The 62,500-nt window shown below is 42.7% G+C and overlaps 1 protein-coding gene across 1 annotated transcript; it reads right to left on the reverse strand.

Annotated features, from left to right (window-relative positions):
• Positions 1 to 14,636: 14,636 nt before the first annotated feature.
• Positions 14,637 to 18,275, reverse strand: LOC115816502 (splicing factor, arginine/serine-rich 19). Its single transcript, XM_030779455.1, has 5 exons — positions 18,271 to 18,275; positions 17,200 to 18,117; positions 16,133 to 16,962; positions 15,485 to 15,688; positions 14,637 to 15,016 (listed from the first exon to the last, which is right to left on the reverse strand). Exons 1-5 carry the CDS (start codon positions 18,273 to 18,275, stop codon positions 14,769 to 14,771), a joined length of 2,205 nt encoding a protein of 734 aa, XP_030635315.1. The 3' UTR covers positions 14,637 to 14,768.
• Positions 18,276 to 62,500: the final 44,225 nt, after the last annotated feature.

Here is a 62,500-nt window from a genome sequence, read left to right on the forward strand (position 1 = left end):
CAAGAAATGGTGTTCTGAGCTTATTATATATATAAAAAAAATATATATATCAGAGGGAGAAATATTTAAGTCTCTTACATCAGCTCCGAAAACCGTGTGACCCCCACGTCCAGGACATGTCCCCGTGCCTCGGAATAAGGTGTGGATGTTAAATGTTCTCTCGCTCACACACAGACACACACACACACACACACACACGTGGTTACTCTGTTCAATATCTACAGACACGCTTCAAATCACTCCAAGGGAATGTCATACGCTGTCAGGAAAGGGCTTGTGTTTTTCCCCCATCGAACGCTCAGAGAAGTAGGGAGAGTGTTTGGTTCTCGTCTGATAAACAGTCTATACAGAGAGGTATGTGTACAAGTGTGTGTTTGTGTGTGTGTGTGTGTGGCCTTTAGTTCATCAGGGCGTCTCCCATGTCACTGTGTGTGTGTGTGTGTTTATGTGTAAAGTTCCCACTCTGCAGGGAGAGCTAAAGCCTCGTCCTTCCACTATCGTGTCTGGAACAGGCATGTGTGAGTGTGTGTGCAGGACATGTGGATTTTGTTGTTGTTGTTGTTGTTGTTGTGTTAGCAGACAGTGGCGACGTTGCCCTCCCTGCGACCTTGTTTCTTCAGTAGCTGTATACGGTTGTGGCAGTAGAACTTGATGGCCCTCCAGTCACGCTGGTTGGTGACCAGCAGGGGGCAGTGCTGTAGGCAGCGTTCGCAGTCGGCCTTCGCTGGCACCCGCTGCTCCATGATGTTCCGCTTCAGGTGCGTTTCCACGGCAACGCGCTCCGCCTCCGACCACGGCCGCTTCAGCACGCCACGTTTACCTGGGAGAGCAGAGACAGGTGAGAGACGATAAAGGGGAGCTGACACACAGACACACACACACACACACACACACACAAAGACACACAGATGCACGCACACACAGACACACACACACAGACAAACACGCAGACACGCAAACACACAGACACACACACACAGACACACACAGACACACACACACAAAGACCACACACACACAAAGACACACACACACACACACACACACACACAGGTACGTGCACGCACACAAACACACACACACACACAAACACATAGACACACAGACACACACACACACACAGGTACGCGCGCGCACGCGCACACACACAGACACAGACACAGACACAGACACAGGCATGCGCACGTACATGGACATGAGCATGTACACACACACACAGCTTACGAAAAAAAAACAAAAACAAAAAAACAAGACGCACATGCTTACATTCACTCTCTCTGACACAGGCACACACACCCACACACACAAGCACACACACACACACACAGAGTGTGTGGGTGCGTTTAGAGCTGCTACCTGATTTGGGCTGTGAGTTTCTTTTCTTGTGGGGTCCGGAGGGGGAGGGGGTGACTGACATGGGGTGGGGGCTGCTCTCCTTTTTCGGCCGAGGCCCTTTCCCGTTCCCCGCTCCTTTCTTTCCCACCTCCGCCCTCTCTTTACTCTTCTCCCCTTCCGCCTCCGAGTTGTCCGAGAAGGAGTCCGCAGAGTTCCCGGACATCACTGACAGAAAAATAAAAACAGTTTTACATAAGAGCTGCTGCTTACACAGGAGTAACTGATGGATACGACAGGTATTCCAGCTTCAGTTTCCACACGCCCGGAGTTTTCATTTGATTCCCTCTTCTCTCTCACAGACGCGTATTAAAAGTCTGCAGCTGGAACGAACGTGCCTGAACAGAACTCGAGTAAACAACCTCTCTGAACCAATACTGGCACCCGTATCCACGACGCTTAAATCCATGGTAACAGGCTTACAGCATAACGACATATCAACACAGCTTTTAGCATAGAGACATATCAACACAGCTTATAGCATAGAGAACATATTAACACGGCTGAGCTTGACAAAAACCCTTCCTGTCTTTCACACATTAAAAAAAACCACGTTTGTCTTTTCTCACCGTCCAGCTCCAGGCAGATGTGCTGCAGACTCATCCCGCGGAAGAGAACTCCGTCTCTCTCTCCGTATAGACTACACTCAACTACTCCACCAGCACAGCAAAGAGACTACACTCAACTACTCCACCAGCACAGCAACTAGACCACACTCAACTACTCCACCAGCACAGCGACTAGACTACACTCAACTACTCCACCAGCACAGCAACTAGACTACACTCAACTACTCCACCAGCACAGCAACTAGACTACACTCAACTACTCCACCAGCGAGAGCAACTAGACTACACTCAACTACTCCACCAGCACAGCAACTAGACTACACTCAACTACTCCACCAGCACAGCAACTAGACTACACTCAACTACTCCACCAGCACAGCAACTAGACTACACTCAACTACTCCACCAGCGAGAGCAACTAGACTACACTCAACTACTCCACCAGCGCAGCAACTAGACTACACTCAACTACTCCACCAGCACAGCAAAGAGACTACAGTCAACTACTCCACCAGCACAGCAACTACACTACACTAAACGTGCACCTTTGTTTCCGTCAACTCTGTTTGGCCTCGTACCAAAGTATGTATCAAACTTTTCCTTTTCTCTGCCAAAGTCAGCCTAACCTTTGAGTGAAAAGAAAGTGTTTTTCTTTAACAGTATATAGTGCCAGGGATCAAACCATCCCTTGAGTTAAAACTCCCCGTGGCATCTCAAGCCTGACTGACGTAGCAGAGTTTGGTGTCTTAAACGGATCAGGACAAAAGTGAAGTTGAACTCATCCTTTGTTACATGAACCCAGTGGCGGTTCTAGGTTGTGAGGCGCCCTGGGCGAACGTCTCCTTCAGTCCCATAATTCCCAATGTGAAAGTGAAAGTAAACGTTCATGGATGGAATTCCTTGTCTACAGCGCTTTCCGTACCATTCAAGTATTTGGATTAAAACATTTCCTTGTGGTCTCTGATTTTAAAATTTGTTCGCTTAACGGAGCCGCTTAGCAAGACAACATCTGGGCTTAAAAGAGCGTAGGTGAATACTGAGGCGAGGGAAGACGACAGCGAGTTATTAAGTGCGTATACCACACACCATATATGTCTTTGTGTCTGAATCAGGTCGTGTATAACACGATGAAAAGCGATAATGACTAAAATTGACATTTCGCCGACCTACTACATTTTACTTATATACTCTGGACCTTTTCTCTGCCCATAGGAATGTTTGCGTACGTCGCAGTTTGTTTATTAGCTTTCCAGCTCACGGAGGCCTCAGGTAGGTCCAAAGTTTATCGAATCTTCGAGGCAAATCTCTACAAAATAAATATTTAAAATGTTAATCACCGAATGCAGTTGTATATAAATGTCTCACTTTACTTTGCTAGGAGGTAATTTTGAATTTAAATACGTCGTGGACGTATCTCACGACTAGGGTTGCCACCTTTTAAATAAGGGACGCCCCCCCCCCCTCCCCCCGCCCCTCATAAGTCCTAGCTCAGGATTTGCTTAACAGCGTGATAGTGTGACATACATGTGGAAACTTTGCAGCTGTTGCCTACAGAGGAATTGAAAATGTGTGTGGATTAGGCTGTTAAATGCAAAAGGATCCTTTTTATTCTAAGTTAGAAAACAACATGTAAACGTGTATCAAGTTTGTGGCTTATACAGGATAGACTGATAGGCTTATTTATTTAGATGTTTTAAATTGTACATTGTCATATTTATATAATGTATCATATTTATGAATTATAAAATAAATTACTATCTTAACCTTCAGCCCAAAAATATAAGAGAATCGATGGAATATCAGGATAATATTTGAACAGATTATTCCCCTAGCTATTTGTATTGGTTACTGTGTAATATTGGCTAACGTAAGCTATAGTATAGACAACAGCTGGCAATATACGATTAAACAATACACTATGTCCGCCTTGGGGGAAGTCTGAGCTGTAAGGAATCGAGCGATTCCCCTCTGTCGTCTGCTCTTCTCGGACATGGGTGGCAGTGCTGTTTAAGGTTAGACATCCCTCTATGGGCGACCGAAAAAGCTCGATGGCAGACTGCACAGTTTGCCTTGTATACGTCGCCAGGGAGAGGGCTGACCCACTGACCATTCAACCCAATATCTCGTCAGCCTCTTACCGGGGGACTTGAGACATCAGTGAAATAATAAGGAAAAGAAGAATACAGCGACTGAAGGTGCTATTTTTAATTGTAAGCTACAAGGCAACCACTGAGTTGCACGTAATGGAAACGATGACGCTGACGTGCAGTCTAACACAGTACGCAGAGCTTGTTGGTCTGTAGCTCACCACTGAAATTAAACTTCCCCGCTCCGCTTGTATAAATGGTTTGATTTTACTTGATGTTATGTTATTCTCAGCACTTTGAAGACCTAGTGTATATATGAAACGACGTGTACGAAAATACGGGACAAATCGCGTCCTTTATTGATTCAATACGGGACGCAGCATTTTATTCCCCGTATTATAAGGGACGAGTGGCAACCCTACTCACAACGTTGGTTTGTTTGCACATAATAAGCCCAAATGGATTTCTCTCATCACATATTTACCCACATAACTACAGTTTACGGTCAATGGCACCAGTGCGCCGTACTAACACAGTACGCGCAGCTTCATCAGGTGAGGATAGAAGATGAATTAAATTTTCATGAGAATCTCTATCTATCTATCTATCTATCTATCTATCTATCTATCTATCTATCTATCTATCTATCTATCTATCTATCTATCTATCTATCTATCTATCAGTTTTCTTTGTTAGTGGCCCAGACGATGTCTCAGTGCAGCTTGGGGGCGTAGTTACCCTGCCTTGCTGGGTCACTCCACCAGTTAACGCTGAAGCGTTGGAGGTCCGGTGGTACCGACCCAATGGTTTCAACAACCCTGTCTTTTTATATCGTGATAAGATGGTCCTGAATGACTCCCGAAACCCGGAATACGTCAACCGCACATCCCTTGTCTCCCGTCGTCCTGAGTCAGGGGGGCTGAAGGAGGGCGATGTGTCGATGAAACTGGAGAATGTGCGGCTCAAAGATGAGGGCTCGTATGAGTGTTACGTAAGCAGCGACCAGCAGGATGATAGTAAAACCATCACTCTCAGAGTTACAGGTGGGTTCCCTCCAGTGGCGTAACTAGCGGTAAGCAGGTAACGTCAGTGGTGGAATGTAACCAAGGTTACATTCCACCACTGACGTTTTCTGCTTACCGCTAGTTACAAGTACTTCGTTACTGTACTTAAGTACATTTTTCATGTATCTGTACTTTACTTAAGTAGATATAGTTGTGGGTACTTTTGACTTTTACTCCACTACATTTTACAGCAAGTATCTATACTTTTTACTCCACTACATTTCTACAATGCGTTGCGTTACACGTTACAGTCACATTGCGTTTTTTTGTTTGTTAGTTTTAAAGTAATCAATGGCGAGAGGGGAATTGGTCCACTGAGCCAATCAAACCGGGCAGGTAATGTTAGACCCTCCTTCCACACGAGCGGGGCGCGCCCGCAGCAGCAGCAGCAGCAGCACTAACCGGTGATAAAACACCCAAAATGGCTTCGAGAGAGGCCACCACGGAGATTCAGCTATTAGACATGCGCCGCCCATGGCCACATTTAAAAGAGTTGTTTGAGATAACCGGTTCTAAAAATGATTCGTGGAGATTCCTGTGCCATTTTTGTCTCCCTCGAAAACACGAGATACTAGCTTTCAAAAATTCGCCGTCAAATTTGAAGGAACATATTGAGGTAAATTAGATAGCTTAACGCTACCTGACTTTTGAATGTTAAATTAATTTAGGTTAGTGAAGTCTTATGTAACCTTAGCTAGCCTCTTGTTCAAATGCACCACTAGCAACAAGTAAACACGATTAAATGATTATAATCTAGCGTTAACTGGCAAGTAACACATGCATGTTGCTAACGCAATGTAGTCTTGGTCCTGTTTGCTTGGATGCTAGATCAGCGGTGGTTATGTTGCTTGTGTGGCTAGGGGCTCTTTAGCCCTGTGCTCCTTCAGAGTTAAAATTTAAAATTAGTTGGTATTATAGAATGACAGGATTAACATCGTAGTAATTACTTTAAAGATACCTTTGTCTTAATTACACTAAAATGGAATTTAAAAGTCAGACTGTCAACCCTACTTGGCATGCTTATATTGAGCCAAACCAAATTTCCATCTCCAGTAAGAACAGTCTGGCAAAAGTATAAATTTTGTAATAGATAATATGTTGAAATCCTGTGTTAGGATCAGTGCCTATTCCTTTGTTAGGTGTGTTTAATGCCCCTTTTTTCAGGCAGACAACTTTGACTTGAATGTGTTTACTGCAGTCAATTTAACACAATGGTTTTGCATTGTGTTATATCGTGTTTGGTTTAATGTACAGTTAAATAAAAACTGTCAAAGGTATAATCAGTCCTCTTTCTTATTTTGCTTAATGGCATTTAACTCTGCAGATCACCCCTGAAATTCTGATTCACAGAATCGTAAGTCCAAGTGTGAACTGTGTCACAGAGGGTAAACACAATAAAAACAATAACCTTTCAAATAATTGATAAGCGATTGTTTGCCAGTGTTATCAGTAGCATCATCTGCAGCATTGTTAATTAAAATGGCTCAGCCCATACTATTGATGTATTAAACAAAATATACATACAGTAGGCACACTTAATGGTATTGTAGACCATTGCATTAGGGAATACATTCAGCAAGTACTTTTACTTTTAATACTTTAAGTATATTTAAAAGCAGGTACTTACTTTTACTCAAGTAAAAAGGTTAATGTGGTACTTTAACTTTTACTAGAGTACATTTTTGTCTGTTTATTTTTACTTTTACTTAAGTACGGTGTTTGAGTACTTCCTCCACCACTGGGTAACGTGGTTGCCTTGGGGCCTGTGAAAATTAGCGGCCCGTGGGCGACTTTGATTATCTCTCCTTTCCTATAATGTACGGTAGTCTGTTGCCTATTACTAGTGGCCTAATAATATAATTGTGGCGTCAACTGTGCAGTGCACTTAGATGTTACGTCATTTTAAAGCTGCGTGCTTCAAAATACTTCTCTGACATTACATCACTGTGGGTTCTGGTTAAGTAAGATGGGCTGGGGGCCCGCCCTGACCATCCTGCGTTGGGGCGTTTGGCTCATTACGCCCCTTATTCCCTCTCAAAACTGTTTCCCCAAACACCTCAAACAAGTCTTATTTTCTGTCCTTCTACGCAAGTGGCTGTCATTCTAACTTTGACTGAGTTTTTATGTAACTTTATTTATTACTGACTGTATATGCTAACACCACACACGTTAACGTGCCTCTTTCCCTCTTGCAGCGGAGGGAACTGTTCCCACGCTAAAACTGACGCAGGTCAGTGAGGATTCGGTTAACGTGAGCTGTTCGTCACAGGGTTGGTTCCCCAAACCCAACATGACATTCCTTCTCAATGGCAAAGACCCTGTCCAGTCCAGTGGATCCATTGCCACAGAAGAGCCAGGGGGCTTATTTTCAGTTACCACTTGGATGATCGCCAGCCCCTCTAAATCCAACTTGATCTCCTGCTTGTTTTCCATCTCCAGTGAACAAGGGAGAGAAGGGAAGGTGGAACTCCTGAGCAGTACCTCCTCACAAGGTTAGTCAGTGCAGGAACTACCATTGGATTACAGTCAGGAAGGGGCCAGATAATTTGGCAGACAGTCTGTTATGTCACCTGGTTTTCAATCTAAACTTTTATCTGAAACTACCATTGCACAAGCAGTGTATAAAAAAGTACTGCTTCAGTTTTAAGTAAGATGTTAAGGCAACAGGTTATTTGTCGTGTGGCGGTCTGTGGTGGTTTGGCAGGGTTCCCACACCTTCCTAAAAATCAAATTCAAGGACTTTTCAAGGACTTTCCTGGCACTATTTCCTCAAATTCAAGGACCCAACAAGACATAGTTTCAGACACAGATCAGGGTTAATTACTGTTATGTTAGCTCTCTCGCTGGCTTGCCGCTGTTAAACCTGCATCGTTCGACTTCAGTCTTTCGTGCACGCACGTGACCGTCGCACGTTCTCGAGGCAGGTGGCATGTGAAACAAGGACATACAGACACGGAGAGACACACATGCAGACATGGAGCCTATTTACTAACATGAAGTAAAAAAAAAAGTTGTTGTTTTTTTTAACTAAGTGAACAGAGGACAGAATAAGGTTCTAAATTGGCAAATATTCTTGCACAAAATATATGAATTCAAACACTTTCAATGACCCATGTCATTTTCAAAAAACCTGCAAGGTCTTGTTTTTTTTTTTCCTTCAAGTTTTCCATGTCATTTTCCTACAAACTTTCAAGGATTTGAAGGACCCGTTGGAGAAACGGTTTGGTTGTGTTTGCATCTGTAGTTTTGTTGTGTCACACTGAACTATTGTTTTTGTGTATCCCTTTCCTCATTTCTCCTCATCTTTTCCAGATCCATGGAAAGCTCTTTTTGCTGTGATGTTCGTAGTGTCTGTTTGCATGGTTGGCTTCATTTTCTACCTCCATCACAGACAGAAGAGAGCAGGTGAGATCTGCTTTTTAAGATGATTTCTTAGACTTCCAGATGATAGATGTGATCTGTGTGCCAGAGGTGGTGATGAGACTCCACTGGTTGTATGTAAAAACATAAACATTCATAACACATCTCAGATATCTTATATCTCAGTCCCCATCGTTTTAAAAACTCTGAAGGTTTCCATACGTCAGTCTCTCCAGACAATTCCCAAACTGTTCTGTTAATAGAGCGGGAACCGTTTCATGTGTTAGAGTAACAAAACTACCAATAAATAATTGAACAAAATCCTTCAATTTTTTTTTTTGCATGCAGTTTTAAAATTTGATTTTGTTTTTGGGTTTCAGGATACACAGCGGCCAAAAAAGGTCAGACGCTCGTCACTCTTTCACCATTCCAATTTGTGTACAGGACTGTGATATTTTGACATAGTCACTACCTTCACTAACACCCTTTACTGGAGAGATGAGTACTGGTCCAGTCTTGTAGGCCTGCTGGTCTGTGCTAATTCTGTAGCAGTAGTCTGTATGAATTTATGAATAGGGTTTGTCTCTTTCCTTATTGAATATTTTTGTTTTCAGATGAAGATCAAACAGATTCAGGTAAGACATAAATGATCTTAAGTTTCATTTTCACACATTATGTACTTTTCAGGGGTTTACCTGTGATCATTAAGGGGTTTACCCCTGAGTCTGTACCACTGAATGATTACAGCAGTATTCACACATTGTATTGAACCTCTCAGTCTACTACATAAAGTAATTACAGTTATGTCAGCAATATCTATTACTGATGCTCAGTCTTGTAACAGAAACATGAATTATGCTGTACTATGAGTGATGTTCTGTTACCACACACGTTTAGTACTGTATGCATTTTTATACATACATAAAATTATGCACATAATTAATTAATGAATTGCTGCATTACCATCTGTTTAAGGGAAGAAGTCATCATGATACCACCTCGTCCCACTTTATATGTGAAAATCAATTATATTTTCTGGTTAAATGAGCCAATGTTCATTTTATACAGACGCCAGTGGCTTAAATGAATAAGTACTGTATTCTCATGGCTCACTGAAATGCTTTCTCATTTCTCTTTCCCATTCAAGCAGCAGACAAGAACACGCTGACTTCAGGTGAGGCATCAGTGTTCTTCAGTTTAATTTATGCCTGATACAGAGCACTCGACTGATTTTAAGAAATGCTACAGTCTGTTCCTCAGTTCACAGCTAAAAACAGTATTTATAGGCTCAGAATTCATCAACGTCCAAATCTCCAAATATACAAGGCAATCAAACAATATACAAGATATATACGGTGCCTTGTATACAAGTATATATAGAGTGTGTGTGTGTGTGTGTGTGTAAGTATGTGTATGTATATACATATATAGTGGAAAGTATAAATGGTATGTCACATATATATATATATATATATCATTGGTCCATAATGGCTGTTTATTGGAAATATTGTTGTGATTGAATTTTTTTGATAAATTGCAGTGAAAGTACATAGATTTTGTTGCTCTGTGTGTTTAAACCTGATGCAGTTGCTAGTGGGACATCAGTTTCACGTCGTGCATTTTTCTGCGCTAACGTGTAGATGTTGACTTACAGCATTTAACGGCGTTAGATATTGGCCATCTGATTTCAAGATTCTAAAATCTCTTCATCTCTGCGAGGTAATGAAAAAGTTTCTGATTTGCCCTGTTTCTTTCATCTTAGTGAAAGTTTATATGAACGGTACGGGTGTGAACATGGAAGCATTGAGAGAGCATGCAGGTGAGACAGACTTTGATGAGCTTGTGTTCATACAGACAGCACTTCAGTCTAGTACTGTAGTTTTGTTCAGTTGGATGTTATACAGTATATTCACTCTATACACTGAGAAAGATGCTACTTACATTTTGTGAGCACGTGACATTTTGTTACATTATATATATAATATGTGATGGTGTGTATTTTTTGTTTCCACAGTGGACATCACGCTGGACCAAGGAAGTGCTCATCCCGATCTGATCACAAAAGACCGTTTACTGAGAGATAAGGCAGAGATTAACTACAATGATCAGGCTTTTCCTTACCAGTTGTGTGCACTGGGAAGCCAAGGCTTCAGTCAGGGCTGTGCATACTGGGAGGTGGTTTTATCTCTCCCAAATAGCCCTGTTAAAGAGTCTTGGCTTATTGGTGTTGCCAAAGAATTTAATCATCAGTCTCATGAGAGATCTGACATTGTCGCCTCAAAAGGATTTTGGTTCCTCTGCTCTGACAGAGGGAAGGGTTTCCATACCAACACTGATCCCAACACTCCTGTTGCATTTGATTTGGCTTCAAGACCAGAGACCCTGGGAGTGTTTTTAAATCACGACGAAGGTAGACTAGACTTTTATGATGCAGGACGAAACAGGCATCTTCTCACCATCTTCAGTAAATTCCAAGGAACGGTTTTCCCACTGTTTAACCCAGGTGTAGGTGATAAAGGTATCCTTCGAATTTGGAGTAAACCCCCAGAAACCAAGCATAATATCACCACCTAGTGGGTAAACTGTTGCTACCATTAGATAAATTTAAGGGGTACAGGCTGCATAAAAACTAGGAATAAATCAATAAGGAAAATAATAATAACAAACAAAAAACCTTCTATACGTGTGTTTTTATAATCCATTGAGAAAGCCAACGACGTGATGGTATAAACTGGGTCATAACTGCAGTGTCTGGTGGGAGTGGGACAGGAAACCTAGTCACAGTGGCTTTGACGGTGACATTAAGGGACCAATTCAGCTGAAGTTTCTCATGTCGTGCAAGTGGTTCTGTCTAAGTGCATCTATAAAGAGTAACAACAAACTGTCTTAATTAGGAAAAGAAACGACTAGAAAAGAAGGGTTAAACTATTTGTTACACTATCACATTTAACATTGGCATTTAACACTTGACTTCAGGGCTTTGACTCTCAGTTCAGACAGCCTGATGTTCCCCATATGTTTTCCACTGTCTGTCACAGACTGTACACATTATATATATATGTGTATATATATATATATATGTGTGTGTGTGTGTGTTTGTGTGTATATACACACACACATACATATATCTTTATACACACACACACACACACACACACACACATATATATATATATACACACACACACACACATATATACATTTATATATATATACATATATAATATATGTGTGTGTGTGTGTGTGTGTGTGTGTATGTATATACACACACACACATACATATATCTTTATATACACACACACACACACACACACACATATATATATACATATAATATATATATATGTTTGTGTGTGTGTGTGTGTGTGTATGTATGTATGTATGTATGTATGTATATATGCATATATGTGTGTGTGTATGTACATACATACACTACTATGTACTGAGTGTCTTAAACAATGTTTAAAGTATAATTACATTTAAATACCTTTAAGTGTCAGATGTGACCTCTGAAACCCCTTAAAATAGTATTTTAAAGATCACATCTCTCAAGGTATTTAACTGTTTCTTCCATAATTGTTTTGGCAAGGAGTAGTCACTCCCTGTCAATCAAATTCTACATCCTGTGGGACACGCCCGATTAAATTCACATTCTACGTCCCGTGGGAACGCTGCCTATGAAGTCTGAATTCTGCATCTAAATCTGAAGTCCAGTGTGACCAGTGAAATTCAGAATCAGGATTTGAATGTGTCTCTATTCCATAACTTTGAATTTAGAGCAAGACTGCTATGGAAGGGATGAATAAAGGAAAAGATGGATTGAAAACAGATTAATTAACAGATTCTCAATCTGTTCCTCATAGTGCTCCGTGTCCTGCATGTCCCTATTTTAACTCTTCATTACTACGGCTGACTGAGCCAATCAGGAGCCAGTCAGTGAAGAGTGTATCAGTGATGTTAGTGATGTTAGTGCAGCACTAACATAAACATAGGAAGAGCTGGTCAGTGAAGAGTGTATCAGTGATGTTAGTGCAGCACTAACATAAACATAGGAAGAGCTGGTCCGTGAAGAGTGTATCAGTGATGTTAGTGATGTTAGTGCAGCACTAACATAAACATATCTTAAGGACCAGTACAGGAAATAAATGAATCAATCAAATCAAATCTGAGTCACAGAGTGATACTAATGGTACTACATTGTGATGTGGTATTTTAACCATACACGAGACCACTTTATAATCATTTTTTTTTTAAGTGTCTTAAAAAAGGAGTCAATCACCAGATGTCCTCTTGAGAATTCTAATCCTAACAAACGGACTTTAAACAGCTTTCATTGACTCACTCAATGATGTTGCTATGTTTCGTTTCGTTTTTTCGGTTGTTTTGAGTTTTTGTGCTTGTGTTACATGGATTTATATAGCTGCCACTGACAACTACTTTTTCTGTCGATTAATCTGTCAGCCGTCTTACCAATTAGTTGATTGGAGTTGGCAGTTTAACCCTACGGTTTGTAAACCCTTGTTTACGTTTTGTTTCACATTGCAGTATACAATGACATGCAAAATGAAATGAACTTACATAAAACGGTCAAATTGCTTTTTTTCGGGAGGAAAACTGATCGTTTAGATTAAACGACTAATCGATAAAAACGGTCGACGGATTAATCAAGAGAAAAATAGTCGGTAGTGGCAGCCCTAGCAGCAAAATTGGATATATACTGAAAAAAAAACCCCAAAACATTTGTTGTAATAAACTGAAGCATTTTAGAAATCAAAGAGCTTAATTCAAATAAATGTTTTACAAAAACCGATGCATCGGCTTAAAATATCGACATCGACACACATTCAGCATGGACGTCAATCGATTACATCGGTTAATCGCAGCGGCCCTGCGTATTTTTTTCCACACAGGCGATCCCACCGTAATTCCTGCCGTAAGCTCTTGCAAATCTTCTGCTTATGTAATATTTTCTATGCTTGTGGTTATGATATGAACTGTTTGTCTGTAATGAGTTAATAAATGTCGCTGTAGTTACTGAACTGAAAAATTAAAAATGGGCCAGTGAAGTTTTGTGTTGGAGTAAGGGACAAACTACAGACACAATAAAAATGCAAATAAAATTGTGTGTTATTTGTGTAACGTGACAATACAGTGTCTTGTGTTTCTTTCTCTAGATAACATTTTCTAAAATTCGATAGGGCTTTACAATGCCATTTAAGAAAACAAAAAGACTTCAAAATGTAGCACTTTTATAGAAGGACTATTTACAAAATGTACAGCTTCGCACAACGGAAAGACAGTCTATAACCACCGCTAAACGTCTAAGTTCATCGTAGGTATCAATTTACACTGTGACAAAAGAGACCACCGAACATCTCATAGTGAACAAAAAAAAAAACTTCTTTCCTTTCTTTGAAAAAAACCCAAAACAAAACAAAAAAAAACCAAAAAGCAAAAAATACAACTATCTGAGTTGAAAGAAATTCAAGTACAGGAGATGGATGTGTAATTTGGGTTGTAGAGCAGTAGAACAGAGAGGTAAGAATCACTTAAAACCAGTCAGAGGGACTTTGTGGTCCACAATACAAAAAACAAACAAAAAATAAAAAAAACACTTCTTGTAGAGTCAATAATCATGGGGGGAGGGGGGGGGGTGTCAAAAATGGAACACATCAGTTCATCATCATAAACCAACCACACACAAGTTCTACAAGTAACACAACACTGGACAAGAAATGGTGTTCTGAGCTTATTATATATAAAAAAAATATATATATCAGAGGGAGAAATATTTAAGTCTCTTACATCAGCTCCGAAAACCGTGTGACCCCCACGTCCAGGACATGTCCCCGTGCCTCGGAATAAGGTGTGGATGTTAAATGTTCTCTCGCTCACACACAGACACACACACACACACACACACACGTGGTTACTCTGTTCAATATCTACAGACACGCTTCAAATCACTCCAAGGGAATGTCATACGCTGTCAGGAAAGGGCTTGTGTTTTTCCCCCATCGAACGCTCAGAGAAGTAGGGAGAGTGTTTGGTTCTCGTCTGATAAACAGTCTATACAGAGAGGTATGTGTACAAGTGTGTGTTTGTGTGTGTGTGTGTGTGGCCTTTAGTTCATCAGGGCGTCTCCCATGTCACTGTGTGTGTGTGTTTATGTGTAAAGTTCCCACTCTGCAGGGAGAGCTAAAGCCTCGTCCTTCCACTATCGTGTCTGGAACAGGCATGTGTGAGTGTGTGTGCAGGACATGTGGATTTTGTTGTTGTTGTTGTTGTTGTTGTGTTAGCAGACAGTGGCGACGTTGCCCTCCCTGCGACCTTGTTTCTTCAGTAGCTGTATACGGTTGTGGCAGTAGAACTTGATGGCCCTCCAGTCGCGCTGGTTGGTAACCAGCAGGGGGCAGTGCTGTAGGCAGCGTTCGCAGTCGGCCTTCGCCGGCACCCGCAGCTCCATGATGTTCCGCTTCAGGTGTGTTTCCACGGCAACGCGCTCCGCCTCCGACCACGGCCGCTTCAGCACGCCGCGTTTACCTGGGAGAGCAGAGACAGGTGAGAGATGATAAAGGGGAGCTGACACACACAGACACACACACGCACACGCACGCACGCACACGCACACGCACACGCACACATACAATCACTTCCACAGACAAAAGCACTACTTTCTTAAAAGGTAATTAATAAAGGAATAAGTTCATTCTTCATATATTCCACTGGGAAATCAAATAAGTCATGAGTATATTTACACATCAGCAATTAACATCTCTGTATATTGACTTAAACACAAACATACATAAACACAACCATGTGAGCATATAGTCACTTTTCTTTCTCTCTCTCTCACACACACTCACTCACATACATACACACACACACACACACACACACACATACACACACTCTCAAACACACTCACCCACACTCACACACACACACACACACTCACACAGACACGCGCGTGCATGCGTCAGAGTGTGTGGGTGCGTTCAGTGACGCTACCTGATTTGGGCTGTGAGTTTCTTTTCTTGTGGGGTCCGGAGGGGGAGGGGGTGACTGACATGGGGTGGGGGCTGCTCTCCTTTTTCGGCCGAGGCCCTTTCCCGTTCCCCGCTCCTTTCTTTCCCACCTCCGCCCTCTCTTTACTCTTCTCCCCTTCCGCCTCCGAGTCGTCCGAGAAGGAGTCCGCAGAGTTCCCGGACATCACTGACACACACATTCAGAGGGGGAAAAAAAACCGTTTTACATAAGAGCTGCTGCTTACACAGGAGTAACTGATGGATACGACAGGTATTCCAGCTTCAGTTTCCACACGCCCGGAGTTTTCATTCAATTCCCTCTTCTCTCTCACAGACGCGTATTAAAAGTCTGCAGCTGGAGCAAACGTGCCTGGACAGAACTAGAGTAAACAGCCGATACTGGCACCCGTATCCACGACGCTTAAATCCATGGTAACAGGCTTACAGCATAACGACATATCAACACAGCTTATAGCATAGAGAACATATCAACACAGCTCAGCTTGACAAAAACCCTTCCTGTCTTTCACACGTAAAAAAACAACAAAAAAACAAAACCAAAACCAAAACAAAAACAAACAACAAACACCCCCACCCCCCCACCCCAAGAAACACGTTTGTCTTTTCTCACCGTCCAGCTCCAGGCAGATGTGCTGCAGGCTCATCCCGCGGAAAAGAACTCCGTCTCTCTCTCCGTACAGCACCACCCGCCCCACCCGGCCCATCAGCGCCGGGTCCTGCCCGATGCGGGCGCAGCTCTGCGTCACGTGGTACTCGCTCTGCAGGAAGTCCTCCAGCCGCTTGGCCGCCGCGCCCTGCTGCCTCTCGCCCTCCTCCAGGAGCAGGAGCTGGGTGAGGATGGCCACCTGCCTGCGGGCCCGCGGCGCCGTCAGGGCCGCCGGGTTCTTGGCGCCGCTGGAGCGGGCCAGCCCCCGGAGCAGGTCGGTGCCCCTCAGCGGGGTGGCGGGGGAGTGGTACGGCCGGGAGAAGACGTACGGGCTCTCGGGGTCGACGCCGACGTCCGAGCACGTCCGCAGGAGCAGGTCCAGACAGGCCTCGGCGTGGGGGGGCAGGATGAGGGGCTGGACGCGCCCGCGTTTGCCCAGGACGCCCACGCGGGGCAGGTGGCACAGCACGTGGCGTTCGAAGGGCGACAAACAGGATTCGAGAGGGGAGAGAGCGGGGAGGGCGCCCCCGGCGGGGTTCGGGGAGGCGGCGTTGGGGGCGGAAGGCGTGACGCGGTTTTGGTAGTCCTGAACGGTGAGTTTGGCCACCTCGCACTCGCGGTGCCGGTTATAGAGGATGAGGAGAGCCAGGCTGGAGTGGCACAGCAGACGCCAGGCCTCCGCAGAGTTGGGCGTCCGAGAGAGGGAGAGGAATGAGGAATGTTGCTGCCGGCGGAGGTAGAGAACCAGCGTGGAGAGGGAGGAGAGGAGAGGAGGCATGTGAGGTCTGTGGGAACTAGAGAGAGAGAGAGAGAGAGAGAGAGGGAGAGAAAGAGACACAGAGAGGGAGGGGGAAAGAGAGAGAGAGAGAGAGAGAGAACCCAATCAGCACTGAATAACCAGTTGATTTCTGTTTTAAGTGTGCACTCAAATCCTGCTATAATTTGGAACGGAGGTGAGAATGACAGGCAACCCAAACAAAAGCATTAAACTACATCTTATCTATTTCCTTACACTCCACTGTAATCTGTACCTTGTCATCTCTCCGTTTTTCTCCTCTGGGCTTTCTTCCTCTCGGACTTCGCTCATCTCTAGCTCTTCCTCCTCCTCCTCTTCCTCTTCCTCTCTGCCTGGTGTGGGAGGGGCCTCCTCCTTTGCTCTCTCCATCTCCTCTTGCTTCTTCTGCTGTTCCACCTTTTCTTTCTTCGGCCTGCGCCCCCTCCTGGCCGGAGGGTTGGGGGGGGTGACCGGGGAGCTCTTCACAGGAGGGGTGGGCGTGGCCGTACTCTTTCGGGAAGGGGAGGAGAGGGAGGCAGGGCTCTTTTTGGAGGAGGCAGCCACAGGCGGGGAGAGAGAGAGGGAGAAAGAAACGCCCGAGCCGCTGGCGCCGTTCTGAGAGTCCTTCTCTCGGGAAAACAACGATGGCACAGAGGAGGAGGAGGCGGTCGAAGAGGAGGGCTGGGGGGAGGAGAAAGAGAGTTTGTGCGAGGTCGCGGCGGGAACTGCCGAAGGGTGGGAGGAATGAGTGTGGAGCTGAGCCAGTTCCATCGCGGCTCGGACTTCCGGCTGCTGGTCGTGGTGTTTTTCCAGGTGCCGGGCCAAAGAGCGGAAATGCCGGCCGCAGTAGGGGCAGTGCTGTCGCCTGCTCCCCGAGCTGCCGGGCCCGCGGCCAATGTTTATGTTTATGTTGTTGTTTATGTTTGTGGTGGGCGGGGCCAGGGGGGCCTGGAAGCTGGGGCAGGGAGGAGGCGTGGAAGGGGTGGGGCGTGAGAAAGACAAGGGGCGGGGCTGGGCCCTGGGGGCGGCGGCCTTTTTCTTCGAGGTCGAGGTCGCAGTCTTTCGTTTTTTGCGTCGACGCATCATGCGGCCCCTTAGCTCCTCCATGTCCTCTTCATCTTCGTCATCATCGTCGTCATCCTCCTCTTCCTCGTCCTCCTCCCGGTCGGAGTCGCTGGCCTCGGAGTGAGAGAGAGGAGAAGAAGAAGGAGAGAGAGACCATGAAGGAGTGAGGTAGTCTGAAACGGTGAGAGAGAGGGGGAGGGCGCCTGACTCTTCTTCCTGTGAGGACAGAGAGAGATTCAGATATCAGAGGTACAATCACTACTACATGTTAGAAGATACCTGGATACTGAAAGATGCTTGGACCACACGAGACAACTTCTTTTAACTGAAGTCGGTATTTATATTTGAGCTGGCTTACTTTCTTAATGTTGTTGTCTGGGTTGAAGCTGCATTCAAATCCCCTGGGTGACACTGAACTATGGAAACTCTGAATGACAAACACCACAAAGATCAGACAAAGCCATTGACATTGGCTTTTGGGCATTTCACTTGAAAACCTTAATGAATGCATGTGTGTAATTGTTTCACAATTAGTCATGATCAAGGTGGCAGCAAATCTGTACATTAACTGTGCTATACAGGCAGAGGTACATGTGACACTGATGTTGTTTTGTTACCATGGTGTTGTCACCCCAGTCTGTCAAACTGTAGTCCACTGTGATCTCCTCTCCTTTGGCAATGTCTCGGATTGCTATGACGACAAGCCGCACTTGGCTCCCACAATGCACTTCTCTGATCCTACAGTTGGGGGGTGGGTGGAAGAGAACTGGTCCCCGAACTCCCCCAGCCCCTTCTTCACCAAGTTCTGGCACACTGTGTAACACACACACACACACACACACACAAACAGTTAACATGTATATGCACATGCTAAGTAAGCACGCTTACACCAAAAAAAAAAACAAGAGTGAAAGAAAAACACACAAAATCCTAATCCTATCCATCCACCCACACATCCCTATATTCCCTTTCATGTATGCATGTTAGGGATGTAACGATACACTCAACTCACGGTTCGATCCATTTCGCGATATAATGTTTACGGTTCTTCCACGATATTGTTAAGAAAATCATTTGAACTGACACTGGAATGAAAACAATGGATTTATGTTTGATGCATTAGTAGTGCTGAACTATTGTTGTCTTTTTGTACCATTAAACCAAAAGGGATAACAGCTTGACCCAAGGAGGAATTCTTTGAATGCTAGACAAAAATAGTCTTCAAACATAAAAAATATGGCTTCCATGTTGCGTGCGTTGTTGGTAACGACAGCGATACTGTGAGTTTGGTCTTTCAAGTTCTCACTCCAAAACAGACGATTTTAAAACGTCCAGCCATGTTTGTTCCTGTGTGCGTCTCAAAAAGCGGACGAGTCTGGAGCACAAAACTTTTCAGTGCCGATAATGTACGGATAACATGCGGCGTTACTGTAACGTAGCTCTGAACAGCCCTGGACGTCCACCCATCTGTCCTCATCACCACACTCTCCGCACTCTTAAGAATTTCTCTCACTTTGGTTTGTGCTTCGTTGTACAGGGCTGGTACTACAGACTGACTGAAGCACGAGCATGACGCGATGTTGTATCTGGGCTCTAGTGTCTTCAGTAGTAGGTGAAATCTTTAGTTGTCGACTACTGAGCATGGTCTCCTATTCTTTAGCAAAAAACACTCTGGATGGATCATGGATCTGGATCTGGAGATATTTTGTGCTCATGCACATGTATGAGGCCTTGGTGGATGCAAAACTTTTTTCAAGAGAAGTTTGGCCTTTAAGCACTTTCTTTCTCACATCTCCTGACCAGAGTTTTTCATTGTGGTGATGTTGTAGGAGCTGCATCATATTTGTGGTATTAGCAGTAGGCCCGGTGTAGCTGCTGGTTTTTCTGCAGTGTTTGCATACCATATTTGTTTTGTCAGTTAATTTGTCGCCATTCTCCTGCTGAATGATCGCAAATGTTGCCACACTTCTGATTTAAAGGTGGATGGTGCATCTTTGATTTCAATCTCAGCTCCAGCCACACCCATTACATTTCACGCTGACGCTGCTAGTCTGCTACTGAAACCTCGACTCTCCGTCTACGACTGAAACATGTAAAGTGTGAGGCCTCGACAGGAAACATGACGTGTGACTTTGTGCACTGGTAACACAAATAACGCTACAGGTGACTACCTCCAATGCAGCGTTTGTTCTATTTGGTGTTTGTATGTTTAAAGATTTGAAATAAAAATGTACGTTTAGTGATGATAACAATAAAAAAATATAATTGCAGCTGACGACCAAAACCGACCAACTTATATGCTGTGTTCCATCACATTTTTGCACCGTGATGTATCGTGCCACGATGAATCGTTTCACCCCTGACGCATGTGTCTCTATATACAGAATATAAAACCCAGCTGGATGAATTTTAACTGCTTAACTCCAAAGCCAAATGTGTCCAGACACGTTACCACACCTGGGATCATTTTACAGTCTACTGTACCGCACAACCTGTAGGCCCATCACCAATCAGTCACAACATCTGACTACTGCACACACTAAGACAGTCAGACCAAGGGTACTCATCCTGTCGCTTGGCCTCGCAGAGAAATAAAGGTGATGTGCAAGTCTGCCATGCAATGGAGCTGTATATGATGAACTCTAACATGCAGTGTGAATGAGATGAGCACAGCCAAGCTGCACTGTTTCCCTCTGTCAGTGGGCTGTGTCAGTTCGTACCAGAGCTGGGAGGGGTCGGTGAGGTAGTATGGGCTCCCTGGCGGGGGCAACCGGTCCTCTGCCCCTTCAGGATACTGGCCATCGCCTAGGTGATGGAAGGAGTGGTTAATATACACAGGCGGACGTATACTGCAACATAAAGCCATTTACAATTGGGGGGCGGGGCCACAAAGTAAAAACTTTATTGTGACGAGGCCCTCTGATTTCGCTATTACGTGTATTAAATAAATTCCTTTAACTAACACAATCATACTGTTAAATTTATTATGTGTTGCGATCTTAGAAAACTTAAAAGTAAGAAAATCAATGAATAAAAAAAACAGTAAAATACAATTTGCACCATACAATGGTTAACAAAATAATGTACAATAAAGTAATATTAATATTACACACTTTCAGTCTAATTTATTTCAGAAAGAGTCAGTGGTAACGTTTGAATGCAGTATTATAGAAATGGAGATGCATTGGCCTTCTCTCACCCGGGCTGTAACTATGTTCTGAAAGACTTTCTTCCTCATCTTCAGTGACATATGCACGGTCACACACCTTCACCGGAGTACCTTTTCTCTTCCTCCCACACACCCGCCTGCAACACACACACACACACATCAATAATCAAAAATCATACATATCGTCCGGATCAACTTTCTGACGCATTCTTTTTGGAATTATTATCACTATTCTTGACAGTATAACAACGTACTGAACAGACTACGGCCCAAAAGTCGTCATATAATTATTACAGACGAAATTCTTATATGTTCATTTAAAACCCATAATACATTTGTCACTATTCATTCATAGCGAAGTAGCTCAACAATTACACTGGAAGCAATGTCAAAATAACTCGTATGCAAGCCGATAGTCAGTCAGCCTTAGATAAACAGGCAAGAGAAAGGGTGAAGCTATCAAACACATTTGACAAACGTTTGACAAACGATTAAACGGATGAATGCACACTTAAATGAAGCTGGGTTTCTCCCTGACTGAACATGTTTGAACTAACCATCGGCTAGCCAACTAGCTGGACTGGCTCCTTAAATAAACACAGTGATAGTTAGCATAGCTCAGAGGGCTAGCAATTTATCCATCCTAATTATGTCACTGGATGCTTTGCTTATCGATAACAAGCTACCAATTCACTAGGATCCCACTGACTTAAAAGAGTGGGGAACACAGTTGATAAAATGAAACAAAGCGTTCACTGATTTTCCTCCTGTTTTTATAACGCTAACTAGCGATGCTAACCTCAGTTGGGTTTATGCACGCGCAGCAGCACGAGAAAACAAACCCGCTAAGAGAGTTAGCATGGCAGGCTAAGGCTGGCTGGCTAATGTTTACAGAGAACCCTTACAAAAGTAAACAATAAGGTCTAGTGATGACAAAATAAAATTGTGGTTATCGCTGACCCCCGGGGTGGCGGAGGTTTACTCCCATCTCCATCGCTGTCGAGGGTTGGGGGCTCCCGGTAGTCGAAAGGAGACCGTACGTTTTCCGCCATTAGCGCTGCTACAGCAGTACCTAGCGCTCCGGTACAAGCACCACTGCGCATGCGTAGCTTTGATAGGGTCTAGTTCTGGTAAAAAAAAAACGAGGAGTTAAAAACAGCAAAATGTGCAAAAATTAAAATAAACACGTCGTCCGTGGGCAATACAATGTAGTGACTATGACTGTCGCCCGCTGTACTTGAAGCACACGCAGTACATCATGCAGTATGTTATTATTTCATGATTTTGAGTTATGCAATACCACTGCATTATCCGACGTATAATTAGACCTTTGATTTGATCTTGATGTTTCAATAAATATTTCCCTCAAAGAGGTAATGACAAGTCTGTTGGAACGGCATTAACAACAGCCAGTTAAAGTTACAATACCTTTATTTAATTCTCAAATGCAAATCATAGCAATCCTATCACATCAATCATTATTATAAACATATGAAACGTAACCATAATATGACCATAAAATAAAGATCTCAGATCCCAAACCTAGACACTAAAGATGCTCCCGTCGCCCACGTTCACAATGCACCAGACTTATCTAGTCTGGTGTGTGTTCGTGTATTTACTGGTTAAGTTGTGTGTGTCGCATTCTGTGTGATTCTGTGTCGATGATGGAATATGCAGTTTGGGACTGCCTGCAGACCTGTAACCCACTCACAACAACACAGTGACAAGTGACAGTGCAAGATTCAGTCAGTATATTTGTTTTTTGTTTTTGTTTTTTTCACAGCATTTCATTCATAAATTTCTTCATGTCTCAGTCAGTAGATTCGCTGGTTACCAATGATCACAGTGAAAGATGTTCGTTCGGATAAAGTTCATGAAGGGATAAAAAAAACAAACAAACATCAAAAACAACAACAACAACAAAAAAACATTCTTTTTGTTATTTCAAACTTAAGACAGTGGCAGAAGACACACTTCTTTTTTGGTTTCATTCATCGCTCGTAGTATCACACAGAGCAGAACCATGCTGGCGCACAGCAAAGTCTGTCATACTCGTTGACATACTTTCATTTGTCACAGTTGCCATGGTAGCTTGCTACATATGCAGCTAGAGCACACCAGAACCTTAGTTGTGGTTTGGTATATAAGGTCTTTACGCTTTCGTGTTGCATGGGTACCCCCCCCAACCCCCCCAACCTCCCCAACCTTTTTTTTTCAAACCACACAGTAACTTTCGTTCTATGTTGCAGCATAAATATTCGGTCAAAACTCAGCAGGATATAAACACGGCAAGCTGGCTCCAAGCCAAAACACGCTGTGAGCTTTCAAACTCTACTTAAGTCGGCAAATACGAGCTTTTCAGGTCCCCCTGCATGATAAAACACAGCTTAAACTCTGTAAACTTCAAAACACTGCTGGAGTTTAAATAGGTACAAAGGCTGAGGGCAGTTATATTGATTATATTTCACGGCGTTAGCCCAACAATACTCATAAACTTTCGGTTTTAGTTCGGTTTTTCTCTTTTTTTTTTTGGTCATGCAGTCATGTCCGTCGTGTGTTATGTGTTCTCAAGTGTTAGTGGCTGGCCAGAGAATGTTCACATCGGCAAAAAGTGCACGTTGTTCACTGGCTCCCAAGACAAGCTTAAAACAAAAGTGAGAAATTTCACAAAAGATGCTTAGCCATTGAGTCAGTGAAGCACTACAGTAGGACATCTAGCAGCAGGAGCACGAAACGTTTGCGGACAGAATTACCAACCTGGAATTCACTATGTGTCTTCCTCAGACATCTAAGAACACAGAGGGGCTGTTCACACTGGAATTTTCTGGCTATTTTCAAAATCAGAGCTAAACAGTCTCCAGTCTCCCGCCAGCCTGTGTTTCGTCTAATATCAACATTTTGCGACATCAGAGTGGAATTCTTAACCTATCCCCCCCAAAAAGGAAGAGCCCAGATGAGAGTGGCTTCGGTGCAGGCTATGTAAGGGGGTTCTAAAACGCAGCACGTAACGTCACAAATTTAGACAGTCCCTGATCCTAAACTAAGCCAGAAACAGGCAGTGTGAAGAGCCGCTTAAGCGTTTCTATGACATTTCTACAGTTCTTGCTGTTCCTGTTTTTCGGAGTGATACGTGTGAAGGGTCCGCGAGGCAGATTCGGTCCAGTGGATCAGCTCCAACAGGACCTTATAGGTCCAGAGTTTTGCTCCAAAACTACCTTCAACTTCATCTGTTCCCTGTGAGAGAAAATAAAAACAAAATAAATAAATAAATAAAAACAGACAAAACAAATTACCACAAATACATTTGTCTCAGTTTTGACAGGGTTACACAAAGCTGGGTTCTTTTTGTCTAGCTGGGTGAGACACAAGCAGTTTCAATGTTTCCGGGTGCTAAATGATGGTGTTAAATGGCCTTCTAGTAAATCAATATCCACAACATTAAAACAGAGCAGATAAGTGCATCACATAAATCAGCCACCACGACCAAGTGTCTCCTTGAATCAATGCCAACCTGCCCTTTCTGTATGGATCCACATTATTTAAAGTGAATCGCTCTGGTGAGCTATCTGTCATTGTGTCACTCAAACAGAGGATCATTTGGGTGTCCACGTGGTATAAAGTTCATTTGGATGGGGATTTAAAGGACTTACTGGAACAGGGGACTGTTACCGGCATGGCGGAGGGATTGACCCACACCAACAAAACTATTTAAGCTGTCTGCGAAAAGATCTGAACTGATTATGGACGTCATTTACAGGAACACCCTGCTAACACGTAGCACGAGGATTTACACTTTATAATGGAGGGACTGTATTGTTTGGGGTTTTTTTGTTTGTTTCTTTTTTTTAAACCAAACAGTGACCAAAAAAGCAGAAATAAAAACATAAATGATGCATAAATGCTACACCAGAACAACTGAATTAGCCGAGAGATCAGATCACTCTAAGTATCAAAATATGAGTTATGAAATACAAAGCAAATAAGACAACTCAACTGAAAACTTGCAGAGTTAAAAAATGAACGCATTCATTTACATCACTGACCAATTCTTCATAACACTCATACACGGTAATAAAAAATAACTATATGTTGTCATCCTAATTCTGTCCAAATACCTAACCAAGACAACAATTTCATATTTGATGTGTGTGAAGGTCCACTTTTCTTTCTTTCTTTCTTCTTTTTTTTTTTTTACTTTAATATATTCATATTTATTCTTCAAAGTGCACAGCGGCTCTGGTTCATGAATTGTCAACATGTGAGTTTCGAAGGGGCAGTGCGGTTCTCCTGTCCAGTACCTTGCTGCAGTCAGGGTCCGGGTTCGGCAGGCAGGCGCCCTCCCCGTCCTCCAGGATGGCTCTGGTGCTGTAAAGCAGGTGACCCAGCCTGTCCTTCACCGCCCGCCTCATCGTGGCGTATTCTCCCTCCTCATCGCCCGTCTCCTCCACCTCCTGCTCCATCAGACACTCCAGTAGCTCCAGACACCTGCGCAGGGCTGAACAGTGATGCCCCACCTGTTCGGCCGTGCTCAGCTCTTCCAGACACACAGAGAGGGTGACCAGACGCCCTCCCTCGGGGGTGTGGTCTGTCAGGAAGCTCTCTCGCTCTTTCTGAAGGAGAGAGAATTAATTACAGTTGAAAGCGGAGGCTGGGTGGGGTAGGGGTTCAGAGGGGGAAGAAAAAAAAAAAAAGAGGACATTTCCCTGACAAAACTCATTTATCATTTACACAGTCAAAAACCACATTCATATTCTCGTTTAACCCTCTACTCTCTCAAGAAAGGACGTAAGACAAGCAAAATCTTTTTGACCACATGAATACAAGAAATCACTGCGGTACAGGTCTTTAGTCAAACATGTGCCACGGATATTTGTGAGTCATATCTACACAGCAGGTATTATTCATTTTTGCCACTGAATTTTCAGTCTGTCAATACTCCAGACAGGACCCTCTGCACCCATTTCACTTAACAGGAACCTTAATTTCCCCCCAGATTATGCCTGAGTGGACAAGATTGGACACAGATGGATGGTGGCTCAAAAATAATCGAATCATTCTGGATGGATGCATTAGTGCGCACGGTACACAAAAAAGGGTGAATTTATGATCCACATATTCACACACTAGTGCAAAAAAAAGCCTGACTTACAATAGGTTATTTATTCAATAATAACAAAAAAAACCACCAATTATTACACCAATATCTTCTTTTGATAAATGGCAGACACGGGAAATAAACAGACGCGTGATATAAACATCCGTCAAGTATCGGTGTCGCACTGGATAACGGTGTCGCCGTCTACATTCCAAGCGACATGCCGGAATTCCTATGATAAATTTACAACTTCCCATTTCCATACATGATGCAATAAAAACGTTTGTTTTTCAGTGCAGCTGACTCACGTATAGCTCTAGTAAGCGATTGCAATCACGATGTAGTAAGCGGGCCAAAGCAACCGCTTTACCCGTGGCGGACCGATCCAGGGTAGTCATTCCTGCGTCCTCTTGTTCCTCCATGCACACAGAATATGGCTAACAAGGCGACCCTGCTGCTGGCTTCTTTACAGATCGAGGCACGCCGACAAAACGTCAATAGATTGTTTTTGTGAACTGAAGTTCTTTACGTCATTGACATTTTGGTTACTCTTAGAATTTAAACGATGGCTCCGTTCCAGCTGACATTGCACTAACAGACAACCAGTCCTGGTGCATGATCCTAGAATAGGCGTTCCACGACTAGGAATGCTCACAAGACGTCATCACAGCGCCCCGTGCTCAGCTTCATGAAGGGCGTGTCCAAATATGACGCAATGTAACATATATATGCAATATAATGTAATACAACATGTTATAATATTATACCGCAAAGATATTTATTTTATTTTGATTGTGTCTTTTGTATTGCTGTCTGCCATGACAGATTATCTGTCTTGTTATCAGTGTTTTTGGTTAAACATAAGTATAATAATAAAATATACAAGGTCAATTTAAAATAACTTAATAAATAAACATAACGACAGACAATTCAATAGACCGTGCAACAGAGAAACAGACAGACAGACACATAGATTGATAGATCGATAAATAGAGTTAACTGTGACATTGTGGTTCTCGCACTTTATAATATTCAGTACGTGCCAACTGAGGTTAAGACAGGGGGTTCAAACACAGCTGGGACATTAGTATAATTGATTCTCGTCATTCAGAGAACCTTTTGAGGACAACGTCTCTATAAATGGCGACTCCTCCTGCGGGTGATACTCTGAAAGCAGCAGGGGAGCCTCACGGTGACTAATTTGTACCCGTGTTTTCTGACACACCGATCTGTGTAAACACTTGATATTCAATGCACGTACAAGGAGTACTTGTAAATGTGTGTGTATGTGTGTGTGTGTGTGGGGGGGGGGGGGTAATTAGGACAAGTATTCAGACAGCTTATATAACTTTTGTACAGAAAACAATCGATTTCTAGGTTTGATGCCATTACATATTTTTTCGGAAGGTCAATCTTTTCAAGTAGCTCAAAATCTGTTTTTTTTTTCACTGAGTGACCGTTAACCTACATAGTGCCGACAAACTTGGCGTCGAGTTTCTGTTTGTTTTGTTGTGTGCGATGTACCACCAGATGGCAGTGTTTCTCCTTTTTTCTGTTAGCATGCTAAGGTCCCAGTGCTCTATAGTTCAATATTGAGAAAAGACACTCATGACGAAGATGCGCGTCCAGTTTGATCCGCATTACTGCCCATGCCCATGAAGGTGTTGGTCTATTGTGAGGCATTTGGTCAAACATGGGTGTTCACAGACAAATTCTCACTGATATGCAAGACCACAGGTAAACGGGACTCGTTCAGTGAAGTTACGTTCTACGTTCAACTATGTGTTCTCATTAAAAAAAAAAAAAACTCCCGTTCTTTACATTTATGCTACGAAGTACCGAAGTAGTGACAAGGCTGTTGGATTAACTGGTAAACTTTAATTCTGAATAATAGCCAGAAGGTGCAGAGGGTGGTTATTCAATATGTCACTTTGGTCTGTGGTTACTTGTAACATCCTAACCGAATTCTATTTATTTCACATTTAAACTGATGTTATTTTACACGGAATTTGAGGGTTTTTTTCAGACCGCAATAGTACCTGCAGTACTCAAATAGTCCATTAGTTGGCAGTACTGATTTACCTGAATAGAGTTCAATACCGGTAGATCAATTTCAACAGTGCAGTGCACTCCAGATGTTGTTTGTTCATTACAACAGTTCGGCACTGTTTAATGTCTTAGAGACACTGAATAAATGTATTAAAATAAGTTTACTACACGTTTTAAACCGTCCTTCTGCCCATTCGTTTTCCAACCTAAAGAGGCAAAACCCTCCCGTTCAGACTAACTCCTTATCTCCATGGCTCTGAAACACACATCAGACTTTTGTGACTGTAGAAGTAATGAAATTACTGAAATTTGACTTCGCGAATCAATCAAACGCTTATAAAATCTTTATATTGATGATTTAAAAAACCGTTATTGTATAACCATTGTTTACCCATCGGTTACGCGAAATACGCATGCTATGCATAATATGGATCATACGCATGTAATTACAGCGAGTGTTTATCAGCGTCATTTCCTTGTATGTCATAACAGGTTTTGAAATTTCCAGAAAGGTAGAAGGAACTGTGTGCACGCAGAGGTAGCGCGTGTGCCATGCACGGTGCGCATGGCACTGCAGTGTAACCTGTTTCAGAATGTAATGCGGTACACCTGCCCGAGCAGCTGACGGATAGCTATTCAAGTCAATTTAGGCGGTCAATTTAGGATTTCAACGACTTCTTAATAGCAGCTGAGAACCCTTAATGATAATACGGGCTTTTGTACCGGTGGGCTCTCATTCAAACTGGCTCAAAACAAAACAAAACAAAGAAGGGAGCGCATAATGGAATTAAAAACAAACAAACAAACAAACGTAATCTACATTTAAATTTGCGAGTAGATTAAAAAACTTGCGTTCAAAATTCCCTTTCTTCAAATGTTCCACATATCTGGGCACTGATAGTAATAGTATGTTAGCTAGTCTTGTGAGAGGTGAATTAGATTTTTTTTTTTTTTACAATCTCAATGAAAAGAAAGTGTTCCTTAACCAAAAGACTTGATGTACCTGTTTGGAATAGTCTGTATCTCTAAATATTTTATGGATTTTATGAAAAATATGAATGGAAATTAAATTTGGCAGTTGAACTGAACGTGGAATGGTATTTCAAACTTGTTTGTCCTCTGTCTTAAAATAAATAAGGGGGGAAACAGGAAATGCAAAATACCGGCGCTGCACACCAGCGTTGTGTACTTTAAAAACCCTTAGAGATTAGGAAAGGCCAAAGGTCACGTTGATGGTCAGGGTGACATGTCAAGCCCTCTCTCCACGGTTCAAAACCTCCCACAGCCCTAGGCGTATGTGCTTTTACTCAGCTGAAAAAAGAAATCAGTTTACGCAACGTGTTTTGTCACAAACAATACCAACTCAACAAGATTTAGAGTTCTGCGTCGTTCTTTAGTTAGAGCCAAAAAAGTATGGACCCCCCCGACTGCTTATCATTAGCACTTCTGACGCATAAAAAAAACAAATAAACAAATAAAATAAATAAATGAATGAAGGAATGCACAAACAAACAAAGTATCAAATAAATAAATAAATAAATGCATACATACTTACATACATACTTACATACATACATCAGTCATAAATCAATCATGACATACATACATACATCAATCAGTCAGTAACTACACATATTATGACTGTTCTCTAACGGCTACATTCTTTACAGGGGCGACATTAGAACAATGCATCAGACAACAGAATCTGTGTAAACTCAGCTGAATGTCATTTGGGTTTACCCGACCAAAGGTAAAGACTGTCGAAAGGTAAAGACTTCACCTTTACCCAACTAAAGGTAAAGACTGTCGAAAGGTAAAGACTTCACCTTTACCCGACTAAAGGTAAAGACTAAAGACATTTCTAACTCCTCTTTTCCCCTCCTTTCCCTTCTGAAGGATTAGCAAAGCTACGTTTCACATACTAATATTGCAAATATTGCAATGCATGCTTATGTACTGCAATCAAACAGATAGGTCAACAACCTCACACCAACTCCAGGGTACATGAAATATGAAATTGTGTGAGGATAAAGACCGCGGTGTTGAATGCCATCTGTAGTGAGATTCTGCACGTCAGAGAGTCAGTCATAAGTTTTGTGTTACCATAAATACATCAATACAGATACTTTCACATTCCGTCCGTCTGTCTGCCTCACAATAGAGGTCTCTATTCAGGTAGTTCTGCTCTGAGAACTGTGTGCAGATGAGTGAGTACTCCACTGGCATGCAGGAGTAAGGGTGTGACTGGAAAGCACACAGGGACCACACCCGTCCACCTGGATTCGGATCTCTGCGTCACAAAAGCTGGCGCTTATCAGATGGAGAGCTGTATAGATACATACACCCACCCTGGGAAAAAAATGTCAGGTATTGGAGCTGTATGACAAACAAGATGCTTTGTGTTATCAGTGTAAGCAGGGACATTACTGCATTGTCACCTTTTAGATGATGAACCCCGACTCAGTCAGCGCATGGGTTGCAACACACGCATCAAAAGAACAAGCGTTAGTGAACAAGCTATCATAAGCTATTCATCTGAAGTGCTGTATGTTTTTGTGTGTGTGTGTGTGTGGGAGTCATTCTGTCTGTCTGTCTGGGTCTGAGCATTGTCAGAAACAGGCAAAAGATACAATTCTGATGTACAGTGAACAATAATGCATTGTATTTAGTTGTCTAATCTTTAGTTGTATTGTTTCTGCAGTCCTGTGAATATCTCAAATGCATAGATGCCACATAATGTTTTTTTTTTTAAATGATATGTAATGTACAGTACACACTGTTCCAATCACTCACATAGCTGAATGTCACTAAGGGGTATTTCTATTGCATATTAAATAGACATACTGTGCCAGCAAAGTGTGAAGTGCATACATGTTTGAAATCTAAAAAGGTCTTATTGCAGATTCTCCAGTGTTAATTCATTACTCTGTTTGTTCAACTCTGAGGGGGTTTATATGCTTTACACAGTCTTTACTACATGAATCACCTGTGTTGTGCTTTCTACTCAAAAAGGGAACACTATCTGCTATCTGCGTCTTGACGGTTTGGTTCAATGTAGTTTCCACTGATTTTAATTTCATTTAAGTATCTCTCTCTCTCTCTCTCTCTCTCTCTCTCTCAGCTGACAGCTCAGTTTAACAGAGGTGCAGGAGGAAATGTCCCGTCATTTAATTAACAGATAAAGGTGGTGTTTACTGCTGCCAACTCTGAGCCAACAAACACGTCAGATAAGAAAAGGTCATGGCCGGCATCCAAAAGAAAAGTATTCACAATGGCAAAAGCATGTACAGTTTATTTCCTCCACTCGGTTTATTCTGGGGTTTTCTTTGTGTTTGGCAACAGACAGTTGCATTATATGGTGATTTTATTCAGTATCTGGCAGAGATGGTGATATTTTTGTAAACAGGAAGCTGCAGTGTATTTGTCAGGAGCCGGTAGCGTTATTTGGGAATCTGTCAACAGGCACCTGCACTTGTCTTGTTCCATTTTATTTGTGTTTGTCAACGAGCTGTTGTGTTATTTGGTGAAATTGATTCAGAGTCTCTCAACAGGCAGTTACCTTGCAAAACACACAGAGTAACTGAAACAGTGATTGTGCATCACTGAATGACTAGAGGGTGTAGTGGGTAGGGCTGTCACCTCACAGCAAGAAGGTCTTGGGTTTGATTCCTGGCTGGGCGGCCAGGGTCCATTCTGTGTGGAGTTTGCAAGCTCTCCCCATATCTGCATGGGTTTCATCCCACAGTCCAAAGACATGCATGTTAGGTGAACTGGAGACAATAAATTGCCCCTAGGTATGGAATGTGTGTGTGTGTGTGTGTGTCTGCCCTGTGATGGCCTGGCAACCTGTCCGGGGTGATTCCCCGCCTTTTGCCCATTGAACACTGGGATAGGCACCCCCCATGACCCTAGTTAGGATAAGCAGCTTTGAAAATGAATGAGTGAGTGACTTGAACTGAGTGTGCGCATATAGTTTATGAGAGCAGGTTAGGGTGGGGCAGGGCAGATAAACCTATTTTTTCACCGAACTGAGCATCCGTTCGCTGGTGTTTGGGGAAACGGAAATGCCTGGTTTGCCTGGTTATCAGATGTCCAGGAACAGCACAAAGAACCTATTAATTTTTACTGCAATGTCATCTCATGATTTTCTGGAATAAACAAATGAGACCTATGTGAAACTCACTTTGCAAATTTTCCTAGATGAGACATTAGCCACCCAACAGGTTTTGTGTCATTCCTCTCTAAGCGCTGTATTCCGTCCAACTTACTCAAACAACAGAAAAGATTTTAAAATACAGTCAAAGCAGCATTAACCAGAAGACAGTCAAAGTCTTTCAGATTTATAGTGAGATATCTACAGATTTTTTTTAAAAAAAAAAGGTTGTGAGTTGTCGTTGTCAGGATTTGGAGGACGAGGTTAAATACATGACAGCTGCAGGCGTCGACAGGTACAGGAGCGGTTGCAGGTTGCCGCCTGACCTGCTCTGGGTTCGATAAAGATTTGATTTGATCGCTTCGATTAATGCGATCGTTTCCGGGAGGTGAGTAAAAGGAGAATGTTTGATGTCTCTCACGCCTTCCCTTTCGAAACCTGCTCTCTCTTACGTCAAATATACTCATTCTCATTCAATTTTGTTTCATTCTGCAATCGTGAATCATTTTAATTCATTACATCCTATTTCATATCAAACCACTGGATTCTGGAATTTGTTCTGAGTTATTTTCACAAGTTAATCTGACTTTCCTGGTTTGGCAGATAAATTTAGCCTATCGGTGTTTCCGTGTTGATAGTGACGCGTGTGGTTTCAAAACTGGTTGGTTGATATAAATGTCTGCGTGTTTACAGCACCAGTGTTGATAAGATAAGATAAAGAAAACAAAGCCAGTCACAATTCCTCAGCTTACCGTGGTAAAATATCGAGCTTAAATGTGTTTGACTGAGATGTTCTGACTTTAACTGCTGATTTATAATCAACTGTCCACGTTCTGTATTGGTTATAATTGTGAATATTACTTTATATGAGGATCCCTGAGACATGATTTGTTTTCATATACACCCTTAAAATGCTCATATGCAGTAGTAAGGATAAACTCAGACCATTTTCTGCAACAGCCATTTTTGCTTTCCTGTCTTATGATGCATCATGATGGTATGCAAACAAATTCACGTAAGATGCGCACTGCAGTTTTACTGGGCCCAAACCACAGGTATCCAACAGGAGGAACAGAGGGTCTTTGTATTACAGTGGCAGCTTTTGCGGAGTTAGATTTCTCCACTGCACATCTGTTATGTGGAGAACTGCCACTAGTATACTTTGATGGCCTCGATGGCCACTGCTATGTGACACATGTTAGTAACTGATGATGAGTAATGTAACACATGTTAGTAATGGACAAACAGTAACGTGACATGTTATTAGTGTACGATCAGTAATGGGACATGTGTTATTGGTGTACAGTCAGTAACGTGACATATGTTATCAGTGTATGATCAGTAATGTAACATGTCATTAGTGTGTCATCAGTCGTGTGACATATCTACGTCTATGATCAAATATTTTGCTCAGTAGTGTTTGGGCACTTTCACTCATGATGGTGGCGTTTTTTTCTATAATGTATGTACTTCTTAGATTGAAAAGAAGACATTCCAGTAATATAGGAAATGCCACAAGGGCAAACAAACATTAATTTTTTTTATTTTTTTTTATCAAAGGATCAGATATCCCAAACTGTTTTTTAAAAGGGGTGGGTGGGAGTTATAAAATACATACCTCACATGCCTGATTTGTTTTGAAAACATGTTCCTGTTCTTCCTTGTAGAAAAAAAAAAAAAAAAACAGGCTGCGAACTTAGCACAGGCTGTGCTATATCATGAAAGCTCATCATGGGGACCTTGAAGTGATGCAAAAGAATATATATATATATATATATATATGTGTGTGTGTGTGTCTATACATATGTATGGGGTATGCATCTCTCCCTTGTAAGACCATCCGATACATATCTAGATACGTGGCCTACGATACAATCCAGGGATGATACATTCCAATAGACACAGTTAGACTAAAAAGACTAACTGTATGAACAAACATTTTGACATTAGCAGCAACAGATCCCTCATAGCCCGCATAGGTTTCACCGTGGCGTCTCACCAGGTTAGTGTTAAGATTTGTCATGCTATCGCTGTACTTAATCACTGTTCTACAGACTTTGCAAATGGCCAGAGTTTTTGTCCAATTTTCCTTCCTTCTTATAAAATCCAAATGTCTTCCAAACTTTAGATTTTAGATTTCACGGTACACTGTAAACCGTGTCGGGCGTTGTCGGACATGTTGTTCTTGTTTTTACCTCGCAAGCAACGCTAACGTTACTCTCGTAAAAGGTAAAACGTCAACGCGAGACGCAGTGCAGATGTGTTAGCGATTGAAAGGCGATCATTAGGCTATTATTTTGAAAGTAACAGGAATTGTAACATTAGATCAGTGAGTCTTCCACAGCAGCTTAGTTTATACTAAAGTAGAATGATCAACAAAACTACAGTCAGCCTATTCATAACTTTAGAATTGGGCCATTGACCCGTCCATGGTACATTTAGACCAATCCAGGGGTCTGCCTATCGGCATATCGATGTAGTCGCATCTTTGACTTTAAAATCTGTTTCCGATTTGTATCTGTGAATCATTACACCCTAATATATATATATATACACACACACACACACACACACACACACATATGTGAGACGGATTAAAATCAATATGTTCAATCTGCAGTCCACTTTTTAAAAAAAAGACTTTTCTCTGTTTAACAGACTGCTGCTCACCTTCTGAGAAAAGCCACACAGACGACTATGAGGCGCAACCGCATTGCTGTGTGCATTCTGCTCTGTGGTATGTGGTTGTTTGAGGTTTCTGGAATCTAAGATAGCGAATATGTGACAAAAATCCACTCTTACAACATGATTCCAAATGACTCCTCATCTCATTTCAAATGTTCCACAGTTAGAATAAGATCAGCAAAATAATAAAAATAATACAAAATACAATATGGAAAGAAAAGGAAGATAAAAGGAGATTGATTGGTTTACAATGATTGCTCTTTTCTTGTAGCGTTCATGCAGTCAGAATGCCAACTTAATTCTGCTGTAACCATGGTGCAAAACATCCTCAATCGTTCAAGTTCGTCATCAGATAACGATCATACGTCCTCTGCTGCAAATCCCTCACCAACATACAGTACAGCTGGTCAACTGTATAGCCAGACTGTGTCCACACACAGTGTGAAAGCAGAAACAGCAGGTTCCAGAATTTCGTCATCGGCCTCTGATGTTACACTCAAGACTACAGACACAGATGTAACATCCCCTGGTACACAGAGAACTTTATCTCCCTCAGATAACTCTGTGACATCTCACCAGTCAAATTCAACCAACATATCAACTTTGACAAGTCCAGATGTGCCAAAAACTGACGCTCCTTCCGACACTGCAAACGTTATTGCAACCCAAATTTCAAAGACCACAAATACACCCTCACTCTGGAATTCACACTCTCCAGAGTTAACTGCAGACGCATCCTGGCCCTCCTCTTCCTCTGCCAACCTTCGCTCAAATCCAGTCAGCCCAAAAATATTTATGACATCCGGCCTTGATTCAGCAACCTATAATGCTGATGAGAACCAAAGTCCTACTCCAGTATCCTCCAATCAGGCAACATCAGAAATATCTGTAAGATCTTCCACCTCTGTCACACTGCAAAATGCAGATATGATGGCAGAGGCCACAGTGACTTCTAAGGCTTCTCTTGATGGTTCAACAACTCCCAGTAACACTATGCCACCAACAACAACCAAGTTCTCATTATCACCACTGGAAACTCCAAACACATCAGAACTCACAGTAACACCAGCTGATTATCACGGAAAAGACACTACGACGAAATCATCAACGACCAAAACAACGCCCTTTATGTCATTCTCTGTGCCACTCGAAACACCCACCACCTCAAAAGTAACAACTCAACGCACAACTCCTGGAGCAACAGAAGCAATATCTGTGACCTCGTCCTCAGAACCAACATTATTATCAACTTCTGTCACATCAAATAATTCCAGTAACATTCATGTACTGAAAACTTCAACAACTCAGACATCTGAGTTTACATCTAAGATAGCAGTTCCCTCCGTAGGCAGAGTGACAACTTCAGTAAGGCGGACAACTCAAAAGCCATCTTCACATGTCACTACTCTGGAATCCACGATTCCTCCAAATGCATCTGCTAAAACATCACCAGACCCTGATATACCAAACAATCAGTCAGCAACTCCTGAGCCAGGTATGACATCAACTTTGATAGCTTCAGCTCCTGATTCACAGTCTCCAAGCATAAACTGTGATTCAGAATGTGCTCGTTGGAACAGAAGTTCAAACACCGTAACTGCAGAACAACAAGCTGATGCTGTCACAGGTACATATAATAGTACCTTGCATGAATCTGTATCCCCCCTAGGAATGACATCCTCAACTCTAAATGTGTTGACTTCAGCTAAAGCCACAACCATGAAGGTAAACCCCACATCAGAAATGGATGCAGCTTTTTCCTCCAAAACTGGTCCAACTACTCTACCAAACGCTGAAACATATCTCCCATCTCATGCAACAAGAAGTCAAGGCACTACAAGTTCATCAGCATCAATGATGACAGAAAAAATTCCTTTCTCAAATTTTCCACCTACGGCTATAGAGCCATCAACCACTGACCCTGGCTCTGTCCAAATGGCTCAGTCTGCCACTCAAGTTCCAAATCCAAACACAAGGTCAACCATGACTGTTCTGTCAACTGTCACTTCCACAGTCATCAACTCTGAGTTCCCCATTACAGACAGTATAACAGTCATCCACTCTGAGACCAAAGGCACAACAGGAATACCTCCCCTTGCAACAAGTATAAGAGGCCCCACCCATCAAACTGCACAGGCTGGTGTCATTCCAACAATTTCAGGCATGATTTCTGAGGGCACCAATCCAGCTACTACCACCGCTTCAGCCTCAAACACTGAAAATCCTCTGTCCACTTCACAACAAGATATGGTCACTTCAGATCTTATCAGTAGACCTAGAACTACAAAGAGTGGCTTGACAACCATTACCAAAGATAAAGCTACTGAGCCTGATACCAGTTCACCAGTAACATCAACCACTGTACAAACAACCACTGGAACTGTTCCACATAGCCAAAGATTTGATTTGGCTTCAGCTCCAACTATGCCCTCCCTGTCTGCATTATCTCCAACTGTAAATGATCTCTTAGCATCTCCACCACCAACACAGACTGCTTCCTTGACCTCTGGGGCAAACACAAGATCAAAAAAACCTATGACCACTGCCATCTATACAAGCTCAGTTCCCACTTCATCAGTGATAAGAGAACCATCCACTACAGCTGAAACAAAAGCACACAGTGCAACACTGTCTACAACCTTAACAGTCTCCCCTCCATTGCAAATATCCTCAATGCAGACAGCTAATGACCCCACAGAGGGTCCTGCTACATTTACCTCGAATACAGTCAATTTTTACTCCATGCCTGAGAAGAGAAATGGTATTAGAAGCAACAACACAGAAACTAACACCACCGTTCATGGTGTCATTAACTCAATACATTCAACCACAGCAAAGGTTTCCACTTCAGTAATGTCACTATTTGGAGTTACAAATCATGGCAACACAAATGACAGCACACAGTCATCCTTTTCAACCTCATCTATGTTACCCACCGTAGAGCGCACATCACCACAGCAAACTATACCATCAATTGCTACTACATCAAATCACACAACGCAAAAACAGACTACTCATTCAGTGTTCACTTCTAATACTATCCACTCTACATCAGCAACAATGCAGACAGAACCTGACACAGCTGCATCTACACTAATTTCTAACCCTTCAACCCAAACACCTGCACAAGAAATTACAACATCCTCAACACCTGCACTGACCGCAACAACGGAGCATACTTCTACATCATCTTCTCAGCCATCCTCGACATCCAGGCTTAGAACGATCACCACAGCAACACAACACACAAGTACACCTGAGCAAACAAGAGCTTCACAGTTCGCCCTAATAACTGCAAACCCTGGAAATACTGTCACAACAGAACATTCTACAACAAAAATTACCCGTCCACTGTCAAGGACTACACCTCCTACGAAAAACTCTGCACAGCAGACTACCTCCACATCTGCTCCAATGAGACCTGTGACAACAATTCACGATTTAATACTGCATTTAACAGGAATGTCAACGTCAGTACCAATTATCACATCAACACTCCACTCATCATCACAACAAACCACGGCAACAGCATTAACTCCAAAATCAGTCACCCTGGATCACACTAACACAGCAGTAATTACCACACAGTTGTTACCTACGCAAACACTGGCCACACAGGACTACAGCACAAAGACACATTCTACTCAGCCCACGACACTGACACCATCAGCTCTCACGACATCACATCCAGCACCACTGCCAACTACAGACTCCCAGTCTGTAAATGTTAGTGAAGCTTCATCCACTACACTATCGACTCCCTCTCGACCATCTACAGCTCAGACTACGACTTCAGCCGACACAACTGCACTGCCACCTACTTTCACATCACCTGCCACATTATTGGTAAACAGTCCAACACAGATGCTGACCACAGATACAACTCAAACTACTTATCAAACAACAACTTCACACCAAAGCACTGTGGTAGAACACACCACTCCACTGCCCACTCAGTTCTTTGGATCTGCTTCTTTAAAAAGCGCATCTGTCTCTGCTGTCAGCGCAACCACACGTCCAACAACAGCAAATCTGGAGACCATCAAATCTACCCTGACACCTTTAACTGAAACCTCAGTCTCTCCAAATGAGAGTCAAACCATCATTGCGCAACTAACGGGGACAGATTCACCTACAGTAACAACACCTGTTCAGCAGGAGAACACATCTATCCACCATCCCCCCCAGTCACCAACTCCAATCATGACGGCCTCAATGATGTCTGAATCTCACCAACTGGCTATAACTGCTTCACCAACAGCAGCAACTATACCCTCAGCCAACACATTGCCACAACTATCAGCGACATCTGCTTCACCAACAAATGGAACTATATCCACATTCCACACAAGCCAACAACAACCAGCAACATCTAGTGTACCAGGAACAAAAATAACAACCGCCATCAACACAATCCAACAACTATCAGAAACAACTGTTTTAACAGTGACCAGCGCTACACCCCCGGTCCACACAACCCTACAACAACCAACTACATCTGCCCTATTCACAACAGAAACTGCTGCTGCAGTCAACACATTACGTCCTACACCACCACCAACTTCAGTCGTAACACCTTCAGTGATGTCTGAATCTTACCTACTAGCTACAACTGCTTCACCAACTACAGGAGCTACATCCTCAGTCAACACGTCGCCACAACTATCAGCTACAACTGCTTCACCAACTACAGGAGCGACGTCCTCAGACACCATGTCGCCACAACTATCAGCTACAACTGCTTCACCAACTACAGGAGCTACATCCTCAGTCAACACTTCGCCACAACTATCAGCTACAACTGCTTCACCAACTACAGGAGCTACATCCTCAGACACCATGTCGCCACAACTATCAGCTACAACTGCTTCACCAACTACAGGAGCTACATCCTCAGTCAACACTTCGCCACAACTATCAGCTACAACTGCTTCACCAACTACAGGAGCTACATCCTCAGTCAACACTTCGCCACAACTATCAGCTACAACTGCTTCACCAACTACAGGAGCTACATCCTCAGACACCATGTCGCCACAACTATCAGCTACAACTGCTTCACCAACTACAGGAGCTACATCCTCAGTCAACACTTCGCCACAACTATCAGCTACAACTGCTTCACCAACTACAGGAGCTACATCCTCAGACACCATGTCGCCACAACTATCAGCTACAACTGCTTCACCAACTACAGGAGCTACATCCTCAGTCAACACTTCGCCACAACTATCAGCTACAACTGCTTCACCAACTACAGGAGCTACATCCTCAGTCAACACTTCGCCACAACTATCAGCTACAACTGCTTCACCAACTACAGGAGCTACATCCTCAGACATGTCACCACAACTATCAGCTACAACTGCTTCACCAACTACAGGAGCTACATCTTCAGACAACACGTCACCACAACTATCAGCTACAACTGCTTTACTAACAACTGGAACTACATCCTCAGACAGCGGAGTTCCACAACTTTCAGCTACGTCTTCTTCACCAGTGACTGGAACTGTATCTCCATTCCAAACAAGCCAACAACAACCAGCAACATATAGTGCACCAGGAACAAAAATAACAACCACAGTCAATACAATCCAACAACTGTCAGAAACAACTGTTTTAGCAGTGGCCAGCGCTACACCCCCGGTCCACACAATCCTACAACAACCAACTACATCTGCCCTATTCACAACAGAAACTGCTGCTGCAGTCAACACATTACGTCCTACACCACCACCAACTTCAATTGTAACACCTTCAGTGATGTCTGAATCTTACCTGCTCGCTACAACTGCTTCACCAACTACAGGAGCTACATCCTCAGACAACACTTCGCCACAACTATCAGCTACAACTGCTTCACCAACTACAGGAGCTACATCCTCAGTCAACACTTCGCCACAACTATCAGCTACAACTGCTTCACCAACTACAGGAGCTACATCCTCAGACAACATGTCGCCACAACTATCAGCTACAACTGCTTCACCAACTACAGGAGCTACATCCTCAGACAACATGTCGCCACAACTATCAGCTACAACTGCTTCACCAACTACAGGAGCTACATCCTCAGACAACATGTCACCACAACTATCAGCTACAACTGCTTTACTAACAACTGGAACTACATCCTCAGACAGCGCAGTTCCACAACTATCAGCTACGTCTACTTCACCAGTGACTGGAACTGTATCTCCATTCCATACAAGCCAACAACAACCAGCAACATCTAGTGTACCAGGAACAAAAATAACAACCACAGTCAATACAATCCAACAACTGTCAGAAACAACTGTTTTAACAGTGACCAGCGCTACACCCCCGGTCCACACAATCCTACAACAACAAACTACATCTGCCCTATTCACAACAGAAACTGCTGCTGCAGTCAACACATTACGTCCTACACCACCACCAACTTCAATCGTAACACCTTCAGTGATGTCTGAATCTTACCTACTAGCTACAACTGCTTCACCAACTACAGGAGCTACATCCTCAGACATGTCACCACAACTATCAGCTACAACTGCTTCACCAACTACAGGAGCTACATCTTCAGTCAACACGTTGCTACAACTATCAGCTACAACTGTTTCACCAACTACAGGAGCTACATCCACAGTCAACACTTCGCCACAACTATCAGCTACAACTGCTTCACCAACTACAGGTGCTACATCCTCAGACACGTCACCACAACTATCAGCTACAACTTCTTCACCAACTACAGGAGCTACATCTTCAGTCAACACGTTGCTACAACTATCAGCTACAACTGCTTCACCAACTACAGGAGCTACATCCTCAGACAACACTTCGCCACAACTATCAGCTACAACTGCTTCACCAACTACAGGAGCTACATCCTCAGACAACACTTCGCCACAACTATCAGCTACAACTGCTTCACCAACTACAGGAGCTACATCCTCAGACAACACATCGCCACAACTTTCAGTTACATCTACTTTACCAGTGACTGGAACTGTATCTCCATTCCACACAAGCCAACAACAACCAGCAACATATAGTGCACCAGGAACAAAAATAACAACCACAGTCAATACAATCCAACAACTGTCAGAAACAACTGTTTTAGCAGTGACCAGCGCTACACCCCCGGTCCACACAATCCTACAACAACAAACTACATCTGCCCTATTCACAACAGAAACTGCTGCTGCAGTCAACACATTACGTCCTACACCACCACCAACTTCAATCGTAACACCTTCAGTGATGTCTGAATCTTACCTGCTCGCTACAACTGCTTCACCAACTACAGGAGCTACATCCTCAGACAACACTTCGCCACAACTATCAGCTACAACTGCTTCACCAACTACAGGAGCTACATCCTCAGACAACACTTCGCCACAACTATCAGCTACAACTGCTTCACCAACTACAGGAGCTACATCCTCAGACAACATGTCGCCACAACTATCAGCTACAACTGCTTCACCAACTACAGGAGCTACATCCTCAGACAACATGTCACCACAACTATCAGCTACAACTGCTTCACCAACTACAGGAGCTACATCCTCAGACAACATGTCACCACAACTATCAGCTACAACTGCTTTACTAACAACTGGAACTACATCCTCAGACAGCGGAGTTCCACAACTATCAGCTACGTCTACTTCACCAGTGACTGGAACTGTATCTCCATTCCATACAAGCCAACAACAACCAGCAACATCTAGTGTACCAGGAACAAAAATAACAACCACAGTCAATACAATCCAACAACTGTCAGAAACAACTGTTTTAACAGTGACTAGCGCTACACCCCCGGTCCACACAATCCTACAACAACAAACTACATCTGCCCTATTCACAACAGAAACTGCTGCTGCAGTCAACACATTACGTCCTACACCACCACCAACTTCAATCGTAACACCTTCAGTGATGTCTGAATCTTACCTACTAGCTACAACTGCTTCACCAACTACAGGAGCTACATCCTCAGTCAACACGTCGCCACAACTATCAGCTACAACTGCTTCACCAACAACAGGAGCTACATCCTCAGTCAACACGTCGCCACAACTATCAGCTACAACTGCTTCACCAACTACAGGAGCTACATCCTCAGTCAACACGTCGCCACAACTATCAGCTACAACTGCTTCACCAACTACAGGAGCTACATCCTCAGACACGTCACCACAACTATCAGCTACAACTGCTTCACCAACTACAGGAGCTACATCCTCAGTCAACACTTCGCCACAACTATCAGCTACAACTGCTTCACCAACTACAGGAACTACATCCTCAGACAACATAGTTCCATCTGCTTTACTGACTGGGACTGTATCTCCATTCCACACAAGCCAACAACAACCCGCAACATCTTCCATAGTAGGAACAACAATTATGCCTGAAGTCTACACAACCCAACAACTGTCAAATCCAACTGCTTTACCAACAACAGCAAATGTAACCCCACTCAACACAAGCATACAACTTTCAGCTACAACTGCACTGACAACAGCTGGAACTGGAACTCCAGCCCACAGAACCCCACAACAACCAGTTACATCTGTCTCACCAGCCCCAGCGATTACATCCCCAGGCAACACAACCTCACAGCTATCAGACACAACCTCTTTGCAAAAGACCCCTTTAGTTCACCCTATCTCAGTGGCAGGGACCACTATAATGCCACCTCCTACTACTCTACCAACTTCACTTTCCACAGTGGCAACCGTGGATAGTACTCCTGCGAGCATAACCACAGCATCAGACCAGACAACTAATAAATTCCCAACTTCATCTACATCATTACCCTCTCAGGTTTCTATAGGAACAACCACTGAAAATTTGACCTCAACTATAAACACTACACCCCAACGACAGAGTCCAGTTTCATTTAAAACACAGAACTACTTCTCTCAGTCCTCCACATCAGCACCCAATCACACTACAACTGTGGCTTCTTCCCAGATAAAGTCCACTATCATTGATCATTGGTTACCTGTTACAACAAGACCATTAGAACCAACAGAAAATTCTTCAATGGTCACATCAGCTTCTTTCCCTTCAGAGCTCCAGTATAATGCAACAACTGGCAAGGTTTACACTGCAGAACGGATGGTGAATGTAACCATAACAGAAAACATCACCATGCCAGTAACATTAGAAACTGTCACGAAACCTTCGACTCATCACTTAGATACAGTCAGTGTAACATTATCCAATCAGGACTCCATGGCGGACAGAGCTACATCTACAACACATCAAATAGTAACTGTTTCTGTGATCTCACAGACTACAAATATTACAGCACAGAGAATTACAACTACCCCGTTAACATCAGAGCAGACTACAAATATTATAGCACAGAAAACTAAAACCACATTAGCATACAAGCCTACAAATAGTACAGCACAGAGAACTGTAACTACCCTTTTAGCATCTGAACAACCTACAAATAGTACAGCACAGAGAACTACAACTATCCCATTAGCATCTGCGCAGCCTAGAAATAGTACAGCGCGGAGAACTACAACTACGCCATTAGCATCTGAGCAGACTACATCAGCACAGAGAGTTACAACCACATTAGCATCGGAGCAGACTACAAATAGTACAGCACAGAGAGCTACAATCACATTAGTACCTGTGCAGCCTATAAATATTACAGCACAAAGAACTACAATTACCACACTAGTGTCTGAGCTTATATTGTGTACAGTGCCAGCAACAAGTAATAATACAGCTGCAGCCACAAGTGGCTCTCAACCCCCGAGAACAGCAGCCGAGAACACATCTGAACCTCCAGTCTCCCTACCCGTCAGTGTTTCAAATACCTCAAAGGCACTGGAAAAACCATCACCAGCATCCTCCCCCAGGAGCACAATTGTGTTCTTTAATCCTACACCTAAAGTACCTGAATTCAGAGTGATCACATTTAACCACCCAACTGTGCACCGGGCTACTTTCACCAGAGCTAATGGTGGCCAACAAGATTCAACATCGATGGGTAAAAGCAACAAGATTAAATTTATATTTTAAACCTTGTTAGCCTTTCATATAAACGATGCATGGTGTATGAATGTCAAGTCAGAATGGAGCTTACTTTAAAACCTAAGCAGCAGGTAGGTTAGGGTACTGATACCTGAGATTACCTGATAATTGCTAGTGATAGAAAATGTGTGCAGAGATTACAGTACAATACTGCATATAGTGAACTGTAGGGAGGACTAGTTGTAATTTGAAACCACATCATGATAAAGGGAGAAATTACTGAGAATGACACAGATGTGCAAAGCTATTCATTTCTGGGGTTTTTTTTCTTTTTATTCTAGTGACAGAAAACGGGAGCAAAGGAAAATGATGATCTGGCCAAGACTACATCAAGGTGAAACTTAATTCAACTCTGGCAACAACATAAGAGACAATAACATATGGCAGTGGCACAAATTGTCTCTTTCTGTCTCATTAAATATGTGAACTAAGTTTGTGTCTGACACCAGAGAGAGATTTTTACAGATTACGGCAGCCTGGATTCCTGCGTGTGTCATGGTGTTAAGACAATGGAGTCTTTTTATGGGGAAGTTCATGAGTCACTCTAGAAGGTGGATTAATGAGGACTGACTTGATTTGAGGCCAGAGATGATGAATTACTCAATCAACTTGTGACAGCATGTGCTCAACATGGTTACAGAACTTTGTTATGTATCTGTAGCCCAAGAGAATAGATGAGTCACACGAAGAAAAGGGTTGAAGAAACGGCGCAACTTTTCAGTAAAGCATGATGATGTACTGATAATAACAGTAACGATCAAATGCTTCCACATAATGTTTTGCTACAGGTCTTCTACCAAATATCGAAATATTGAGGTTTTCACTTTTTTTCTTTTCTTTTCAATTTTTCGAAGTTAGAAAAATGGCTTTGGTCTGTTTTAGTCATTTCAGCTTGGATGGATCGAAATGTCATTTCCCCGTGAGCAAAATTCACGCAAGAGTATCTGTGTACTGTTCCCAAGTTTTCATCTTCTCTAACTATGACTTCCCAACACACAGTAATACGCATGCATGCATGCATGCATACATGCGTGCTAGACATGATTCTCAAAACTCAAAATATCTGGAGGCACTTTAAACATCGGACTGAACATTTGTTTCCTGTAAGTGTAAAGTGGTATCCACCCACAAAGTATGAGGATGTTTGAGACCAACTTTTACACTTAATTACACTCAGTTGTGTGTGACTTTCCAAAGACTGAGCCTTAAAAAGTGCTGTCTCACTGTTCCTATGTCATCAGATCTGATGTTTGTTTCGCCATCTGATAATATTATTTTGTCTGGTTGAGCTGAGTACAGATTTTCTTAAAATAGTGTTGAAGACCGGTGCTACTCAATGAAATAACACAGTTTCGTTATAAAAAAAAAATTGAAAATCATTGCCTTGTTTGAAAAAGACAAACCTATATTAGGGTGAATTTGAGATTATGTTGAGTTCAGTTCATAGCGATTTTCATGGCTCAAAGATAAATTGATCCTTCTGTGAGATATTTTATGAGTCCCTCTATGAAATTGTCTTGCCAGAATAACAGAAGACCAGAGCAATGGTGATTTATCCTCTGATCTCAAGACAGTGATATAATAAACCCTGTCTGAACACTGCGCGGTCTGAAAGGCATCTTTAAGCATTAGGCTTAAGTATCATTGTCTTGAGCCAAGAAAATGTCAACTAACCTAAATGTGACTCTTTTAAGTGTTTTGAATCAGTGTACCTGTAGATTCTTTTTCTGTTAAATCAAAGCCCTCTCACAGTGCGTGACGGGAGCACATGTCTGTCTCAGCCTCTTTCTTCTGCGCAATTACACAGCTTCGTGCAGGTGTGACTTATACCTCTCTCATTTCTACCAGCGTTACGAGAAATCAGTGCATGCAGTCACTGTAATTCTATTGTTTGTCTTCCAATTAGTCAACTTTTCTTGAAAACAGTATATAAGCCTTTTGTGTTTTGATTGATTCAAGTGCGTGTTACCAACCTAACTCATGTTTCTGCAATCATGACCTGATATGTAATATTTTGTCAAGTCAAAGCATTGAGTGTAAATGCAGAGACTGTAAAATGTTATCAAGTCAACTTTCAGACTGTATAAATCACAGGGCTCATCTGTGTTTTAGGGCTATTTCTGCATGGCTGAATTGTGTTCCATCCACTTTTAACAGAAGTAACTTTTAACAGAAGTAATATCACCAAAAACGATTTCCAAATTCCAGATGATGGATGCTAGAACATTATCTTTGTTGATATTAAACCAATGTACAACATATTTGCCAGTATGCTCTGTTTGCTCATGCAGTTGTCATATATTTGTGTTTTCTATACAACAAAACCCAAAGTGTTTTTGTGGAAAATACATATCCCCGTTAAATTGCACAGCACTCTGATAGTTCTGACAATATGATGGCACTTACTTTCTGATATGTGACATATTTACTTGTTTGTTTATTACTGTTACAATAGGCTTAGCTGGGACGTTTGGCTTCGATAGCAGTCCTTCAAGGTTTCTCTCACAACCTTTCTGTTCGTTCACACGGTCCAACCCACCTGCCAGTTCAGATTAATTGCAACCTTGTAAATAAGGAAATAGGTGAATCAAAAGTCTTAGCAGGACATACAAACTGTTTTAAATTCTTCAGTGACACATGATGTGTTCTTTGAATCGCAATGCAGCTGTGCAACTGGGTTATAAAATTTCATGCCCCACATAAAAATTAGTGAGCATGTATATCAAGCATATTACTTTATATAGACAGACAGATAGATAGATAGATAAATAGATAGATAGATAGATAGATAGATAGATAGATAGATAGATAGATAGATAGATAGGTGTTTTGTCAATGACATTTTTTAATAGACAGACATAAAGAAAGGGTTTGAATGTGGTTTTAACCAAAATCATGGAAATTCAGTGACTGAACATCATTAAAAACCATCACAATCTCCTCTCAGTCTTAATCTTCAGATGAATGTGACATAGGTGTAGAAAACAGTGACAACCCCCCCCCCCCCCCCCCCCCTTAACAAATAAGGAACCAAAGGACATGTATAACTTTCTGCTTGGATATTGACGATGATCCACTCTGGATCACAGTTTCAGTCTTTCTGCCTTAATTCATGAAACAGGACAAATGAACTAGCCCGTGTCTGGTACGTTCCTCAGATAAGGGTTAGTACTGTGACAGTGGCAGATGAGCAGATGTCTGTAATAAGCTGCTGAATCCAGGAGAATAAACATGAAAGACGCAATTTTGGATCATGAGATCGAGCAATACGACGAAGTAATGTGATCCGTAAGATACTGCCCTGACACGCCAGACATTTGATATGCGGTCTTGTCTAGTTCCTTCAGATTTCATATCGTGATCTTACACGATACTCCAGTCAACCAAAAGGAGACAGAATCTGAATGTAGCTCATGTGTTTTAACCCTTAAAAACGCCCCATTACCATCATTAACAGCCACAGATGACATCCACCAAAGGAGTAAAGGTGCAGCTATACTGAGATGAGATATCAAGGGAGTTTTCACTACGATGCTCAGAAGATACCTTCTCTTGATTTTCAGTCCATTCATTTATCAACGTAGAATTATTGCTGATGTGTAATCCAGCACTTTCTCTTTTTCTGGTTTTACGCACTTAAGCTTGTTAGGTGTGTCATTTCCAAACATTCAAGCCATTTATGAAAAAGAAAAAAAACCTGTTGCTAGTATATTAGGCTTTTATACGTCTCTGATATGTCACAATACTGCATTTTTTCTCACTACTGCATCCCTTTTTTTTTTTTTTTGGAAAACGTCACTAATCGGTTGAGTTGGCCGTGGAATGTATTTGCAAAGCATCAGTCAACAATACCCCCCCCCCCCAAAACAAAAACAATAAAGGAAAAAAAAACAAAAAAAAAAAAACAAAGACTTCCAAAGGTTTCCAAGAATGTTGCACAGCTCTGTCTGACAAGTCCCTGACAGACGTCCTCCTGGGTTTTTTTTCTTCTCTAGTTCCTTATCGTGCATCTACAAAAAAAAAAAAAAAAAAAAGAAAAGAGAAGAGAAGAAAAAAAAACGTGTGGCTCACAATTTGTCATCTCACGTCATTTTCATCCCCGCTTAAAAAGATGCTCCGGCGAACGTGTGCATCTGTTAACCAGCTGGCCTCAGGGGACTGCAGTCCTAACCTCTGAGCAATGGTCGTTTGATGAAGAGAGAATATTTACCGGCTATATTTTCTTCATTTCTTTCTTCTCGCTGTTGATATTTCACAAGCTGACTGCAAACAAGGATTTGGTGAGTAGCTTTTTTTTTTTTAATTGATTTCGTTGACTTTTTATTTGATTGCTTTATTTTTTTTTTTTTTTTCCCCCACTTGAAGTATCCTCATGAGTATCCGTTTTATTTAAACAGGTTTAGTCATTGATTACTGGTCAGGTGTTAACAAATATTGTCTTGTGATTAATATTCTGTGTATTGAAGAGGTGAAAGATGTAGGGACAGGTTATTCCTTTCTGATAATATCGGCTACAGGTTGGTACACATTTTTTTTGGCTTAAGACTTAAGATAAATGTCTGGGAGGTGTATGTACCTGCTAAGGTTTCAGTTAATTCGCTCATCTCTTGGTAACGATTTGTAAGCTGCAAATTCCACTGGGGAGTTTGTGTGATTCATCAAACTTGTCTTGCTGTATTGTTATATCATATGTTATCACTGGAAAGTCACCTGAAAGTTCAGTAATCTGATTGAATGCCACCTGGGTTTTTTTTTTCCGTTTTGTTTTGTTTAGTTTTGTTTTGTTTTTTAATTCTACATCCAAATATCACACATCTGCTGTTGTCAACTCAAACTTAATGCAGTGCCTTGCCTGCAGTATGGACAACTATCAGAAAAGTTTCTATGATATAATATGATTCATTCTGTGATACATGGTTTATGATACAACAGTAGGACAATAACTTGTTATATGGCGATATCTCTATATATCGTGATATTTTATGCCACATCACAATATATATTCCAAAAGTGTCCTAATTTACTGAGAATTCATGTATTCTGTTATATAAGATTCCAAATATATCAGATTGAGTGGAGTCAAATCAAAAGTTTTAGATGAAAATAAATTAAAAGTATCACTGATTACATTACCTTCTAATCCCAGGCTGATGGCACCTATGGATAAATACAGCTATAGATTGCTGTAGACACAGGGATTTTGGGAGTATTCTGTTAAGCAGCTGCCTGAGGAACATCTGAGATGCTGTTAAATAGTAATACAAGCAGTGGTGGATTGAACTTGATTCCAGGCAACTCATGAAATCAAAGCTCAAAACCAAAAAAAAACACTGACTGAAATCTGATTTGTGTGTTTGACCAGAGAGCATGACAGTTTCTGAAAACCCTTTTTTGTCCTCTGATTTGAATTATTTCTTTGTCACAGGACTTTTCCTGAACAGATATAATGTCGGGAACAAAAGGGTTTATCATTTTGTTCATATTTGTGGGTAAGTCACTTTTCCTGCATTCCTGACCTTCTTTAATTGCCCTGTTTTAAAAAGGAAATTTTATTTAACCATGATTTTTTTTGCTTTCAACAGTCTACCAGAGTGCCTCCACCACAGCACAGACAGCCACATCAACTACAGCTGTTACAGATGCCTCCACCACAGCACAGACAGATGCATCAACTACAGCTGTTACAGATGCCTCCACCACAGCACAGACAGCCGCATCAACTACTGCTGTAACAGAGGCCTCCACCACAGCACAGACAGATGCATCAACTACAGCTGTTACAGATGCCTCCACCACAGCACAGACAGCTGAATCAACTACAGCTGTTACAGACGCCTCCACCACAGCACAGACAGCCGCATCAACTACAGCTGTAACAGAGGCCTCCACCACAGCACAGACAGATGCCTCAACTACAGCTGTAACAGAGGCCTCCACCACAGCACAGACAGCCGCATCAACTACGGCTGTAACAGAGGCCTCCACCACAGCACAGACAGCCGCATCAACTACTGCTGTAACAGAGGCCTCCACCACAGCACAGACAGATGCCTCAACTACAGCTGTTACAGAGGCCTCCACCACAGCACAGACAGCCGCATCAACTACGGCTGTAACAGAGGCCTCCACCACAGCACAGACAGCCGCATCAACTACTGCTGTAACAGAGGCCTCCACCACAGCACAGACAGCTGCATCAACTACAGCTGTTACAGACATCTCCACCACAGCACAGACAGCTGCATCAACTACAGCTGTAACAGAGGCCTCAACCACAGCACAGACAGCTGCATCAACTACAGCTGTTACAGACATCTCCACCACAGCACAGACCGCTGAATCAACTACAGCTGTTACAGACGCCTCCACTACAGCACAGACAGCCGCATCAACTACAGCTGTAACAGAGGCCTCCACCACAGCACAGACAGCCGCATCAACTACAGCTGTAACAGAGGCCTCCACCACAGCACAGACAGCCGCATCAACTACAGCTGTAACAGAGGCATCCACCACAGCACAGACAGCCGCATCAACTACAGCTGTGACAGAGGCCTCCACCACAGCACAGACAGCCGCATCAACTACGGCTGTTACAGAGGCCTCCACCACAGCACAGACAGCCGCATCAACTACAGCTGTAACAGAGGCCTCCACCACAGCACAGACCGCTGCATCAACTACAGCTGTAACAGAGGCCTCCACCACAGCACAGACAGATGCATCAACTACAGCTGTAACAGAGGCCTCCACCACAGCACAGACAGCTGCATCAACTACAGCTGTAACAGAGGCCTCCACCACAGCACAGACAGCTGCATCAACTACAGCTGTAACAGAGGCCTCCACCACAGCACAGACAGCTGCATCAACTACAGCTGTAACAGAGGCCTCCACCACAGCACAGACAGCCGCATCAACTACAGCTGTTACAGACATCTCCACCACAGCACAGACCGCTGCATCAACTACAGCTGTAACAGAGGCCTCCACCACAGCACAGACAGATGCATCAACTACAGCTGTAACAGAGGCCTCCACCACAGCACAGACAGCTGCATCAACTACTGCTGTAACAGAGGCCTCCACCACAGCACAGACAGCTGCATCAACTACAGCTGTAACAGAGGCCTCCACCACAGCACAGACAGCTGCATCAACTACAGCTGTAACAGAGGCCTCCACCACAGCACAGACAGCTGCATCAACTACAGCTGTAACAGAGGCCTCCACCACAGCACAGACAGCTGCATCAACTACAGCTGTTACAGACATCTCCACCACAGCACAGACAGCCGCATCAACTACTGCTGTAACAGAGGCCTCCACCACAGCACAGACAGCTGCATCAACTACAGCTGTAACAGAGGCCTCCACCACAGCACAGACAGCCGAATCAACTACAGCTGTTACAGAGGCCTCCACCACAGCACAGACAGCTGCATCAACTACAGCTGTTACAGACATCTCCACCACAGCACAGACAGCCGCATCAACTACAGCTGTAACAGAGGCCTCCACCACAGCACAGACAGCTGCATCAACTACAGCTGTTACAGACATCTCCACCACAGCACAGACAGCCGCATCAACTACAGCTGTTACAGAGGCCTCCACCACAGCACAGACAGCCGCATCAACTACAGCTGTAACAGAGGCCTCCACCACAGCACAGACAGCTGCATCAACTACAGCTGTTACAGACGCCTCCACCACAGCACAGACCGCTGCATCAACTACAGCTGTAACAGAGGCCTCCACCACAGCACAGACAGCTGCATCAACTACAGCTGTAACAGAGGCCTCAACCACAGCACAGACAGCTGCATCAACTACAGCTGTTACAGACATCTCCACCACAGCACAGACAGATGCCTCAACTACAGCTGTAACAGAGGCCTCCACCACAGCACAGACAGATGCCTCAACTACAGCTGTAACAGAGGCCTCCACCACAGCACAGACAGCTGCATCAACTACAGCTGTAACAGAGGCCTCCACCACAGCACAGACAGATGCCTCAACTACAGCTGTAACAGAGGCCTCCACCACAGCACAGACAGCCGCATCAACTACAGCTGTAACAAAGGCCTCCACCACAGCACAGACAGCTGAATCAACTACAGCTGTTACAGACGCCTCCACCACAGCACAGACAGCCGAATCAACTACAGCTGTAACAGAGGCCTCCACCACAGCACAGACAGATGCCTCAACTACAGCTGTAACAGAGGCCTCCACCACAGCACAGACAGATGCCTCAACTACAGCTGTAACAGAGGCCTCCACCACAGCACAGACAGATGCCTCAACTACAGCTGTAACAGAGGCCTCCACCACAGCACAGACAGATGCATCAACTACAGCTGTTACAGACATCTCCACCACAGCACAGACCGCTGCATCAACTACAGCTGTAACAGAGGCCTCCACCACAGCACAGACAGCTGCATCAACTACAGCTGTAACAGAGGCCTCCACCACAGCACAGACAGCCGCATCAACTACAGCTGTAACAGAGGCCTCCACCACAGCACAGACAGCCGCATCAACTACAGCTGTAACAGATGCCTCCACCACAGCACAGACAGCCGTATCAACTACTGCTGTAACAGAGGCCTCCACCACAGCACAGACTGCTGCATCAACTACAGGTGTAACAGATGCCTCCACTACAGCACAGACAGCCGCATCAACTACAGCTGTAACAGAGGCCTCCACCACAGCACAGACAGCCGCATCAACTACAGCTGTAACAGAGGCCTCCACCACAGCACAGACAGCCGCATTAACTACAGCTGTTACAGACATCTCCACCACAGCACAGACAGCCGCATCAACTACAGCTGTAACAGAGGCCTCCACCACAGCACAGACAGCCGCATTAACTACAGCTGTAACAGACGCCTCCACTACAGCACAGACAGCCGCATCAACTACAGCTGTTACAGACGCCTCCACTACAGCACAGACAATGGCATCAGCTTCAACTGGTGCATCAACAACAGGTGTTTCCACTGATTCAACGACAAGCAGAAGCACAATTTCAACAGGATCCACAACAACGACAACACAACAGTCCACCACAAGCTCTGCAACAGCATCAACCACAGGTGGTACATTGCCATCCATGATTTGTCTCACACCTGCAAAATCATTTTCCAGACAAACTTCATTTCTGGAACTGGAACTTGAGCTGTTGTGAGTCGTTTAACTGATGTTTTTTTTTTTGCTCTGACAGCCACTACAGTCAGCAGTACCACAGCTGCACCGCAAATTGTTTCGCTGAGTATTACCTCTGATGAACCTTTTGATCCCCAACTAGAAGTGGAATCTTCAGCTGTATTCATTGAACGAGCCAATCGAGTCAAAAACGAGGTAAGCCCCAAATAGTGAGCCACTCTAATTGCCTCTTTACTATTTCCACACATGTGCAAAATTCAGTATATGTGCAAAACATTCAGTTGATGATGCTAGCAAGATGAGTTCTTCTGGAGAATGACAGGTGATTCTTAGGCAGATAATTCTAATTAAACATGATTAGCTCCATAGATCATAATACATATGTGTATGTGTGTGTGTGTGTGTGTGTGTGTGTGCGTGTGTGTGTGTGTGTGTGTGTGCGCGCGCCTGCCTGTTAATGTAAATGACATGTATCTTTGATGTAGATCTTGAAATGTTCTGTTTCCATTCTTAAATTTGCTGTTTCATTTGCAGCTTGAACCTGTCTTTGCAAGAGCCTTTGCTGGATTCATACGATTGGTTGTGATACGATTCAGGTAAATGTCAAACATATCCTATGTATCTTTGTGTGTGTGTGTGTGTGTGCGTGTGTGTGTTGGGTGTATGAATCACCATATTCACATTTTTTTTTTGTTTGTGTCTAGGGCTGGATCTATCATCACGGACGCAAATCTAGAATTTGGTGCCAGATCTGCCTTACCAACCAACGCAGACATTGTCAGCAATATCACCAGTGCTAACACAACTCTCAACATTACTAATGCAGCTGTGAATGAAGGTAAGTTTCATCTGAGCTGTAAAGTTCACTTTCGTTGAGATACACTGTAAAAAGGTGTTTACAGTGTATCTGAAATACCTTCCTCACATAAAGTTACTCTTCCCTCAGTAATGTTCACTCCACGTTCTCGGTGACAAGCTTGCACCAGGCAAATCGAAGTAAAACAGCTTGAAATTAGAGCCCATGTAAATTCTAAATTGTTTTTGTTTGCAGCTACAACTACTCAAACACCTCAAACTGCAACAACAACTACTGCTCAAGTTTCAACAACTACCACCCCAACTACAACAACACAATCACCAAACACAACCACACCTACAAATACAACAACTACACCTACAACTACAACAACACAGTCACCAAACACAACCACAACCACACCTACAAATACAACAACTACACCTACAACTACAACAACACAATCACCAAACACAACCACAACCACACCTACAAATACAACAACTACACCTACAACTACAACAACACAATCACCAAACACAACCACAACCACCCCAACAAATACAACAACTACACCTACAACTACAGCAACACAGTCACCAAACACAACCACAACCACACCTACAAATACAACAACTACACCTACAACTACAACAACACAGTCACCAAACACAACCACAACCACACCTACAAATACAACAACTACACCTACAACTACAACAACACAATTACCAAACACAACCACAACCACCCCAACAAATACAACAACTACACCTACAACTACAGCAACACAGTCACCAAACACAACCACAACCACACCTACAAATACAACAACTACACCTACAACTACAACAACACAGTCACCAAACACAACCACAACCACACCTACAAATACAACAACTACACCTACAACTACAACAACACAATCACCAAACACAACCACAACCACACCTACAAATACAACAACTACACCTACAACTACAACAACACAATCACCAAACACAACCACAACCACCCCAACAGAGGTCTCCACCACAGGACAGACAATGACATCAGCTTCAACCGGTGCATCAACCACAGGTGGTACATTGTCATCCATGATTTGTCTTACACCTGCAAAATCATTTTCCAGACAAACTTCATTTCTGGAACTGAAATTGTCGTGAGTTGTTTAACTGATGTTTTTTTTATCACTTTTTTTTTTTTAAAAACCTCCACCGGTGCTCCGACAGCCACTACAGTCAGCAGTACCACAGCTGCACCGCAAATTGTTTCGCTGAGTATTACCTCTGATGAAACGTTTAATCCCGAGCTAGCAAATCAATCTTCATCAGCATTTGATGCACAGGTCATTCGAGTCAAAAACGAGGTAAGCCCCAAATAGTGAACCACTCTCATTGCCTCTCTACTATTTCCACACATGTGCAAAACCATGCTTCTAAAATCTCACCATGTCGTGCAGCACTACGCTACCCCAGTAAACGTCAGGATAACATTCTCAGCAAACACTTGTCAACACCTGCAGTGTCCTGGGACACTGCCGTCTTGTTTGATGGCTAGTTAGTGATGAAACTCATCCGTCTATTGCTTTGAGAAATACACTGCGAAGTGGAAAGTTTGAAATATTACAACAAAAAAAAAAGAACAGCAAAAATATACAGACAAAAGTCTACGGAGTGGCTCTTTGAACAACACCAAGGGTGTTTACTTCTAATGTTGGGTAAATTTGGATTTTCACAACTAAATTACATCAAATATAAAATTCAGTATATGTGCAAAACATTCAGTTGATGATGCTAGCAAGATGAGTTCTTCTGGAGAATGACAGGTGATTCTTAGGCAGATAATTCTAATTAAACATGATTAGCTCCATAGATCATAATAAATATGTGTGTGTGTGTGTGTGCGTGTGTGTGCGCGCCTACCTGTTAATTTAAATGACATAATCTGTATCTTTGATGTAGATCTTGAAATGTTCTGTTTCCATTCTTAAATTTGCGGCTTTGTTTGCAGCTTGAACCTGTCTTGAAGAGAGCCTTTGCTGGATTCATACAATTGGTTGTGATACGATTCAGGTAAATGTCAAACATATCTTATGTATCTTTGTGTGTGTGTGTGTGTGTGTGTGCGTGTGTGTGTTGGGTGTATGAATCACCATATTCATATTTTTTGTTGTTTGTGTCTAGGGCTGGATCTATCATCACGGATGCAAATCTAGAATTTGGTGCCAGATCTGCCTTACCAACCAACGCAGACATTGTCAGCAATATCACCAGTGCTAACACAACTCTCAACATTACTAATGTAGCTGTGAATGAAGGTAAGTTTCATCTGAGCTGTAAAGTTCACTTTCGTTGAGATACACTGTAAAAAGGTGTTTACAGTGTATCTGAAATACCTTCCTCACATAAAGTTACTCTTCCCTCAGTAATGTTCACTCCACGTTCTCGGTGACAAGCTTGCACCAGGCAAATCGAAGTAAAACAGCTTGAAATTAGAGCCCATGTAAATTCTAAATTGTTTTTGTTTGCAGCTACAACTACTCAAACACCTCAAACTACAACAACAACTGCTGCTCAAGTTTCAACAACTACCACCCCAACTACAACAACACAATCACCAAACACAACCACACCAACAACTACAACAACTACACCTACAACTACAACAACACAATCACCAAACACAACCACAACTACACCTACAACTACAACAACTACACCTACAACTACAACAACTACACCTACAACTACAACGACCACACCAACAACTACAACTACAACCACACCAACAACTACAACAACTACACCTACAACTACAACGACCACACCAACAACTACAACAACTACAACTACAACCACACCAACAACTACACGGACAACTACGACAACCACACCAACAACGACTACAACAACGACTACAACGACTACTACTACTACTACTACGACAACCACCACCACAGCTCCACGACCCACCAGGCCTCCACCAACTGTTGCCCTACAAGTCACCATTCAGCAAGTGTTTGTGCCAGCCCTCAGTAACCCTGCATCACAAGAGTTTCAGAATCTGGCGGTTCAGGTTGTCGCTGTGGTAAGCACTGGATTTAATTCCAGATTCTCATCCTGAATTAGGTGATATTAAAGGTATTTAAACAAAAAAAACAACAACAAAGAAACACCCCCCCCCCCCCCCCCCCCACCTCAAACCAACTCCAGGCTTGTTGCTTTTTTGACAGTGTATATGTGTTTTTTTCATCCTAACCTAATACACTGTTGTTCTGTGTCACTGCGGTGAACATAAAATCTAATGAAATAAAGTCGATCACACAGAGAAAATTCCTATTATAGAATTATTATATAAGTCAAATAACAAGTGGCATTATAAAGGGATCTATAATAGGAATTGTGAGCTTTTGTCACAGCAATATCGTGTACGAAACCTCTACATGTCTTGAATTATTTCAGTGCGATCAAATTTACCGGACGCGGTACGGGTTTCTTTTCGTGCGGACCATCGTCCTGGCTTTCAGGTACTGTTTTGTGGCGCTAGAATTTATCTACGTGTATCTGTTGCTCATTAACATGATCTTTTCAAGATACACAGTTATTGAAACAAGTGAGAAGGCTTTGTAGTAATTTACCATACAGCCGCATTGTACTATAAGACTACGCTACAGTGTTTGATTTCACTATTGCCTCAATGTCTTGAAAGAGTAACTCTGAGTAACTACATTTAACATGTATTAACACTCTTGGTTCTCCAGGGGGCAAACTACAGACTGTCTAGCGTTCAGGCTACCTTCGATCAGATGTTTAATATTTTTTTCCCCCTCACACATAATCAGTATGTGATCAGGGAATGGTGTAATCGCTGAGCACATTAATGTGTTTATCTGTTTTCAGGCCTGTGGTTCGTGGTACTCGAGCTGAAGAAAATGTGGAAGCAGAGGTTGAACTGGTATTTAATGAGACTTCCACTGAGCCCCTGCCAGAATCCACTGATATTGTGGACACTTTGAAGGAGGCAGTTAGCAATCCAAACAACAACTTCAGCATTCAGGTGGACCCCGATTCCATTTCTGTTGTCCGTAAGTTATAAAATCACACCTTTCTTTCTCTGAGCTCATCCTTCCATCTGTTCTGAAACCAGAACTTTGCCGGCTCCATGTTAAGAGAGTAGTTTGATATTCATCATAGTCCAAATGATTTAAGTGGTCCTAAGGGGTTGGAATTTAGATGCCAAAAAAACCCCCCCAAAAAAACAGAAAAAGGGTTCACTGAAATACATACCATTAGTTTTCAACTCCCCATTGGTTAATATACGCTGATCCACTTAATTTTGTTTGTCACGTCTTTACAACAAGGCTTTTCCACCCTCCGTTTTTCCAGGAAGCCCAATCATCATTCCAGTGACTTTCCGCTCAAACGGAACCTTCGTCACTGCTCTTTCCAACTCCAGTTCATCTACTTTCCAGAGTCGAGCTTCTCTCATCAAAACATCGGTGAGCACCGGCACTTACCCTGATTCAACCCTGCGTTAGAAGAACAAACCAAGCACTGAACAGTTCAGCAACTGCTACGTCAAATAAGTTATTTAAGCTTATGTAATTACCGAAAAAGATTGAAAGCTCAGGGTGCTGTAGCGAGGTTCTTTTGGTTCCACAGCCTCTGACTAGTAAAAAGGCTTCACTGGAGTGAGGACCAGGAATATATAACTGGTTCGGATGTGTTATGAAGTATAATTCCATACTTTTGTGTCTTTTGTAGTTGGAACCTTTCTTCAGTTCAGACTACCCAACATCCTTCAACAGTCTGGCTGCGACAAACTTCAGGTGACCATTGCGTGTGCTCATTTTCCGTTCTCTCTCTCTCTCCGTTTTCTCCGTCTCTCTCTTTTTGTCTCGTCTTGTTCACGTCTGCGTGGACATATGCATGTCACCGCTAGCCAGCGTTCAAACCTTGAACTAACGCTTGCATCAACTGTGAAAACAAAACTAATAACAAACACGTATCTTATTCCCTCTGTCTGTGGGGACGCATCACATCGTGGCACCGATGAACATTCGCAGAGATCGGTCGAATATGATGTTTTAATTTGAGTCCGTTTGAATTTGCCTCATCTTTCTGACTGTCCTCTCATTTATTTGTATATGCACAGCGATGGTGGTGCTAGAAGTACCAGAGAGTCGACGATCTTAAACTCGATTGAACTGTCATTCAGCTCCAATTCCACGGCACCAAACACCACTCAGATCGGCGAAACCATGCTCAGGGCCGCAAATGGCTCCTTGCCCTTCACTATCTTTGATATCATGGTCAATGGCACAGGTAAAGGACTTTCTTTTTGTTTAATTGCGAGAATTCCTTTAAAATTTTGAATCAAACGTCTTCCACTAAGAGTGTAAATCAAAGACATTTCATTTAATCATACATTCTACTCTCTCTCTCTCTCTCTCTCTCTCTCTCTCTTACACAGTAATTAATGGCTGTGATGTAAGCAGCAAGGTCAACCTGTTTACAGCCTCTGTCCTGGTACTGATCTCAGTGCTCGTCAGTCGGCACTGATAGACTTTATCAGCCTCAGAGCAAACCTCAGCCAATCAGAATGTAAGGACTGCGGGTACAGACCTCGGCACATCCCCCACAATGACTTCTGATCCCAGCTACGAAAGAATGTAAAAGGAATCTCTCTCAAACAAATTCCAGCGACAAATTCCATCGTAATTAAATGACTGGAGCGGTATAGTTAAGAAAAAGAAAAAAAAGAAATTCGTCAACGCATAGGGTATAGGATAGCGACAATCGTCTGATAAAATTATAGCGTAAAGATTAAACTTTAAATCACGAGCCTTTAGTACCCAGGGGATTCTGAGGGGAAAATGTTCTGGAGGGCCAGAATCAAACATTGTCACAGAGCTAAAGGTTAAAACATACTTCTAAAGGTGGAACGCAAGATGTTAACGGCTTTCAACACAGCTGGGTTTATCAGTTTCGACGGTTTCCTCTGAACAGAAGTCTTATGACCATGGCATGGTTGATTTTCTACTTTCGGCGTTCCCCCAACTGGAAAAACAACTTCAAGCAAAGGAAGACTTGTATTATTTTGCAGGCACTGATGTACTCTTATGAAGGCAGATGAAATCTTTGTGTTGTTATCAGATCTGTTTGAATGGAAGCTTATCGTTGCTATTTATTCCAGTTCTCTACTGTCCAAAGATGAGGGGTTTAGTTTTGCATAGCAGTAAACAAAGGATGATGTCTCTGAGGTACACAGTGCCAAAAAAATGTTTACTGTATGTCTCTATTTTTCTGGTAATAAGCTGTTGTTCTTTTTTCAATGTTTTGAAGATTATTCCACAGATTGCTAGTATATTTTATTTTTGATCCATGCACCAAAGACTAATATAAGTACTATATATTTATTGTATTTACCTTCTCAGTTTGCAATTAGGGTTTCAAATAAATGCAGATGAAGGCAAACATAAATTGTAGGTGTCTTAAAATAATAATTAAAAAAAAACATGGCAAATACAAAAACAGAATGGAGTTGGTTGGACAATGAGACAGACTCTTTAAGCTGAGTGAAAAAAAAACAACAAGAACAAAAAAACCAGTATGCACACGCATGGGGACATGCATGACACAGTTATTGTTCTTATACAGTAGATATTTACTGAATCGTTTCTAAATCAGCGAGTTATATCTGACTTCCAGTTCTGGTAGCAGATGAGCAGAAACTGACCAAGAGGAACAAGGAAATATTTCTGGCAGTTTAGTACAGATTAAATGTACAACCTGATCTAATACCAATCTGCTATCTTAAACAAAATACCCAGTTCTGGTCAGAAGAGGCCATAATAAATAAATAAACACATACATACATACATACATGCATACATAAATAGTAGCTTATTAGTATAGTCAAGAAATATCACTCCTCAAGAAATTGTTTTAGTGAGTGCTATTTTAAACTGTATTTAAGTTTACTTACATGTGAAATATCAATCATCACGCTTTATTGTTTGTCATAGCACAATCTCAAATATGTTACTATTTCTAAAAGGGTCATATTACAAAAGTTTATCACTTGCACGAAACACAGCAAATGAGAGATATTTCTCAGATATGCTTATCAAAGACGTCATATTTTGTCAAAGGTTGCTCCAGGGCCCGGCAGGTTGTACTGTTTGCATGGGAATCTGAGCAAATGCGTGTGAGGAACGGAGGGAATGCCGAATGGACACGCTGAGATGCAGGGCTATGCAGACAGAGCGTCCGGAGTGTTTCAGGGCCAGAGATAAAGAGAG

The sequence above is a fragment of the Chanos chanos genome, chromosome 7 (genome assembly GCF_902362185.1).
Source record: "Chanos chanos chromosome 7, fChaCha1.1, whole genome shotgun sequence".
Taxonomy (NCBI): domain Eukaryota; kingdom Metazoa; phylum Chordata; class Actinopteri; order Gonorynchiformes; family Chanidae; genus Chanos; species Chanos chanos.

Bases quoted from the DNA above. Each gene is read 5' to 3' on its own strand.
- LOC115816502 (XM_030779455.1), bottom strand. The intron at 15,689-16,132 runs GTGAGAAAAGAC...TGTGTGTGTCAG, and splicing joins CATCTGCCTGGAGCTGGACG to TGATGTCCGGGAACTCTGCG. The intron at 15,017-15,484 runs GTAGCGTCACTG...CTGCTCTCCCAG, and splicing joins AAACTCACAGCCCAAATCAG to GTAAACGCGGCGTGCTGAAG.